Raw genomic sequence first — 72,089 nt, forward strand, 5'->3', positions numbered from 1 at the left:
GGGTTACTGTTTCCTTTCCCATGTTAGGGAAGTTTTTAGCTATTACCTTTTCAAATATTTTCTCAGGTATCTTCTCTCTCTCTCTTCTCCTTCTGGTGCCCCTACAATGTGAGGGTTGTCCCTGTAATGAGCCACTACCACCCTCCACCTCCTGCTGAGATTCTCTAATACTAGCAGGTAAGTCTGGCCCTGGCCCTTATGAGGTCACTGCTTTTTTCCCTGTGTCCTGGTACACACAAGACCTTGTGTGTGCCCTCTAAGAGTACAGTTTCTGGTTCCCTCAGTCTGTGGAATTCCTGGGATCAAATTCTTCTGGCCTTCAAAGCTAGATTCTCTGGAGGTTCATCCTCCCATTTGCAGACCCTTAGGCTGGGGATGTGGGACTTCAGAACTTTCAGTCCTGTGGGAGAACCTCTGCAATATTATGGGATTTGATTTTATCACAATTGTATTGCTTCTACCACCTCATTGTGGCTTCTTTCTCTTTGAATGTAGCATATCTTTTCTGAAGGTTCCAGCAATTTTTTGTCAATGGTTGTTCAACCATTAGTTGTGATTTTGGAGTTTACATGAGAGGGGGTGATCTCATGTCCTTCTACTCTGCCATCTTGTCTCCACCTCCTCTTTTATTTTCTTTTAAGATCTGATTCTCATTTGTGTGTCCTTGTTAGAATCTGTGATAATGATCTATACCTAAATATCATATTTTGTTGTGGTATTAATTACTGGTTATAAAATATGTCCAGTCTCATATAAGTGGTTAAAACTCATTTCAAGTGTAGCTTATTAAGTTTCATCTTAATAATTTTTGAGGTTGGCTAACTTCAATAGGCTCTATAAGATGATGGTTATACATATTTGCATTTGAATCTAGGAACCTTGATGTGTTACAGCTTCCCTGACTTTCTCTATTTCAGTGTTTCTCTTAGATATGGTCACACTACCTCTCCATGGTTGCACTCATAAAATGCTGGTATAATAGAAGCCTAAGATGATTCTGATACAGTTGAACATTCTCAGTAATTTGAGAAACACTACTAAATATTGAATGTTCTCTATTCTGTGTCTGTTTGGTCCCTTGCACTCAAGGGAAATTTTTATTTCTCTGTTAGGTTGAATTTACACATATATTCTTCATTGATATAAGAAATGTAAATTCTTCTGGATTCTGTATAATATCAACAAATTCGTGTAAGTCATAAACTCCTGTACTTCACATTGAAGTGGGAGTAATTTGGCAAGATTACACAGAAAGCAGAGGAATTTATATTTATCAAATTTCTATATGAAATTGTACACAAAGATAATTTTTCATAAAATATACAGCATGACATTAATATAGTTTAATATTGAACTTCAGTTGCATAGCACAGAAATCTGGCATATTTTTCTCTGCCCTCTGTTACAACAGTGGTATAATATGTAAGCATGAAAGAGACATGGAATGCTATGAAGGTGGTGAGGTTTCAAAGATCCCAACAAACATTGGGTTGGCCAAAAAGTTCATTTGGGTTTTTCCATAACATCTTAAGGAAAAATCCCAAATGAACTTTTTGGCCGACCCCAAATTTTAATTTTAAATATTGATATATTTCTATATTCAAATATATGTTTTTTTCACCTCTCATGGAAAACCATGAAAAAAGTAAGCTATTAATAAGAAAGAATAACAAGAATCCAGTGATAGATCCCTTTATTCTATTCAATGAAATTCTCTAGCCCTTTATTGTTTTCAAAGCATTTTTTCAGCATACCCTTTTTAAAAGATGATTTTCAAAGGTTTTTCAGGGTTTAAACCATGAATTTTTACACCTTTCAGAGTCTCACAAGTCACTGACAGTATTTTAGAAATACCACCTGGAAAGAATTTATCTCAAATGTATGGCACTTCTGTGTTAGTGACCATGGTTAATACAAAATGTTAGTGGGGATGAAGAGGCTGGGAGGCCTGCTTATCAGATGATAAGACTGAGAAAATAGAAAGTAGGTAAAAGACTCATTGGACTGGTAGACATTTTATTTCAAGTCTTTTTTTTAAAATTTCATTTATTATTTTTTCTTATTAGTCATCCATTTTATACACATCAGTGTATACATGTCAATCCCAATCTCCCAATTCATCACACCACAACCCCCACCTCCTGCCGCTTTCCCCCTTTGATGTCCATAACTTTTTTCTCTACTTCTGTGTCTCAATTTCTACTCTGAAAACTGGTTCATCTGTATCATTTTCTAGGTTCCACATATATACATTAATATAGTTGATTTTCTCTTTCTGACTTACTTCACTCTATATGACAGTCTATAGATGCATCCATGTCTCTCCAAATGATCCAATTTTGTTCCTTTTTATGGCTGTGTGATATTCCATTTTATATATGTACCACTACTTCTTTATCCATTTGCCTGTTATTGGGCATTTAGGTTGCTTCCATGACCTGGCTATTGTAAATAGGGCTGCAATGAACATTTTGGTACATGACTTTATTTTTTTTTTTGTGGTATGTGGGCCTCTCACTGTTGTGGCCTCTCCTGTTGCAGAGCAGAGGCTCAGCGGCCGTGGATTATGAGACTAGCCACTCCGCGGTATGTGAGATCTTCCCGGACCGGGGCACGAACCCGTGTCCCCTGCATCAGCAGGCGGACTCTCAACCACTGTGCCAGCAGGGAAGCCCTACATGACGTTTTTGAATTATGGTTTTCTCTGGGTATATGCCCAGCAGTGGGATTGCTGGATCATATGGTAATTCTATTTTTAGTTCTCTAAGGAAATGCCATACTGCTCTCCATAGTGGCTGTATCAATTTACATTCCCACCAACAGTGCAAGAGGGTTTCCTTTTCTCCACACCCTCTCTGGCATTTGTTGTTTGTAGATTTTCTGATGATGCCCATTGTAACTGGTGTGAGGTGATACCTCATTGTAGTTTTGATTTGCATTTCTCTAATAATTAGTGATGTTGAGCAGCTTTTCATGTGCTTCTTGGCCATCTGTATGTCTTCTTTGGAGAAATGTCTATTTAGGTCTTCTGCCCATTTTTGGATTGGGTTGTTTGGTTTTTTTTAAGATTTAGCTGTGTGAGCTGTTTTTATATTTTGCAGATTAATCTTTTGTCCGATGATTCATTTGCAAATATTTTCTCCCATTCTGAGGGTTGTCTTTTGGTCTTGTTTATGGTTTCCTTTGCTGTGCAAAAGCTTTTAAGTTTCATTAGGTCCCATTTGCTCATTTTTATTTTTATTTCCATTATTCTAGAAGATGGATCAAAAAAAATCTTCCTGTGATTTATGTCAAAGAGTGTTCTTCCTATGTTTCCCTCTAAGAGTTTTATAGTGCCTGGTCTTACATTTAGGTCTCTAATCCTTTTGAGTTTATTTTTGTGTATGGTGTTAGGGATTGTTCTAATTTCATTCTTTTACATGTAGCTGTCCAGTTTTCCCAGCACCACTTATTGAAGAGACTGTCTTTTATCCACTGTATATCCTTGCCTCCTTTGTCATAGATTAGCTGTCCATGGATGCATGAGTTTATCTCTGGGCTTTCTATCCTGCTTCATTGATCTATATTTCTGTTTTTGTGTCAGTGCCATATTGTCTTGATTACTGTAGCTTTGTAGTATACTCTGGAGTCAGGGAGTCTGATTCCTCCAGTTCCGTTTTTTCCCCTCAAGAGTGCTTTGGCTGTTCAGGATCTTTTGTGTCACCATACAAATTTTAAGATTTTTTGTTCTAAGTCTGTAAAAAAAAAAAATGCCATTTGTAATTTGATAGGGATTGCATTGAATCTGTAGATTGCTTTGGGTAGTATAGTCATTTTCACAATATTGATTCTTCCAATCCAAGAACATGGTATATCTTTCCATCTGTTTGTACCATCTTTAATTTATTTCATCAGTGTCTTATAGTTTTCTGCATACAGGTCTTTTGTCTCCTTAGGGAGGTTTATCCTTAAGTATTTAATTCTTTTTGTTGCAATGGTAAATGGGAGTGTTTCCTTAATTTCTCTTTCAGATTTTTCATCATCAGTGTATAGGAATGCAAAATATTTCTGTGCATTAATATTGTATCCTGCAACTTCACACAATACACTGATTAGCTCTAGTAGTTTTCTGGTGGCATCTTTAGGACTCTATATGTATAGTATCATGTCACTTGCCAACAGTGACCATTTTACTTCTTTTCCAATTTGGATTCCTTTTATTTCTTTTTCTTCTCTGATTTCCATGGCTAGGACTTCCAAAACTATGTTGAATAATAGTGGTGGGAGTGGACATCCTTGTCTTGTTCCTGATCTTAGAGGAAATGCTTTCAGTTTTTCACCATTGAGACTGATGTTTGTTGTGGGTTTGTCATACATGGCCTTTATTATATTGAAGTATTTCCCTCTATGCCCACTTTCTGGAGCGTTTTTATCATAAATCAGTGTTGAATTTTGTCAGAAGCATTTTCTACATCTACTGAGACGATCATATGATTTTTATTCTTCAATTTGTTAATATGGTGTAGCACATTGATTGATTTGTGTATATTGAAGAATCCCTATATCGCTGGGATAAATCCCACTTGATCCTTTTAATGTGCTGTTGGATTCTGTTTGCTCGTATTTGGTTGAGGATTTTTGCATCTATATTCATCAGTGATATTGGTCTGTAATTTTCTTTTTTTGTAGTATCTTTGCCTGGTTTCGGTATCAGGGTGATGGTGGGCTCATAGAATGAGTTTGGGTGTGTTCCTTCCTCTGCAATTTTTTGGAAGAGTTTGAGAAGGAGGGTGTTAGCTCTTCTCTAAATGTTTGATAGAATTCACCTGTAAAGCCATCTGGTCCTGGACTTGTTTGTTGGAAGATTTTTAATCACAGTTTCAATTTCAGTGCTTGTGATTTGTCTGTTCATATTTTCTATTTCTTGATTCAGTCTTGGCAGGTTGTGCTTTCTAAGAATTTGTCCATTTCTTGCAGGTTGTCCATTTTATTGGCATAGAGTTGCTTGTAGTAATCTCTCATGATCTTTTGTATTTCTTCAGTGTCGGTTATTACTTCTCCTTTTTATTTCTAATTCTATTGATTTGAGTCTTGTCCCTTTTTTTCTTGATGAGTCTGGCTAATGGTTTATTTATTTTGTTTATCTTCTCAAAGAACCAGCTTTTAGTTTTATTGATCTTTGCTATCATTTCCTTCATTTCTTTTTCATTTATTTCTGATCTGATTTTTATGATTTCTTTCCTTCTGCTAACTTTGGGTTTTTTTTTTTTTTCTTTCTCTAATTGCTTTAGGTGCAAGGTTAGGTTGTTTATTCGAGATGTTTCCTGTTTCTTAAGGTGGGAATGTATTGCTATAAACTTCCCTCTTAGAACTGCTTTTGCTGCATCCCATAGGTTTTGGATCATCGTGTTTTCATTGTCATATGTCTCTAGGTATTTTTTGATGTCCTCTTTGATTTCTTCAGTGATCTCTTGGTTATTTAATACCGTATTGTTTAGCTTCCATATGTTTGTGTTTTTTACATTTCTTTCCCTGTAATTGACTTCTAATCTCATAGTGTTGTGGTCAGAAAAGATGCTTGATATGATTTCAATTTTCTTAAATTTACTGAGGCTTGATTTGTGACTCAATGTGTGATCTATCCTGGAGAATGTTCCGTGCACACTTGAGAAGAGAGTTTAATCTGCTGTTTTTGGATGGAACAGCCTATAAATATCAATTAAATCTATCTGCTCTATTGTGTCATATAATGCTTGTGTTTCCTTATTAATTGTCTCTTTGGATAATCTGTCCATTGGTGTAAGTGCATTGTTAAGTCCCCCACTATTATTGTGTTACTGTCAATTTCCTCTTTTATAGCTGTTAGCAGTTGCCTTAGGTATTGCGATGCTCCTATTTTGGGTGCATATATATGTATAATTGTTATATATTCTTCTTGGATTGATCCCTTGATCATCATGTATTGTCCTTCCTTGTCTCTTGTAACATTCTTTATTTTAAAGTCTATTTTATCTGATATGAGTATAGCTACTCCAGCTTTCTTTTGATTTCCATTTGCATGGAATATCTTTTTCCATCCCCTCACTTTCAGTCTGTATGTGTCTCTAGGTCTGAAGTGGGTCTCTTGGAGACAGCATATATATGGGTCATTTTTTGGTATCCATTCAGCAAGTCTGTGTCTTTTGGTTGGAGCATTTAATCCATTCACATTTAAGGTAGTTATCGATAGGTATATTCCTATGACCATTTCCTTAATTGTTTTGGATTTGTTTTTGTAGATCCTTTTCTTCTCTTGTGTTTCCACCTTAGAGAAGTTCCTTTAGCATTTGTTGTAGAGCTGGTTTCGTGGTATGAATTCTCTTAGCTTTTGCTTGTCTTAAAACTTTTCATTTCTCCATCAAATCTGAATGAGCTCCTTGCTGGGTAGAGTAATCTTGGTTGTAGGTTCTTCCTTTCATCACTTTAAGTATACCATGACACTCCCTTCTGGCTTGTAGAGTTTCTGCTGATAAATCAGCTCTTAACCTTATGGGAGTTCCCTTATATGTTGTTTGTCATTTTTCCCTTGCTACTTTCAATAATTTTTCTTTGTCTTTAATTTTTGCCAGTTTGATTAATGTGTGTCTCAGCATGTTTATCCTTGGGTTTATCCTGTATGGGACTCTCTGTCCTTCCTGGACTCGGGTGGCTATTTCCTTTCCCATGTTAGGGAAGTTTTTGACTATAATCTCTTCAAATATTTTCTCGGGTCCTTTCTCTCTCTCTTCTCCTTCTGGGACCCATATAATGCGAATATTCTTGTGTTTAATGTTGTCCCAGAGGCCTCAGGCTGTCTTCATTTCTTTTCATTCTTTTTCCTTTATTCTGTTCCACAGCAGTGAATTCCACCATTCTGTCTTCCAGGTCAGTTATCCATTCTTCTGCCTCAGTTATTCTGCTATTGATTTCTTCTAGTGTATTTTTCATTTCAGTTATTGTATTGTTCCTCTCCATTTGTTTGTTCTTTAATTCTAGATCTTTGTTAGACATTTTTTTGCATCTTCTCAATGTTTGCCTCCATTCTTTTTCCAAGGTCCTGGATCATCTTCACTATCATTATTCTGAATTCCTTTTCTGGAAGATTGTCTATCTCCATTTCATGTAGTTGTTTTTCTGGGGTTTTATCTTGTTGCTTCACCTGGGACATAGCCTTCTGCCTTTTCATCTTGTCTATCTTTCTGTGAATGTGATTTTTGTTCCACAGGCTTCAGTATTGTAATTCTTCTTGCTTCTGCTGTCTGCCCTCTGGTGGATGAGGCTTTCTAAGAGGGTTGTGGAAGTTTCATGATCAGAGGGCCTGGTGGTGGGTAGACCTGGCTGTTGCTCTGGTGGGCAGAGCTCAGTAAAACTTTAATCAATTTTTTCTGCTGAGGTGTGGGTCTGGGTTCCCTACCTGTTGGTTGTTTGTCCTGAGATGATCCAACACTGGGGCCTACCTGGGCTCTTTGGTGGGGCTAATGACAGACTCCAGGAGGTCTCTTGCCAAGGAGTACTTCCCAGAACTTCTGCTGCCTGTGTCCTTGTCCCTTGGTGAACCACAGCTACCCCCACCTCTGCAAGAGACCCTCCAACACTAGCAGGTAGGTCTGATTCCGTCTCCTAGGGGGTCACTGCTCCTCCTGGGTCCCAGTGTGCACACTACTTTGTGTGTGCCCTCCAAGAGTGGAGTCTCTGTTTCCCCCAGTCCTGCTGAAGTCCTGCAATCAAATCCCGCTCACCTTCAAAGTCTGATTCTCTAGGAATTTCTCCTCCCATTACCAGATCTCCAGGTTGGGAAACCTGACATGGGGCTTAGAACCTTCACTCCAGTGGGTGGACTTCTGTGCTATAAGTGTTCTCCAGTTTGTGAGTCACCCACCCAGCAGTTATGGGATTTGATTTTATTGTGATAGCACCCCTCCTACTATGGCATGTCGGCTGCTCCTTTGTCTTTGCATGTGGGGTATCTTTTTTGGTGAGTTCCAGTGTCTTCCTGTCGATGATTGTTTAGCAGTTAGTTGTGATTCCAGTGTTCTCGAAAGAGAGAGTGAGAGCATGTCCTTTTACTCCACCATCTTGAACCAATCCCCTCTATTTGATGTTGTTATTTAATATGTATTCATTCCTAATATCTTAATAATTCAACACTATGGGCACTTGCTGTTAAAAATCAACTTGGACAAAGGAGTGGCCCAGAGAATTATAACCATTTGTTATAATTTGATATCTTGTAGAAATTATCTTATACTATTTTGTTTCTAAAATGTCTACAAAAATATGTTCTTTACCAGAAATGGAACTTGCTTAGTCTCTTTAACATTGTCAGACTCCTAGTGAAACTGCTGTATTATTCAAGTAAAAAATGCTTCTCCTTTAATCTGTCTATAGGAGATTTCTGTGTGTGTGTGTGTGTGTGTGTAGTATTGTGATTTACCAGAAGTATATATTTGGTTATTCAGATCATATTGGCACATAGCTCCCAAGCCCTTGGAATTTCCTGAGCAATGGGAGCATTTTATTTTATTTTTATGGGAGTATAGTTGATTTACAATGTTGTGTTAGTTTGTGGTGTACAGTAAAGTGCATCAGTTATACATATACATACATCCACTCTTTTTTAGATTCTTTTCCCGTATAGGTTATTACAGAGTATTGAGAAGAGTTTCCTGGGCTATACAGCAGGTCCTTATTAGTTATCCATTTTATATATAGTAGTATGTATATGTCAATCTCAAACTCCCAATTTATCGCTCCCCACACACATGCTTTCCCACCTGATAACCATGTTTGTTTTCTACATCTGTGACTTAATTTCTGTTTTGTAAATAAATTCATTTATACCATTTTTTAAAATTTCACATATAAGTGATATGATATTTGTCTTTCTGTGTCTGACTTATTTCAGTCAGTATGCCAATTTCTAGGTCCATCCATGCACTATAAATGGCATTCTTTTTTTCATTTTTTATGGCTGGGTAATATTCCATGGTATATATGTACAGCATCTTCTTTAACCATTCCTCTGTTGATGTATATTTAGATTGCTTCCACCTTCTGACTATTATTAATAGTGCTCCAATGAAAACTGGGGTGCACGTATTGTTTCAAATTATGGTTTTCTCTGGCTATATGTCCAGGAATGGGGTTACAGGATCATATGGTAGCTCTATTTTTAGTTCTTTAAGGAAAATCCATACTGTTCTCCATAGTGGCTATACCAATTTACATTCCCAATGACAGTGTACAAGGCTTCCCTTTTCTCCACACCCTCTTCAGCACTTATAGTTTGTAGATTTTTTTTCAAACTTAGCTTACTTTTATTCTTTTTAGAATTAATTTTTATTGGAGTATAGTTGCTTTACAATGTTGTTTCTTCATTTGCATTTTCTCATTAGTTATCCATCTTATGTAGAATTTTGATGATGGCCATTCTGACTGGTGTGAGGAGATACCTCATTGAAATTTTGATTTTCCTTTCTCTAATAATTAGTCATGTTGAATATCTTTTCATGTGATTTTTGGCCATCAGTATGTCTTCATTGTATGACATCTATGTAGATCTTCTGCCCATTTTTTTATTAGGTTGTTTGTTTTTTTGATATTGAGCTGCATGAGCTATTTGTATATTTTGGAGATTAATCCCTTATCAGTCACTTCTTTTGCAAATATTTTCTCCCATTCTGAATGTTGTCTTTTCATTTTGTTTATGGTTTCCTTTCCTGTGCAAAAGCTTCTAAGTTTCATTAGGTCCCATTTTTTAATTTTTGTTTTTATTTTGATTACACTAGGAGGTGGATCAAAGAAGATCTTGCTGTGATTTATGACAGGCATTGTTCTGCCTATGTTTTCCTCTATGAGTTTTATTGTGTCCAGTCTTACATATAGGTCTTTAATCCATTTTGAGTTTATTTTTGCATATGGTGTTAGGGAGTGTTGTAATTGCATTCTTTTACATGTAGCTGTCCAGTTTTCCCAGCACTACTTAATGAAGAGACTGTCTTTTCTCCATTGTATATTCTGGCCTTCTTTGTCATAGATTAGGTGACCATAGGTGCTTGGTTTTATCTCTGGACACTCTGTCCTGTTCCAATTATCTGTATTTCTGTTTTTGCGTCAGTACCACAATGTCTCAATGATTGTAGCTTTGTAGTATAATCTGAAGTCAAGGAATCTGATTCCTCCAGCTTCGTTCTTTCTTCTCAAGATTGCTTTGTCTATTCAGGGTCTCTTGTATTTACATACAAATTTTAAGATTTTTGTTCTAGCTCTCTGAAAAATGTCATTGGTAATGTGATTGGCATTTCATTGAGTCTGTAGGTTGCCTTGGGTAGTATAGTCATTTTGACAATATTGATTCTTCCAACCTAAGAACACAGTATCTCCTTCCATCTGCTTGTGTCATCTTCTATTTCTTTCATCATTGTCTTGTAGTTTTTGGAGTACAGGTCCTTTGCCCTTAGGTCCTAGGTATTTTATTCTTTTTGATGTGATGGGAAATGGGATTGTTTCTTTAGTTTTTCTTTGTCATCTTTCTTTGTTAGTGTATAGAAATGCAACACACTTTTTTATTAATGTGTGTTACTTTATCCTGTGACTACCAAGTTTATTGATGAGCTCTAGTAGTTTTCTGGTAGCATCTACATGATTTTCTATATATAGTATCATGTCATCTGCAAATGGTGACAGTTTTATTTCTTCTTTTCCAATTTGGATTCCTTTTATTTATTTTTCTTCTCTGATTGCTATAGCTAAGACTTCCAAAACTATGTTGAATAATAGTGGCAAGAGTGGACATCCTCATGTTGTTCCTATCCTAAGATCAGAAAACTGAAATGCTTTCAGTTTTTCACTGTTGAGAATGATGTTTGTTGTGGGTTTGTTGTATATGTCTTTTATTATGTAAAAGGTAGAGGTAGGTATGTATAGGTAGGTTCCCTCTATGCCTACTTTCTGGAGAGTTTTTATCATAAATAGGTGTTGGATTTTATCAAAAGCTTTTTCTACATCTATTGAAATGATTATATGATTTTTATTCTTCAGTTTGTTAATATGGTATACCACATTTATTTGAGTATATTGAAGAATCCTTGCACCCTTGGGATAAATCCCAATTGATCATGGTGTATGATCCTTTTAATGTGCTGTTGGATTCTGTTTGCTAGTGTTTTGTTCAGGATTTTTGCGTCTATGTTCATCAGTGATATTGGCCTGTAATTTTCTTTTTGTGTGGTATCTTTGTCTGTTTTGGTGTCAGGGTAATTGTGGCCTCATAGAATGTGCTTGGGAATGCTCATTCCTCTGCAATTTTTTGGAATAGTTTGTGAAGGAGAGGTGTTAAATCTTCTCTAAATATTTGATAGAATTTGCTTGTGAAGCCATCTGGACCTGGACTTTTGTTTGTTGGGAGCTTTTTATTCACAGTTTCCATTTCAGTACTTGTGATTGGTCTGTTCATATTTTCTATTTCTTCCTGGTTCAATCTGGGTAAATTGTACCTTTCTAAGAACTTGTCCATTTCTCCTAGGTTGTCCATTTTATTGGTGTATAACTGCTTATAGTCTCTTATGATCCTTTATATTTCTGTGGTGTCAGTAGTAACTTCTCCTTTTTTGGTTCTAATTTTGATTTGAGTCCTTTCCATGGGAGCATTTTTATTCTAATATTTGGTCTCTTGTCCTCAATTCTGTTAATGCTGCAGAGCCAAAAATGTGAATGAGCATCCTCTTACTCAAAACAAATTCCTTTCCACCTCAACTGGGTTTATGTTAAGGAAGTGACTTTTGGAAAGTGTTACCAAACTCGAGTTCAACTGCTTGCCACTCAGAAAACAATACTTCTGCAGCCAGTGTTGGTAGAAAGGAAGGCTGCTTTATTCAGACAAGCCAGCAATCTGGGGAGAAGACAGAATCATGTATCCAAAAACCAACTCTGAAGATTTTGCTCAACTATGAACGTTTCTAAAGGGAAAAGAGTAAATTATCTCCGTTAATCCGTTAATCATTGAGATAGAGGGTCAAAGTCATTGCCATCCCCCATTGTATGCATTCTTATTGACTCCTTGTGATCTTACTCTAGAGGTTATCTTGTTCACAATTTGTTCACAAGAGTACTAAAGAGGGAACTTGGGAAAAGAGCTGGTCATCTGTTATCTACTTAGTCCTTTACAAAGATCAAAGAAGTAAAAATGAATAATAGGTTAGGCAAGGTCTAACCTGCCTGATCACTGTATGATCAAAAGATTTGAAAAGTGTGCTTGGGCCAGAGAGGAGTAGAGCATGGGGCACTGGTTTAAGGTTACTTGTAATATAGCTTTGCTAAAGTGACAAAAGTGGTCTCTTGGAGAGAGCTCTTTCTCTCAAAGAGTTCTTTCCTTCCAAAAGCTACTTACAAAAGCATGTAACAATGCTAAGCACCTGAGGAAAACATCTAAGACAAATCCATTATTATACTTTGGTGATTCAATGCATCTCTTTCTGTAATTAATGTTGCAGAGGCAGAAAATTAGTAAGTATATAGCTAACCTGAAGAACATTATCAGTCATCATGATCTGATTGAAATGTACAGAATACTCCAGCAACAACAGTAGAACATACATTTTTTTTACGTTTACATGGAGCATTCAAAGTATACCAAATTCTGGTCTAGAAACACACATGAAAACTTATTTTTAAATGCGTTTTAAATACCCTGCATTTGTACTCCCCTCCTCTCATGATTACTGGTTTAGATTTCATATTTGTGTGTGGATGATTTGCTACCTTTATTGTATGTTTGTTTGCCTTTACTGGTGAGCTTTCCTATTTCATAATTTTCTTGTTTCTAGTTGTGGCTTCCTCTCACAAAAACACCAAAATTATACCTAACTTCTGAATAATCATCCAAAAAAAAAAATGGAGTGGGACATACCAAAAAAGATATTCTACTTCCAAAGACAAAGAAGAAACCACAATGAAAAGGTAGGAGGGGCTCATTCACTAGATAGTCAAATCCCATACCCACCCCACCAGGTGGGTGACCCACAAACTGGAAAATAATTATATCACAGAAGTTCTCCCACAGGAGTGAGAGTTCTGAGACCCATGGCAGGCTCCCTAGTCTGGGAGTCTGCCATCTGAAGGAGGCCCCAGAGCACTTGGTTTTGAAGATCAATGGGCTTGACTGCAGGGACTCTATAGGTCTGGGTGAAACAGAAACACCACTCTTGGAGGGTGCACACAAGATCCCATGCACACCAGGACTCAGGGGAAAAAGCAATGACTTCATAGGACCCTGGGTCAGACCTACTTGCTGGTATTGGAGGGTCTCCTGGGGAGGTGTGGGGGGTGGTTGTGGCTCACTCTGGGGATAAAGACACTGGTGGCAAAGTTACTGGTTACTTATTGCATAAGCTGTCCCGGAGCCTGCCATTTTGACACCAAGACCTGACCCCACCCATCAGCACAAATGCTCCAGTCCTGGGACGCCTCGGGCCAAATGACCAAGAGGGCAGGAACACAGCCCCACTCACCAGCAAACAGGCTGCTTAAAGTCTTCCTGAGCCCACAGCCACCTCTAAACACACCCCTTCTATTTCTGTGAAAAATGTTATTGGTAATTGATAGAGATTGCATTGAGGTAGTATAGTTATTTTCACAAAATTGATGCTTCCAATCCAAGAACATGGTATATCTCTCCATCTCTTTGTGTCATCTTTGATTTCTTTCATCAGTTTTCTGCATACAGAACTTTTGCCTCCTTAGGTATGTTTATTCCTAGGTATTTTATTCCTTTTGCTGTGATGTAAAATAGGATTGTTTCCTTAATTTCTTTCTGATTTTTCATTGTTTGTTAGTGTATAGGAGGGCAAGAGATTTCTGTGCATTAATTTTTGTATCCTGTGACTTCTTTACCAAATTCATTAATTAGCTCTAATAATTTTCTGGTGGCATCTTTAGGATTTTCTATGTATAGTATCATATCATCTGCAGTGACAGTTTTACCTCTTTCTTTTCCAATTTGGATTCTTTTTATTTCTTTTTCTTCTCTGATTGCCATGGCTAGGACTTCCAAAACTATGTTGAATAAGAGTGGCAAGAGTGGACATCCTTGTCTTGTTCCTGATCTTAGAGGAAATGCTTTCAGTTTTTCCCCATTGATAATGATGTTTGCTGTGGCTGTGGGTTTGTGATATATGGCCTTTATTATATTGAGGTATGTTCCCTCTATGTCCACTTTCTGGAGTTTTTATCATAATGAGTGTTGAAATTTGTCAAAAGTTTTTCTGCATCTATTGATGATCATATTGTTTTTATTCAGTTTGTTAATGTAGTATATCACATTGATTGATTTGTGTATATTGAAGGATCCTTGCATCCCTGAGATAAATTCCACTTGATCATAGTGTATGGTCCCTTTAATGTGTTGTTGGATTTGGCTTGTTAGTATTTTGTTGAGGATCTTTGTGTCTATATTCATTAGTGATATTGGCCTGTAATTTTCTTTGTTTGTGATATCTTTGGTTTTGGTATCAGGGAGATGGTAGCCTTATATCATGAGTTTGAGAGTGTTCTTTCCTCTGCAATTTTTTGGAAGAATGGGTGTTAATTCTTCTCTAAATGTTGATAGAATTCACCTGTGAAGCCATCTGGTCATGGGCTTTTGTTTGTTGAAAGATTTTTATAGTTTCAATTTTATTACTTCTTCTTTGCCAATTTGGATTCCTTGGAACAAAAAAATTTTACAGTTTGTGTAGAAACAAACAAAAAAGACCTTGAATAGTAAATCAACCTCGAGGGAAAAAATGGAGCTGAAGGAATCAGACTCCCTGACTTCAGACTATAATACAAAGCTACAGTAATCAGAGTATGGTACTGCACAGAAACAGAAATATAGATCAATGGAACAGGATAGAAAGCCTAGAGGTAAAACCAAGCACCTATGGTCCCCTAATCTATGAAAAAGGAGACCAGAATATACAATGGAACACAGTCCCTTCAATAAGCGGTGCTGAGAAAACTTGAGAGCTGCATGTAAAAGAATGAAATTTCAGCACTCCCTAACACCATACACAAAAATAAACTCAAAATGAATTAAAGACCTATATGTAAGGCCAGACACTACAAAATTCTTTTAGGAAAACATAGCCAGAACACTCAACATAAATCGCAGCAAGATCTTTTTTGATTTGTCTCCTAGAGTAATGAGAATAAAAACAAAAATTAACGAATGAGACCTAATTAAACTTAAAGCTTTTTCACAGCAAAGGAAACCATAAACAAAAAACAACCCTCAGAATGGGAGAAAATATTTGCAAATGAAGCAACTGACAAAGGATTAATCTCCAAAATATAAAAACAACTCATGCAGCTCAATATCAAAAAAAAAAAAAAAAAAAAACCCAACACAATCAAAACATGGGTGGAAGACCTAAATGGACTTTTCTCCAAAGAAGACATACAGATGGCCAACAAACACATGAAAAAATGCTCAAATCACTAGTTATTAGAGAAATGCAAATCAAAACTACAATGAGGTATCACCTCACACCGGTCAGAATGGCCATGATCAAAAAATCTACAAACAATAAATGCTGGAGAGGGTGTGGAGAAAAAGGAACCCTCCTATACAGTTCATGGGAATGTAAATTGGTACAGCCACTATGGAGAACAGTAGGGAGGTTCCCTAAAAAACTAAAAATAGAACTACTATGTGACCCAGCAATCCAATTACTGGACATGTACTCAGAGAAAACCATAATTCAAAAAGAAACATGCACTCCAGTGTTCACTGACACACTAGTTACAATAGGCAGGACATGGAAATTAGCTAAATATCCATCAACAGAGGAATGGATAAAGAAGATGTGGTACATATATACAATGGAATATTACTCAGCCACAAAAAGGAATGAATTTGGTTCATTTGTAGAGCCATGGATGGACCAAGAGAGTGTCATACAGAGTGAAGTAAGTCAGAAACAAAAAAACAAATATTGTATATTAATGCATATATGTGGAATCTGAAAAAATTGGTATAGACCTTCTTATTTACAAAGCAGAAATAGAGACACAGACATAGAGGACAAATGTATAGATACCCAGGGAGAAAGAGGAGGGTGGAATGAGTTGGGAGATTGGGATTGACAAATATACACTATTGATATTATGTATAAAATAGGTAACTAATGAGAACCTACTGTTTAGCACAGGGAACTCTATTCAATGCTTTGTGGTGACCTAAATGTAAAGGAACTCCAAAAAATAGGGGATATATGTACACATATAGCTGATTCACTTTGCTGTAGAGTAGAAACTAACACAACATTGTAAAGCAACTATACTCCAATTAAAAAAAAAACAAAACCTTGACATGGCCTGCCCACAAGAGGGATGAGACACAGCTCCACCCACCACTAGGCAAGGACCAGTCTATTTCACCAGGAAGCTGGCACAATTCCACCAGGGGACAGACAACAGCAAGAGGAAATATAATCTAGCAGCCTGTGGGATGGCAAGCAAAGAAGTTGGACAAAATGAGACAGAAAAGGAATACATTCCAGACAAAGGAACAAGATGAAACCCCAGAAAAACAACTACATTGAGATAGGCCATCTACTATCATTACTCTAAATTCTCTTTCAGGTAAAGATGATCCAAGATCTCACAAAAAGAAGGGAGGCATAAGAAAGATACAAGACATGTTTAACAAAGAGCTAGAAAATTTAAAGAACAGAGATGGATAATACAATAACTGAAATCAAAAATACACAGGAAGGGGCTTCCCTGGTGGTGCAGTGGTTGAGAGTCTGCCTGCCGATGCAGGGGACACGGGTTCGTGCCCTGGTCCGGGAAGATCCCACATGCCGTGGAGTGGCTAGGCCTGTGAGCCATGGCCGCTGAGCCTGTGCGTCCGGAGCCTGTGCTCCGCAACAGGAGAGGCCACAGCAGTGAGAGGCCGGCATACTGCAAAACAAACAAACAAACAAAAATACACAGGAAGGAATCAGTAGCAGAATAAGAGGCAGAAGAACGGATAAGTGAGCAGGAAGACAGAATGATGGAAATCACTGCTGTGGAACAGAATAAAGAAACAAGAATGAAAAGAAATGAGGGTAGTTTAATGGACCTCTGGGACAACATTAAATGCACCAACACTCGCATTATAGGAACCCCAGAAGGAGAAGAGACAGGGAAATGACCTGAGAAAACATTTAATATACACAGGCTACTATATCAAAACCTCATGGTAAAAACAAACCAAAAATCTACCATAGATATACACACAAAAAAGAAAAAGTCAGCCAAACACAACACTAATGTCAGTCATCAAATCACAAGAGTTAGGAATGGAAGGGAAGAGAAAAGGCCTACAAAAACAAATCGAAAACAATGAACCTATAAGAATGGCAATAAGAATATACCTACTGGGGGCTTCCCTGGTGGCACAGTGGTTAAGAATCTGCCTGCCAATGCAGGGGACATGTATTTGAGCCCTGGTCTGGGAAGGTCCCACATGCCATGGGGCCTACTGAAGCCTGTGCTCCTAGAGCTTGTGTTCCACAAGAGAAGCCACCACAATGAGAAGCCCACACACCATAATAAAGAGTAGCCCCTGTGCAGCAACAAAGGCCCAACACAGCCAAAAATAAATAAATTAATAAAATAACTAAGTAAATAAAGTGATATAGATCTAAAAAAAAAGAATATACCTCTTGGTAATTACCTTAAATGTAAATGGATTAAATGCTCCAACCAAAAGACATAGACTGGCTGAATGGATATAAAAACAAGACCCATATATATGTTGTCTATAAGAGACCCCCTTCAGACCTAGGGACATATATAGACTGAAATTGAGGGACTATAAAAGATATTCCATGAAAATTGAAGTCAGAATAAAGCTGGAGTAGCAATAACCTTATCAGACAAAATAGACTTTAGAATAATGAGTGTTACAAGAGACAAGGAAGGACACTACATAAAGATCAAGGGATCAATTCAAGTAGAAGATATAACAATTGTAAATATATATGCACCCAACATAGGAACACCTCAATATTTGAGGTCAATACTAACAGCCATAGAACAAGAAATTGACAGTAACACAATAATAGTGGGGAATTTTGACACCCCACTTTCATCAATGGACAGGATCATCCAGACAGAAAATCAATCAGGAAACAGTGGCCTTAAATGACACAGCAGACCAGATGGACTTAATTGATATTTAAAGATCATTCCATCCAAAAGCAGCAAAATGCACATTATCCTCAAGTGCACATGGAACATTTTCCAGGATGGATCACATGCTTGGCCATAAAGTGAGCCTCAATAAACTAAAAAAAAAGCAAAAAAAAAAAAAAAAAAAAAAACTGAAAGCATCTCAAGCACCTTTTCTGACCACAACACTATTTAGGTTAGAAATCAACTACCAGAAAAAAAAAACTGTAAAAAAAATACAAACACATGGAGGATAAACAATATGCCAGTAAAGAACAATGGATCACTGAAGAAATCAAAGAGGAAATCCAAAAATACCTCAAGACAAAGGGAAATGAAACCAAGCCCATCGAAAACCTATGGGATGCAACAAAAGTAGTTCTAAGAGGGAAGTTTATAGCAATACAATCTTACCACAGGAAGCAAGAAAATCAAAAATAAACAACCTAACCTACTCCTAAAACAATTGCAGAAAGAAGAACAAAACACAAAGTTAGCTAAAGGAAAGAAATCATAAAGATCAGAGCAGAAATAAATGAAATAGAGATGAAGAAAACAATTCAAAAGATCAGTGAGAGAAGATGGCTGAGGAGATGGCTGGGGAATAAGACGTGAAGATCACCTTCCTCCACACAAATACATCAAAAATACATCTAAATGTGGAGCAACACCTACAGAACACCTCCTGAAAGCTGATAGAATACATCAGACTTCCCAAAAGTCAAGAAACCCCCAATGTACCTGGGTAGGGCAAGAGAAAAAACAAAAAATAGAGACAAAAGAATAGGGAAGGGACCTGCACCTATGGGAGGGAGCTGGGAAGGAGGAAAAGTTTTCACACCCTAGGAAGCCCCTTCACTGGTGAAGATGGGGGGTGGGTGGGGTGGAAGGTTTGGAGCCATGGAGGAAAGCACAGCAACAGGGGTGCAGAGGGCAAAGCAGAGAGATTCCCACACAGAGGATTGGTGCTGACCAACACTCACCAGCCTGAGAGGCTTGTCTGCTCACCCATCGGGACAGGTGGGGGCTGGGAGCTGAGGCTCAGGCTTCAGAGGTCAGATCCCAGGGAGAGGACTGGGGTTGGCTGCATGAATACAGCCTGGAGGGAATTAGTGTGCCACAGCTAGTTGGGAGGGAGTCTGGGAAAATGTCTGGACATGAAGAGGAGGGAAGAGACCATTATTTCGAGGTGCATGAGGACAGGGGATTCCTCACTCTCTGCCCAAGGACAGCAGAGCACTGCCTAAACAAGCTCCAGAGACTGGTGCGAGCCACAGCTATCAGCACGGACACCAGAGATTGGCATGAAACAGTAAGGCTGCTGCTGCAGCCACCAAGATGCCTGTGTGCAAGAACAGATCACTATCAACACCTCCCCTTCCGGGAGCCTGTGCAGCCATCCACTGCCAGGGTCCCGTGATCCAGGGACAGCTTCCCTGGGAGAACACACGGCATACCTCAGCCTGTTGCAATGACATGCTCACCCCACATTCTGTATCTCCTTCCCCCCGGCCTGAGTGAGCCAGAGCCCCCTAATCAGCTGCTACTTTAACTCCATCTTGTCTGGGCAGGGAAGAGACACCCTCAGATGACCTACACACAGACATGGGGCTAAATCCTAAGCTGAAACCCAGGAGCTGTGTGAACAAAGAAGAGAAAGGGAAATTCCTCCCAGAAGCTTCAGAAGCAGCAGACTAAATCTCCACAATCAACTTGGTGTACCCTACAACTGTGGAATACCGAATAGACAATGAATCATCTGAAAATTGAGGCAGTGGACTTTGGGAGGAACTGTAGACTTGGGGTTTGCTTTCTGCATCTAATTTGTTTCTGCTTTTATGTTTATCCTAGTTTAGTATTTAGAGCTTATTGTAATTGGTAGATTTATTTATTGATTTGGTTGTTCTCTTCCTTTTTTTATATATATATTTACTTTTTCTCTTCTTGTGAGTGTGTATGAGTATGTTACCTTGTGTGATGTTGTCTATGTAGCTTTACTTTCACCATTTGTCCTAGGGTTCTGTCTGTCCTTTTTTTATTTTTTTCTTTTTTAGTATAATTTTTACCACTTATCATTGGTGGATTTGTTTTTCGGTTTGGTTGTTCTTTTTCTTATTTCTTTTTTTATTTCTTTTTGTTTTTTATTTTAATAACTATTTTTTTCTCCCTTTTCTCCTGAGCCATGTGGCTGACAATGTCTTGGTGCCCCAGGTAGGTGTCAGGCCTAAGCCTCTGAGGTGTAAGAGCCGAGTTAAGGACATTTGTCCACCAGAGACCTTCTAGCCCCACATAATATCAAACAGCAAAAGCTCTCTCAGGGATCTCAATCTCAACATTAAGACCCAGCTCCACTCAATGACCATCAAGCCACAGTGAGGGACTCCCTATGACAAACAACCAGCAAGACAAGAACACAATTCCACCCACTAGCAGAGAGGCTGCCTAAAATAATAATAAGTTCACAGACACACCAAAACCCACCACCAGACGTGGTCCTGCCCACTGGAAAAACATGATCCAGCCTCATCCACCAGACCACAGGCACCAGTCCCCTCCATCAGGAAGCCTATATAACACACTGAACAAACTTACTCACTGGGGGCAGACATCAAAAACAATGGGAACTATGAACCTGCACCCTGAGAAAAGGAGATCCCAAACACAGTAAGTTAAACAAAATGAGAAAACAGAAAAATAACAGCAGATGAAGGAGCAAGATAAAAACCACCAGACCAAACAAATGAAGAGGAAAGAGGCAGTCTACCTGAAAAACAATTCACAGTAATGATAGTAAAGATAATCCAAAATCTTGGAAATAGAATGGAGAAAATACAAGAAATATTTAAGAAGCACCTAGAAGAACTAAAGAGAAAACAAACAATGATGAACAACACAATAAATGAAATTAAAAATTCTCTAGAAGGAATCAATAACAGAATAACTGAGGCAGAATAAAGGATACGTGATCTGGAAGATAAAATAATGGAAATAACTACCGCAGAACAGAATAAAGAAAAAAGAATGAAAAGAATTGAGGACAGTCTGAGACACCTCTGGGACAGCATTAAATGCACCAACATTCAAATGATAGGGGTCCCAGAAGAAGAAGAGAAAAAAAAAGGGACTGAGAAAATATTTGAAGAGATTATACTTGAAAACTTCCCTAATATGGGAAAGGAAATAGTCAATCAAGTCCAGGAAGCACAGAGAGTCCCATACAGGATAAATCCAAGGAGAAACACACCAAGACACATATTAATTAAACTATCAAAAATTAAATACAAAGAAAAATATTAAAAGCAGCAAGGGAAAAGCAACAAATAACACACAAGGGAATCCCCATAAGGTTTACACCTGTCCTTTCAGCAGAAACTCTGCAAGCCAGAAGGAACTGGCAGGACATATTTAAAGTGATAAAAGGGAAAAAGCTACAACCAAGATTACTCTACCTAGCCAGGATCTTAATTAGATTCGATGGAGAAATTAAAACATTTACAGACAAACAAAAGATAAGAGAATCCAGCACCGCCAAACCAGGTTTGCAACAAATGCTAAAGGAACTTCTCTAGGCAGGAAACATGAAGGAAAAGACCTACAAAAACAAAGCCAAAACAATTAAGAAAATGGGAATAGGAACACACATATTGATAACTACCTTAACTGTAAACGGATTAAATGCTCCAATCAAAAGACATAGATTGGCTGAATGGATACAAAAACAAGACCCATATATATGCTGTCTACAAGAGACCCACTTCAGACCTAGGGACACATACAGACTGAAAGTGAGGAGTCGGAAAAGGATATTCCATGCAAATGGAAATCAGAAAAAGCTGGAGTAGCAATTCTCATATCAGACAAAATAGACTTTAAAATAGAGACTATTATAAGAGACAAAAAGGACACTACATAATCATAAAGGAATCAATCCAAGAAGAAGATATAACAGTTGTAAATATTTATGCACCCAACATAGGAGCACCTCAATACACAAGGCAAATGCTAATAGCCATAAAAGGGGAAATCAAAAGTAATACAGTAATAGTAGGGGAATTTAATACCCCACTTTCACCAATGGACAGATCATCCAAAATGAAAATAAATAAGGAAACACAAGCTTTAAATGACACACTAAAGAAGATGGACTTAATTGATAGGACATTCCATCCAAAAACAACAGAATACACTTTCTTCTCAAGTGCTCATGGAATATTCTCCAGGATAGATCATATCTTGGGTCACAAATCAAGCCTTGGTAAATTTAAGAAAATTGAAAGCATATCAAGTATCTATTCTGACCATAGTGCTATGAGCCCAGATACCAATTACAGAAATAAATTTATAAAGTAACAACACATGGAGGCTAAACAATACACTACTAAATAACCCAGATATCACTGAAGAATCAAAGAGGAAATAAAAAATACCTGTAAACAAATGACAATGAAAACACAATGACCCAAAACCTATGGGATGCAGCAAAAGCAGTTCTAAGATGGAAATTTATAGCAATACTATCTTACCTCAAGAAAGAAGAAACACCTATGATACAAATGGAAAAATATACCATGCTCTTGCATTGGAAGAATCAACACTGTGAAAATGACTATACTACCCAAAGCAATCTACAGATTCAATGCAATCCCTATCAAACTACCAACGGCATTTCTCACAGAACTAGAACAAAAATTTTCACAATTTGTTTGGAAACACAAAGGACCCTGAATAGCAAAGTAATTTTGAGAAAGAAAAACAGAGCTGGAGGAATCAGGCTCCAGACTTCAGACTATACTATAAAGCCACAGTAGTCAAGAGAATATGGTACTGGCACAAAAACAGAAATACAGTTCAGTGGAACAGGATAGAAAGCCCAGATATAAGCCCAGGCACATATTGTCACCTTATCTTTGATGCAGGAGGCAAGAATATACAATGGAGAAAAGTCAGCCTCTTCAATAAGTGTTGCTGTGAAAACTGGACATTTACATGTAAAAGAAGGAAATTAGAACACTCCCTCAAACCATATACAAAAACTCAAAATGGATTAAACACCTAAATTTAAGGCCAGACACTATAAAACTCTTAAAGAAAAATATAGGCAGAACACTCCATGATGTAAATCTCATCAATATCCTTTTTGACCCCTCCTACAGAAATGGAAAAACAAAAATTAAAAAATCGTACCTAATGAAACTTAAAAGCTTTTGCACAGCAAAGGAAACCATAAACAAGATGAAAAAACACCCCTCAGAATGGGAGGAAATATTTGCAAATGAAGCAACTGACAAAGGATTAATCTCTAAAATTTACAAGCAGCTCATGCAGCTCAATATCAAAGAAACAACACAATCCAAAAATGGGAAGAAGACTTAAATAGACAGTTCTCCAAAGAAGATATACAGATTGCCAAGAAACACAGGAAAGGATGCTCAATGTCACTAATCATTAGAGAAATGCAAATCAAAACTACAATGAGGTATAACATCACACCAGTCAGAATGGCCATCCTCAAAAATTTACAAACAATAAATGCTGGAGAGGGTGTGGAAAAGAGGGAACACTCTTGCATTGTTGGTGCGAATCTAAATTGATAGACACTATGGAGAACAGTATGGATGTTCCTGAAAAAACTAAAAATAGAACTACCATATGACCCAGCAATCCCACTACTGGGCTTGTACCCTGAGAAAACCGTAATTCAAAAAGTGTCATGTACCAACATGTTCATTGCAGCACTATTTACAATAGCTAGGACATGGAAGGAACCTAAGTGTCCATCGACAGATGAATGGATAAAGAAGTTGTGGCACATATATACAGTGAAATATTACTCAGCCATAAAAGAAACCAAATTGAGTTATTTGTAGTGAGGTGGATGGACCTAGAGACTGTCATACAGAGTGCAGTCAGTCAGAAAGAGAAAAACAAATATTGTATGCTAACATATATATATGGTATCAAAAAATTTTTAAAAAGGCTCTGTATAACCTAGGGGCAGAACAGGAATAAAGATGTTGATGTAGAGTTTGGACTTGAGGACACAGGGATGGTGAAGGTAAGCTGGTCCGAATTGAGAGAGTGGCATTGACATATATGCAACACCAAATGTAAAATAGAAAGCTAGTAGGAAGGAGCTGCATAGCACAGGGTGATCTACTTGGTGCTTTGTGTCCACGTAGAGGTGTGGGATAGGAAGGGTGAGAGGGAGATGCAAGAGGGAGGAGATATGGGGATATATGTATATGTATAGCTTATTCACTTTATTATACAGCAGAAATTAACTCACCATTTTAAAGCAATTACACTCCAATAAATCTGTTAAAAAATATTAAAAGATCAATGAAACTAAAAGCTGGTTCTTTGAAAAGATAGACAAAATCAATAAACCTTCAGCCAGAATCAGTAAGAAAAAAAGGAAGAGGGCTCAATTTAATAAATTAAAAATGAAAATGGAGAAGTTACAATAACAGAAATACAAAGGATCATAAGAGACTACTACAAACACCCTATGCCTATAAAATGGACTATCTAGAATAAATCGACAAATTCTTAGAAAGGTACAATCTCTGAAGACTGAACCAGGAAGAAATAGAAAATATGAGCAGACTAATTACAAGTACTGAAATTGAAACTGTAATTTAAAAACTCCCAACAACCAAAAGTCCAGGACCAGATGGCTTCCCAGGCAAATTCAATCAACATTTATAGATGGGTTAACACCTATCCTTCTGAAACTATTCCAAAAAATTGCAGAGGAAGGAACACTCCCAAACTTATGCTTGAGGCCACAATCAACCTGATACCAAAACCAGACAAACATACCACTAAAAAGGAAAACTACAGGCCAATATCCCTGATGAACATAAGTGCAAAAATCCTCAAGAAAATACTAGTAAACTGATTCCAACAATACATTAAAAGGATCATACACCATGATCAAGTGGGATTTATCCCATAGATGCAAGGATATTTCAATTTCCAAAATCAATCTTTGTGATACACCACATCAATAAATTAAAGAATAAAAAGCGTATGATCATCTCAGTAGATGCAGAAAAAGCTTTTGACAAAAATCCAACACCAATTTATGAAAAAGTTTTCAAGAAAGCAGGGATAGAGGGAACCTACCTCAACATAGTAAAGGCCATATATGACAATCCCACAGCAAACATCATACTCAATGGTGAAAAGCTGAAAGCATTTCCTTTAAGATCAGGAACAAGACAAAGATGTCCACACTTCCCACTTTATTCAACAGTTTTGGAAGTCCTAGCCATGGCAGAGAAGAAAAAAAAATTAAATAAGAAGACAAGTAACACTGTCACTCTTTGCAGATGACAGGATTTTCTATGTGTACTATGATAATTATGCTACCAGAAAACTACTAGTGCTCATCAATGAATTTGGTAAAATTGCAGGATACAAAATTGATACAAAGAAATCTGTTGCATTTCTATACACTAACAATGAAAGATCAGAAGGAGAAATTAGGGAAACAATCCTATTTACCACCTCATTGAAAAGAATAAAATACCTAAGAATAAACCTACTTAAGGATGCAAAATACCTGTACTCTGAAAACTACAAGATGATGATGAAAGAAATAGGTGACACAAACAGATGAAAAGATACACCATGTTCTTATACTGGAAGTATCAACTTTGTCAAAATGCTGGTGCTACTCAAGGTAATATACAGATTCAATGCAATCCCTATCAAATTACCAATGGTATTTTTTTTTTTTTTTTTTTTTTGCAGATCTGGAACAAAACATCATAAAATTTGCATGGAAACACAAGAGACCCTGAATACTCAAAGCAGTCTTGAGAAATAAAAATGTACCTGGAAGAATCAGGCTCCCTGACTTCAGAATATACTATACAGCTACTGTAATCAAAACAGTATGGTACTGGCCCCAAAATAGAAATGTTGATAAAGGGAGCAGGATAGAAAGCCCAGAAATAAACCCACACACATTAATTAATGGTCACTTAATCTACATCAAAGGGGTCAAGAATAGACAATGGAGAAAAGACAATCTCTTCAAATAAGTGATGCTGGGAAAACTGGACAGCTACATGTAAAAGAATGAAATTAGAACATTCCCTAACATGATATGCAAAAATAAACTCAAAATGGATTAAAGACCTAACTGTAAGACCAGATAGTATAAATCTTTTAGATGAAAACACTGGCAGAAAACTCTTTGACATAAATTGAAGCAACATCTTTTTTGATCCACCTCCTAGTATAATGCAAATAAAACCAAAAATGAACAACTGATACCAAATTAAACTCAAAAGTTTTTGCTCAGCAAAGGAAACCATAAACAAAATGAAAAGACAACCCACAGAATGGGAGAAAATATTTCAAAAGAAGTGACTGACAAGGGATTAATCTCCAAAATATACAAAAACCTCCTGCAGCTCAATATCAAAAAAACAACCCAATCAACCAATGGGCAGAAGATCTAAATAGACATTTCTCCAGAGAAGACATACAGATGGCCAAAAAGCACATCAAAAGATGTTCAACATGTCTATTAGAGAAATGCAAATCAAAACTACAGTTGAGCTATGACCTCACAGTGGTCAGAATGGCCATCATCAAATAGTCTACAAACAGTAAATGCTGGAGTGGGTATGGAGGAAAGGGAACTCGTACTGTTGGTGGGATGTAAGTTCATGCAGCTACTATGGAAACAGTCTGGAGGATACTTAAAAAATGAAAAATAGAGTTACCACATGATCCAGCAATCTGACTCCTGGGCATAAATCTGTAGGAAACTCTAATTTAAAAAGATACATGTACCCCAATTTTCATAGCAGCACTATTTACAATAGCCAAGACATGGAAGCAACGTAAATGTCAACTGACAGAGGAATGGATAAAGAAGATGTGGTACATTTATACAATGGAATATTACTCAGTCATAAAAGGGAATGAAATAATGCCATTTGCAGCAACATGGATAGACCTAGAGATTATCATATTATGTCAAGTAAGCCAGACAAAGACAAATATCATATGATATCACATATGTGGAATCTAAAAATTGATATAAATGAATTTATTTACCAAACAGAAACATACTCACAGAGTTAGAAAACAAACTTATTACTACCAAAGGGGAAAGGTGGAGGGAGGGAAAAATTAGGAGTTTGGGATTAACATATAGGTACTACTATGTATAAAATAGATAATTATCAAGGACTCACTGTATAGCACAGGGAACTCTGTTCAATACTCTGTAATAACTTATATGGGAAAAGAATCTGAAAAGGAATAGATATATGTATGTGTATAAATGAAACACTTTTCTGTACACCTGCAACTAATACATTATTAAACAACTATACTTCAATTAAAAAATTAAATTAAAAAACGCCATACACCTAAACAAATTTCAAATAGAAATTATAGAAAGTACTTTTTCAGACCATAATTGAATTAAATTAGAAGCCAGTGCCCGAAAGTTAGCTAAAAACTCAAATATTTGGAGATTAAACAACATATTTCTAAATAATGGATCAAAAAAGTCTTAAGAAAACATTTAAAATATCTTAAGCTAAGTAAAATGATAACAAAACATCAGTATTTTGTGATGCGGTGATAGCAGCACTTAGATGGAAAATTATAGTATTAAATGCATATATTAGAAAAGAAGATATAAAATAGTAATCTAAAAATTTCCACCTTAGGAAACAAGAGAAAGAAGAAAATTTCCACTTAAATAAAGCAGAAGAAATAATAAAAATTAGAAAATAAATACAATTGAAAAATGAGGAAATAGGAAAAATCAAATGTCAAAAGCAGAATCTTTGAAAAGAACAATAAAATAAATGAACCTCAGCCATATTAACTAAGAAAAATCTAGGAAAGACACAGATTACCAATATTAGAAATGGAAGAAAAGTTGTTACTACTGAGTGCATGAACATTATAAATAAACAGTAAAGGAATAATAGGAAAAACTCTAAGCCCACAAATTTGATAAATTAGATGAAATGAACCAATTCTTTGAAAAACATAAATTACCAAAACTCAGACATGGAAAAATAGATAACCTAAATAGGCCCATATCTATTAAAGAAATTGAAAAAGCACCAGGTCCAGATGGTTTTAACGGTAGATCAATAGTTATAAGTATGTTGATAGTATGTAACCTTGATAGGATGTGATGAAAATGACATTTTACCTCTATGCTTTTCTTCCTAAAAATCCATAAACTCTAATCATGAGATAGTCATCAGGCAAATTCTGATGAGAGAGCCATTCTGATTGGACAACTGACCAGTACTCCTCAAAACTGTCAAGGTCATCAAAAACATGGGACTTTTGAGATATTGCCCAGTTAAATGTAATGCTGAATGATAAATAAATGTAATGTAGTGTCCTGAATGAGGTCCTAGAACAGAAAAATGACACTAAGTCAAAAATAAATCTAATAAAGTATGGACCTTAGGTAATGGTTCACTAAGCATAAGAAATGTAGCACACTAATGTGAGATGCTAATAATAGGGGAAACTGGATATAAAATATATGGAAACTCTCTAATATCTTCTCAAAAATTTTGCAAACATCTACCATTGTTACAAGATAGTTTATTTTTAAAAAATAAGGAAATGTCTCAAATCAATAATATATATTTCTACCTCAAGAAACTTGAAACAGTAGTGCAAAATAAACTCCAAGCAAGTAGAATTATTAATAAAAGTAGGAACAGAAATTAATGTAATTCAGAACATAAGAACAGAGAAAATCAATGAAACAAAAGTTATTTTTTTCCTCCCAAATCAATGAAATGATTAAAACCCTAGTAAGACTGACAAAAAAATAAGGAGGCAAAAATCATCAATATCAGGAATGAAACAGTATATCACTACAGATCCTGCATCCATTAAAAGTATAAGGGAACACTTAAACTTTATATTTATAAATTTAACAACTTAGAAGTAATGAATCAACTCTTCAAGATACTTATGCTACCAAACTTAACCAAAAAAAAAATGTATAATCTGAATAGTCCTATTGCCATTAAATTTATTGAATTTTTAAAAGTTCCCATGTAAGAAATTGCTAGGCCCAGATAGTTTCCCTGGAGAATTCTATCAAATACTTAAAGAACACTTAATACCAATTTTACACAATTTCTCCAGAATATAGAACAGGAAGGAATGCTACCAAACTAATTTTGTGAGGCCAGTATTACTGTGATACCAAAACCAGATCAAAAATAAACAAAAAACTGCAAACCAGTATCTGTCATAAACTTTGACACAGAAATCCTCAACAAAATATTAGCAAATAAAATCCAACAATATATGAAAACAAAAGGAGATATATTCCACATGTGCAAGGCTAGTTCAGTATTCAAAAACCATACCATGAAATATTACTCAGCAATAGAAGGACCAAGCTATTGATTCACATAGCAACTTGGATGGATTTCAAAGGATATATACTGAGTGAAAAAAGCAAACCCAGAATATGGCATATTGTGTGATTTCATTTATGTAACATTTGACATGATATCATAGAAATGGATAGAAGATTATGGAAGTCAAGGGGCAGGAGAAAAGGGGTTGCGATTATCTTAGGGTAACACAGGGGAATCCTCTTGTTAATGAAAGTGTATCTTGACTATGGTGGTGGATTCATGAACCTATACATGATCAAACTGTGTAGAAGTAAATAACATATACATAAATAAGTACAAGTAAAACTGGGAATATCTCAATACAATTGGTAGATTGTATCCTTGTCAACTTCCTGGTTATGATGTTTTCTATAATTTTTCAAGATGTTTCCTTTAGAGAAACAAAGTATACAGAATCTCTCTGTTTAATTTAATACAAATGCATATGAATCTACAATTATTCAAAGTAAAGTTTAATCAAAAAAAAAAAAAAAGGAAAAGAACCCTGAAAATTGCCTCTGTAAGTTTTCAACCTGTTTATCTGTGCATTCTTTCTCATGGTTAATGGTATTTTTTAGTAAAGGTTTATTTGAATATACCCAGTGGAGTTTTATGATACCTTCAATTATCCAATTTTTCACAGGTGATACTGTGATAATTCAAACAACCCCAACTTTATGATTAAATATTAACTAATGATTTCTTTGGGAGAATGAAATATGAGGAAAACAGTAATGAAGAGTCAGGCTGGCTCTAAGTCCACCCTTGATTTGAGGTTGCTAAACTGCTAAGACCAGTGATGGAAGGAAAAATAAGAATGTAGGTAGAATCACAGTGTGGGGAAGAATTCAATGGACTACAGAGGACATTCAGACTGATTGGAATTCAGGCAATACTTTTGTACTTTGAATTCTTTTGTCCTCTTTGGTGAAAATGAAAATAACTGAAAAAGAGGTTGAGGCCCCTAGGGCTGCTGAGTTTTGGCTGATGACTCTTTATAATGGGGAAAGATGTGATGCAAAAAAGGGTTGCACAGATTTGTGTTTTGATCTGAATGCCCCCTCATCCTGACCAATAATCACTAAAAAAGTCTATATATATTGCTGAAGGGAGAAATCAAGAGAAAAATGAAACTGAAATCTGTTTAATCAAAGATTTAAGTCACTTTGTAGACTAATATGAATAGATTTCTGGGAAGTCAATGTGAAAATGGATTTTATATTTTGGCAACAGGGAGTTATTTTCCTTGCATTAGATGCTGCAAAATGGAAGGACATGTTTGTCCTATTCATGATCCTCATTAGTTGCAACTTTTGCAAAAATGTGGATAAACTCCCAATATGTTGAGCTGGATACATAAGGGTACATAAGGCATACTTTGAAAGGGAGAATTGTCTAACTTCACTGTTAGATAATCAATGACACATTACTTCTGAGGTTGCTGAAATGTTGAGAATGCAATCAACTTTGGATTGGACATTGGTGATAATAAAGTGTCCTCTAATTTTATGCCATTGACCTGAGTGATGATTGGTGCTTTGATGGGCTCCAACAGGTGCAAGAGTAGGATTCTTCTATTGGTAGAAGAGCAGGGTGTAATAAGTAAGGCTATAGCAGACCTGTTAGTTCATCTCCCTCAAATAAGATTGAAGAGTAGAAACATATTAGGATCATTCAAAAGAGAGGAGGCCATAAAAGAAATGGGAAAAATGTCAACAACTGAGTAAAAATGTACAGATAGTTAATTTAAAATGGTTTGGAAATGAAGTGGAAGGTAGAGCTACTAAAAACTTAATGGATAACTAATAGACATTAGGTGGTCTAGTTACCCTGCCAATTCTTAATTTATAAAAGAACAATAACAATGAATTGATTACTAATAAAATATGATTCTTTCTCTTGCTTATCAACTACAGAAGATCTTTAGGGGTTTTAATTCAATTTCTGAATGCATTTGATAATTAGTACATGTTTGCTATAATCAAATCAATCTTATCTACCATGCTAGTTTAAAAATTTTCAAACAATTTGTTGATGCCCTTCATAGAATTCAAATTTCACTAGCAAAAGGAGATAGAAGAGGTTCCCACCTTTTGAATGATTATTAACAATGTATGTTGAAATATTTGGTAGACTGAAATGTGACATTAAACCAAAGGTTGGCAAATTTTTTCTTTATAAAGCCACATAGTAAATATTTTAGACTTTTGTGGTCATTTATTTTAACACTTTTGTTTTTACAACCCTTTAAAAATACTAAAAAACATATCATATCCAGGGCTATGCAAAAACATGCCTGTGGATCAGATGTGGTCAGTAGTCCATAATTTACACAACTCTGCTTTAAAGTTGTATCTATATCTTACTAATACTTACATGTGATTTTAAGAATGTTGTAAAAGATGCAAAATTAAAAAATGATGAACATTTGTAATTAAGAATATTTGACCTGGGGTCACGAGGAAGAGGTGAACTCTGTAAGGGTAGACTTAACTTGCAGCTAATCTATGGTAGTCCTATGCTTATCCTCAGGAGTATCTGGAGCCATGATACTAACTCTTGGTCAAGAGAGGAATAAAATGTACCACCTAGATTTTATATGGCCTATTTTTAGCTATACACAGAGTATAAATGACTCCTCAGGGAGCTCATCAGCTGCCTTTGCACCCCTGAAACCAAAATACCTCATGTGTATCTTGGAAGTTCATAATCTGAAGGTGATGCCCATCTTATATGACTGAGGAAGGGCCCAGGCAGCTATAGCTGGAAGTCTCAGATCTCGGTTATTTGCCTGGGTTTTCTTTCTCTTGCTATCCTGTATCTTTTACCATTATTATGTGAGTATACCTTGTGGTGTCTCAAGTCTTTCCAGTTATCCAAATCTGTGTGATTTTTACAATGTTGACTAGATACTGAGGCTCATTCAGGTATAATCCTTTTCCTCTCTAAGCAAGACAAAAACTTGCCTGACTAGATTGAGTGACCTAATCCAACCAATGATCTAGTGGTCAGGAGGGAAAGTGGGAATATATCTTGAAATGGATATATTGATACTTTTCAAATTAGAAGGCTCTGCATCATTATTAAGAAAGGAGAGAACACCAGTCTTTAAAAGAGAGGAGTGGGTCATGTCTGTGAGCCCAGAGGATTCAGATTTTCAAGTATATCAATCAATATTCCAATCCAATATCTCAGGGTCCAACACTTTCCCAATTAAGCTATTGATGTTGACATAACAGGCTTATCCAACTTGAGAAAACAAACTTCTCCCTTGTAAGTAAGTCCTAGACTTGATATTCAGCAGTTTCTTCCCTTTGGCTTTAGAGATTTGATTCCCTTTATATGCTACTAATGTTGGCAAACAATACTCCATGGGTCGCTCACATGCATGTTTTGAGAGTAAATTAATGACTATGCTTTGTTCCAGACTATAGTGATATTTGTATAGCTGGAAAAGAATTATATCACAAAAGTTCTCCCACAGGAGTGAAAGTTCTGAGCCCCATGTCAGGCTCCCCAGTCTGGGGGTCTAGCATTGGGAGGAGAGCCCCAAGAGAATCCAGCATTGAAGGCCAGTGGGATTTGATCACAGGAATTCCACAGGAATGGAGGAAACAGAAACTTCATTCTTGGAGGGTGCATACAAGGTCTCATGTGCACCATGGCCCAGGAAAAAAAGCAGTGACCTCATAAGAACTTAGTCCAGACCTACCTGCTAGTATTGGAGGGTCTCCTGTGGAGGTGGGGGAGGGCTGTGGCTCACTGTGGGGACAAAGACACTGGAAGTGGTAGTTCTGGGGAGTACTCATTAGTGTGAGCCCTCCTGGAGGCTGCTACTTTCTCATCAAGACCTGTCCCACCCAACAGCCTGTAGACTCCAGTGCTGGGACACCTCAGGCCAAACAACAAATAGGGTTGGAACACAGCCCCAACCATCAGACAGGCTGCCTAAGTCTTCCTGAGCCCACAGCTGCCCACTAAACACACCACTTGACACCCCTTGATTATTCAGAAGAAACTGCCAGCCATAATGGAACAGCATGAAATATTTAAAGTGATGAAAGGGAAAAACGTACAACCAAGAATACTCCACCCAGCAAGGCTCTCATTCAGATTCGAGGGAAAATCAAAAGCTTAACAGACAAGGAAAAGCTAAGAGAATTTAGCACAACAAGAGAAGCTTTGCAACAAATTGTAAAGGAACTTCTCTAGGTGGAAAATAAAAGGCCACAACTAGAAACAAGAACATGACAAATGGAAAAGCTCACCGGTAAAGGCAAACATACCATAAAGGTAGGAAATCACCCATACACAAATATGATATCAAAACCAGCAACTGTGAAGAGAGTACAAATGCAGGATATTGGAAATGCATTTGAAATTAAAAGACCAGCAATTTAAAACAATTTTGTTTATATATACACTGCTATATCAAAACCTCATGGGAAACACAAACCAAAAATCCACAATAGATACACAAAAGAAAAAAGAACCTAAACAAAACACTAAAATTAGTCATCAAATCACAAGAGAAGAGAACAAAAGAGTAAAGGGAGAAAAAGAACTAAAGAAACAAATCCAAATGACAATAAAAATGACAATAAAAAATATACATATCTATAATTACCTTAATGTAAATGGATTAAATGCTCCAACCAAAAGACAAAGACTGGCTGAATGGATTAAAAAAACAGGCCATATATATGTTGTCTACAAGAGACCCACTTCAGATCTAGGGACACATACAGACTGAAAGTAAGGTGATGGAAAAAGGGATTCCATGCAAATGGAAATCAAAAGAAAGATGGGGTAGCATTACTCATATCAGACAAAATAGACTTTAAAGACTGTTACAAAAGACAAAGAAGGACACTACATAATGATCAAGGGATCAATCCAAAGAGATATAACAATTGTAAATATATATGCACCCAACATAGGAGCACCTTAATATATGAGGCCAATACCAACAGCCATAAAAGGAGAAATTGACAGTAACATAATAATAGTGAGGAACTTTAACACCCCACTTTTATCAATGGACAGATTATCCAGACAGAAAATCAATAAGGAAACACAGGCCTTAACACAGTAGACCAGATGGACTTAATTGATATTTATAGAGCATTCCATCCAAAAGCAGAATACACATTCTTCTCAAGTGCACATGGAATATTCTCCAGAATTGATCACATGCTGGGCCACAAAGTAAATTTAAGAACATTTAAATCATATCAAGCATCTTTTCCAACCACAATGATATGAGATTAGAAATCAACTACAAGAAAAAAAGTGTAAAAAACACAAAAACGTGGAGGCTAGGCAATATGATACCAAACAGCAAATGGATTGCTGAAGAAATCAGAGGAAGTTGAAAAATACCTAGAGATAAATGAAAATGAAAATATGGTAATCCAAAACCTATGGGATGCAGCGAAAACATTCTTAAGAGGGAAGTTTATAGCAATACAATCGTACCCCAAGAAACAAGACAAATCTCAAATAAATAACCTAACCTTACACCTAAAGCAACTACAGAAAGAAGAACAAACAAAATCTGAAGTTAGTAGAAGGAAAGAAATCATAAAGATCAGAGCAAAAATAAATAAAATAGAGATGAAGGAAACAAAAGAAAAAAAATCAATGAAACTAAAAACTGGTTCTTTGAAAATATGGACAAAATTGATAAACCTTTAACCAGACTCATCAAGAAAAAAAGGGAGAGGGCTACAATCAATAAAATTAGAAATGAAAAAGAAGTTAAAACAGACACCACACAGGATTCAAAGGATCATAAGAGACTACAACAAACAACTATATGCCAATAAAAGGGACAGCCTAGAAGAAGTGGACAAATTCATAGAAAGGTACAATCTCCTGAAACTGAATAAGGAAGAAATAGAAAATATGAACAGACCAATTACAAGGAATGAAATTGAAAGTGTGATTTAAAAACTCCCAACAAACAAAAGTCCAGGATCAGATGGCTTCAGAGGTGAAGTCAATCAAACATTTAGAGAAGAGTTAACACCTATTCTTCTCAAACTATTCCAAAAAATTACAGAGGATGGAACACTCCCTAACTCATTCTATGAAGCCACCATCACCCTGATACCAAAACCAGACAAAGATACTACAAAAAAAGAAAATTACAGGCCAATATCAGTGATGAACACAGACACAAAAATCCTCAACAAAATACTAGCAAACTGAATCCAACAAGATAGTAAAAGGCTCAAACATCCATGATCAAGTGGGATTTATCCCAGGGATACAAGGATTTTTCAATATACGCAAATCAATCAGTGTGATACACCACATTAACAAACTGAAGAATAAACACCATATGATCATCTCAATAGAAGCAGAAAAAGCTTTCAATAAAATTAAACACTGATTTATGATAAAAACTTTCCAGAAAGTGGACAGAGAGGAAACATACCTCAACACAATAAAGGCTATAAGTCACAAACTTACAACTAGCATCAAACTCAAAATTGAAAAGCTGAAAGCATTTCCTCTAAGATCAGGAACAAAACAAGGATGTCCACTTTTTATTCAACATAGTTTTGGAAGTCCTAGCCATGGTAATCTGAGAAGAAAAAGTAATAAAGGGAATCCAAATTGGAAGAGAAGAAGTAAAATGTCCCTGTTTGCAGATGACATGACGTTATACATAGAAAATCCTAAAAACACTACCAGAAAACTACTAAAGTTCATCAATGAATTCAGTTAAAGTTGCAAGACATAAAATTAATAGACAGAAATCTGTTGCATTTCTATACACTAACAAGGAAAGATCTGAAAGAGAAAGTAAATAAACAATCCCATTTACCATCACATCAAAAGAATAAAATACCTGGGAATAAAACTACCTAAGGAGGCAAAGACCTGTACTCTGAAAACCATAAAATACTGATGAAAGAAATTGAAGATGCCACAAACAGATGGAAAAGTATACCATGTTCTTGGACTGGAAGAATCAATATTGTCAAAATGACTATACCACCTAAGGCAATCTACAGATTCAATGCAATCCGTATCAAATTACCAATGGCAATTTTAACAGAACTAGAACAGAAAATTTTACAATTTGTATGGAAACACAAGACTCTGAACAGCCAAAGCAATCCTGAGAAAGAAAAAGAAAGCTGGAGGAATCAGGCTTCCTGATTTCAGACTGTACTTCAAAGCTACAGTGATCAAAACAGTGGGGGGGGGGGCTTCCCTGGTGGTGCAGTGGTTGAGAGTCCACCTGCCGATGCAGGGGACACGGGTTCGTGCCCCAGTCCAGGAAGATCCCACATGCCGCGGAGCGGCTGGGCCCGTGAGCCATGGCCGCTGAGCCTGTGCGTCTGAAGCCTGTGCTCCACAACGGGAGAGGCCACAACAGTGAGAGGCCTGCGTACAGCAAAAAAAGCAAACAAACAAACAAACAAAAAACAGTGTGGGACTGGCACAAAAACAGAAATATAGATCAATGGAACAGGATAGAAAGCCCAGAAATAAACCCACACACCTATGGTCAATTAATTTATGAGAAAGGAGAAAAGACAGTCTCTTCAATAAAAGGTGCTGGGAAAACTGGACAGCTACATGTAACAGTATGAAATTAGAACGTTCCCTAACACCACATAAAAAAACAAACTCACAGTGAATTAAACACCTAAATGTAAGACTGGATACTATAAAACTCCTAGAGGAAAACATAGGCAGAACACGCTTTGACATAAATCACAGCAAGATCTTTTTTGATTTGTCTTCTAGAGTAATGGAAATAAAAACAAAATAAACAAATGTGACCTAATTAAACTCACAAGCTTTTGCACAGCAAAGGAAACCATAAACAAAATGAAAAGACAGCCCACAGAATAGCACAAAACGTTTGCAAATGATGTGACCAACCAGGGATTAATCTCCAAAATATACAAACAGCTCATGCAGCTCAATATCAAAAAAACAACCCAATCAAGAAGTGGGCAGAAGACCTAAATAGACATTTCTCCAAAGAAGACATACAGATGGCCAGAAGGCACATGAAAACCTGTTCAACATCACTAATTATTAGAGAAATGCAAATCAAACTGCAATGAGATATCACCTCACACCAGTCAGAGTGCTTGTCATCAAAAAAATCTACAAACAATAAATGCTGGAGAGGGTGTGGAGAAAATGGAACCCTCTTACACTGTTGGTGGGAATGTAAGTTGGTACAGCCACTATCGAGAACACTATGGAGTTTCCTTAAAGAACTAAAAAATAGAGCTACCATTTGATCCAGCAATCCCACTCCTGTGCATATATCCAGTGAAAATCATGGTTTGAAAGGATACATGCACCCCAAAGTGCATTGCAGCACTGTTAACAATAGCCATGACACAGAAGCAACCTAAATGTCTGTCGACAGATGAATGGGTAAAGAAAATGTGGTATATATATATATATATATATATATATACACACACACACACAATGGAATATAACTAAGCCATTGAAAATGAAATAATGCCATTTGCAGCAACGTGGATGGACCTGGAGATTATCATACTAAATGAAGTCATACAGAGAAAGACAATCATCATATGATATCACCTATATGCAGAATCTAAAAAGAAAAATGATACAAATGCATTTATTTACAAAATAGAAACAGACTCACAGCAAACAAACTTATGGTTACCAAGGGGAAAGGTTGGGGAATAGATAAATCGGGAGTTTGGGATTGACATATACAGACTACTATACTTAAAATAGATAACCAACAAGGACTTACTGTATAGCACAGGGAACTCTGCTCAATATTCCGTAATGACCTAAATGGGAAAAGAATTTGAAAAAGAATAGATACATGCATATGTATAACTGAGTCACTTGGTAAAACACCTGAAACTAACACAACTTTTTAATCAACTATACTCCAATATAAAGTAAAATTTACAAAAACAAACAATTAGGGTAAAACCTCAGACTCCTCACAGTTCTTGATACTAAAGAAGCCGTCTGGGTTTCATCTTTAGCTTTCAATTGTTGATTAATCACACTAAGCCTTTATCTTTTATATCGGTTCTCAATAAACATGTTACCCCTAGAAACTGCCACATTGTTTTGTTTTGTTTACCTGTGTATTGGATGCCTAGAACATAGCAGATGTTCAAAACACTGTATAATGAATGTATGCATAAGATTATTATATAGATTCATAATGGAACTAAGAATCTTTTACACATACACAAAGGAATAGCAAAATACGAACAGTATTTCCTCTTTCTACACATAGATCTTTGAAAAAAGGATAAAAGACTGATCAAATCAGAGATTTGGAAGGAAGGAATTTGACATCCTGCTGTAACTACCTTCCTCACTGCATATCAGAGGTTAACTGGCCTATACAAAGTCCTCAGGTATGGAAGATAATAAGGATGAAGTGAAATTGCTTGGCTATTGTATTAGGTCTTTCTAGAGAAAATAGGACCAATAGCATGTATATATGCTATATATATATATATATGTATATATAAAGTGATTTATGTATGTATATATAAAGTGATTTATTATAAGGAATTAGCTCACATAATTAAGAGACTGACAAGTCTCAAGATCTGCAGAGTAAATCAGTAATCTAGAAACACAAGAATGCTGATGCTGTAGCTCCAATCTGAGTTCAAAGGTCTGGGAACCAGGAGAACTGATGATATAGTTCCAGTCTAAAGGCCACAGGCTCAGTACCCAGAAAGAGCCAATCTTTCAGTTTAGCTTGAAAGCAGGAAAAAGCCTGTGTCCCAGTTTGAAGACAGCAGGCAGAAAAGATTCTTAGTCAGAGGAGGGCAGCCTCTTTGTTCTATTCACGCCTTCAACCGATTAGAAGAGACTTGCCCACAATAGGGAAGGCAATCTTTACTTAATCCACCAATTTAAGTGTTAATCTCACCCAAAAACATCCTCACAGAAACACCCAGAATAATGTTTGACCAAATATCTGGGCACTTGTGACCCCATTAAGCTGACACATAACATTAACCATCATAGCTACCTATTTGGTTCTAGAGATTCACGGAAAAGAGTTGGGCATGAATAAAGAGAAAACTACACCCTGTGTAAGTACACCCTATGTAAGGTGTAAGTGTACTTACAGCTTTGCTATTGTTCAAACTTTATGCAAGCAAGGTCTAGAACAAAGGCCACCAGTTTCAGGAAGACTTCCCTGACCACAAATGATAGATTCTACCTTTTTCCTCTCACACGGTTTTCATCTGTAGGATTAATATGCTATTTAAACAAAATGCATGTCTTTTTGAAAATCCTCTGCAAAATTTTACCTTTTACCTCTTAGTCTTTTGGGAAAAGATTATGAGACTGAATATTAGTTTGTTTTTATTTTCTATTTCTTATTTTATTGCATAAAGCAAAGTATTATAATTATAACTAAATATTCCTGTACAGAGAATAGAGAAACAAGTGAAATAGATAGCATGATGGTAGTTCATCTTAACAGCAGGAGAGGGTGGAGTCTAAAGAAGTCATCACTTAATGGTAAAATAATACACTAGAATAGTTTTAAGTCCTTTCAGTGATACTTTCACCTTTATTCTGGAATAGATTTGCAATACTATGTGGCATGGGCTAGGCCAAAGCTACTGTTTCTGTTTAAACACACCCTTGGTGAGTAAGTATGCATTCTGCTTTTAAAAAAGATCTCTTTGAAGACACATCATTCACAGCCTGACACAACAATCAAACCCAGGATAGAAAATACAAGCACTCTTGTTTCAGATGCTTTCAAAAACACTCAGAGAGAAAGGTGCATTGTACAGTTCACACTACTCAAAGATGCAGGTTATTCAGGGGTTACTCTTGAATGGTGTGGAACTCTGAAGCAACATGGATTTCATGTGACTGAAGACAGTGTAAACATGGTATGTACTTATGCGAAGGATGGTTGAGAAAAACAGGTCTGCATAAAAAGTGACAGCACTGGGGCTTCCCTGGTGGCGCAGTGGTTGAGAGTCCACCTGCCGATGCAGGGGACACGGGTTCGTGCCCCGGTCCGGGAAGATCCCACATGCCGTGGAGCGGCTGGGCCCATGAGCCATGGCCGCTGAGCCTGCGCGTCCGGAGCCTGTGCTCCACAACCGGAGAGGCCACAACAGTGAGAGGCCCGTGTACCGCAAAAAAAAAAAAAAGTGACAGCGCTTAAAACAAATTTATATTAGATAAACTTTTAGTAAAACTAAGCAAAAATGAAAAAACTAACATCTCTTTAAAATACAACTTTCATAAAACACAGTGGTGAAAAAAAACCTACTGTTTACACATGTTCAAAGTTGTCTTTTTATTCAAAGCATTGTTTTGAAGTGCACATTTTTCTTTACCCTCCTTATAGCTGACAAGAGAATATGACTTACACTATATAAAACACCATCCATTTATTGACCATAAAAGTAAAACCCATATTAAATCCCCCAAAAGTAGAGATAAAAATAAATTTGTTTAACATAGACTCTGAAAATTATACAAATCCTGACAGGTTATTTGATATGTGTACTCTTAATCTTTCTTCTTTTCCCACATAAGTATCTAAACATGCATGTGATTTGGGCAATCTATTTTTTGTTGTCCAATTATAAAACTATTTTTTGTTGAGTTGTTGAATAAAAGGGTATTTTAAAACTGTTGTTACCTATTTTTCTTCTATATATGACTGTATAACGATATTTAAATTAACATATCAATTATAACATATAAACCCTACTGTACCATGGTAAGTGGAGTTATATATATTTATATAATATGCACACAATTAATATAAACACGTATTAAAGGCGAAACATTCAAGCTAAGACTGAAGTACTCTCCTTATGTGCTATCTGCTGCTTGCTTCCTAAAATAAGTTAAAAATCAATTCTGTCCTCAACAGGTGCTTTTCTTTTCTTTTTAACATCTTTATTTGAGTATAATTGCTTTACAATGTTGTGTTAGTTTCTGCTGTATAACAGAGTGGATCAGCTATATGCACACATATATCCCCATATCCCCTCCCTCTTGCATCTCCCTCCCACCCTGCCTATCCCACCCCTCTAGGTGGTCACAAAGCACGAGCTGATCTCCCTATGCTATGCGGCTGCTTCCCACTAGCTATCTATTTTACATTTGGTAGTGTATATATGTCCATGCCACTGTCTCACTTCATCCCAGCTTACCCTTCCCCCTCATGTCCTCAAGTCCATTCTCTAGGTCTGCATCTTTATTCCTGTCCTGCCCCTAGTTTCATCAAAACCATTTTTTTTTTTTTTAGATTCCATATATATGTTAGCATACGGTATTTGTTTTTCCCTTTCTGACTTACTTCACTCTGTGTGACAGACTCTAGATCCAGCCACCTCACTACAAATAACTCAATTTCATTTCTTTTTATGGCAGAGTAATATTCCATTGTATATATGTGCCACATCTTCTTTATCCATTCATCTGTTGATGGACATTTAGGTTGCTTCCATATCCTGACTATTGTAAATAGTGCTGCAATGAACATTGTGGTACATGACTCTTTTTGAATTATGGTTTTCTCAGGGTATATGCCCAGTAGTGAGATTGTTGGGTCATATAGTAGTTCTATTTTTAGTTTTTTAAGGAACCTCCATACTGTTCTCCTTAGTGGCTGTATCAATTTACATTCCCACCAACAGTGCAAGAGGGTTTCCTTTTCTCCACAGGCGAATTCTATCAAACATTTAGAGAAGAGCTAACACCTATCCTTCTCAAACTCTTCCAAAATATAGCAGAGGGAGGAACACTCCCAAACTCATTCTATGAGGCCACCATCATCCTGATACCAGAACCAGACAAAGATGTCACAAAGAAAGAAAACTACAGGCCAATATCACTGATGAACATAGATGCAAAAATTCTCAACAAAATACTATCAAACAATATCCACAGCACATTAAAAGGATCTTACACCATGATCAAGTGGGGTTTATCGCAGGAATGCAAGGATTCTTCAATATATGCAAATCAATCAACAGGTATTTTTAGTCAGAGTTCTCACATCATTTATCTGCAGAGCCCTTTCTGGTAAAACAAAAGTTGTTTTTTTATCCACTGCTTCTTTGGAGATCCAGGTTTAGGCATCTAGAATTCCATTATGATTAAATGTGATATATGGAGGGTGTGTGCACGTATACACGTATTGTTCATATAATGTGGCAGGTAGCTACATGTTTCTCCTGATGCATTAGGCAGAACTCACCACAGGAAACCAAGGACATTCATTTTTAGTTTGCTTTTAGGTTTGTTTAGGCAACAGAACTCTTCCTGTGTGTTCAGAAGATTTTTGCTGGTAATTGGTCCATCAATTGCCAGGAGCATTTAAAACCTTTTTAAATGGTCTTACATTGACTTCCAGATATTTATTGATGCCCTTGTTAATCACAAGCTCTAAAATGCTTTTACTGTGCATTTCTCTCTCTCTTGTCTCTCTGATGTGCTACCTTCATTCTTTCTGCTTCTCAGGCCCTCCATCTCAGAGCTTTTTCATGCATGGTACACAGCTCTGCAAGGTACGATATTATATAAAACATTTGTATTTTTGCATTTGATGTAATATTTAGTGGCATTGTATTTGTCTTGATCATCAAGGGCTGTTTTCCTTGCCTAACTGCTGTATAATGGAAAAGAAAAAGTTCATTATCCAGAGATTTATAATTTTACTTTGCATTTGATATTGCATTTCTGCTCTAACCTCTGAATGTTCTATGATGTACTGATTTTTTTAAAAAAAGCACTGTATGTAAACAATGGAATGTGCATTTTAAGTTATATAGTAATTATCTGGTAATATCTTCTTTGGCTTTTTTCAGTCAATGTTTCCTTCTAGCATGTGACTATTGTGGTTGTCTGCCTATTAAAATTAAAATTAGGTAACAAGGTACAAATGGCTTTCTTCCTCTACTGCAAATTAATCTTCATGTTTATAGCTCTCACAGTTGTTGTGAGATGATGTTTGCATGAAACTCAGCATCATGTTTCCATGATACTGAGTTTCATGCAAAATTATTGTGCCGATATGAGTGTTGTAGTTCTTAAATAAGAAACATGCACATTTCCATCAAGTTGCCTTTGAAATGGAAACTCAACCGGTTAGCACATTAACTAGAGCATAAGAAGCTAATTAAGAATTCCCCCTAAATCCTGAGGATGAGTTTAGTAGGGAAGCACAAGTCAGTTTTCAAAGTTCTTAATATCACGTAAGAGAAGTTTTTAATGGGGGCAATGTGGTAATCTCACTCCAGGGCCTTGTGGATGTACCCTGACTAAGTTGCTTATGAAAATGTGATTTCTCAGGGCTTTGGGCAAATTTGATTTCAGAAGAGAAGCCAAGGGAATTTTGATACAGCACTGAAGTGACAGGTTAATATTATTGGGAAAGAGAGTGGAAATGTATGCTTTTCCATTTCAGTATTTCGATTTTGTCAATAGGATTGGCATTATAATTCTCTCTGGATTAGTCACAGGCCTATATACTTGTTAAAAGTGAATATAAAGTAAACACTAACTTGACAGGAAATTTGTTTTAAAAGATATGAAGGAGGAGGGAGCAAGAAGTTCAAGCTGAGAAGGAAGTCAAGCATTTTAGAACTTAACTGCTGAAACTTAATATTATTTTTCAAAAGATGTTGCTGATAAAGATAACTTCAGGGAGTCTCCACTTTGTCAAGACTCGGTAAATCACAAAACCAGGCAGCTTCCAACAGTAAAGATTTCACTGGTGTCAAGACACTAGACTGAGGTAACTCATGAGATCTTCTTCCCCTGGAATTCTTCCCACCTTCCAATTGGTCTTTTTTTTTCTTTTCTTTTCTTTTTTGCGGTACGCGGGCCTCTCACTGTTGTGGCCTCTCCCGTTGCGGAGCAAGGCTCCGGACGCGTAGGCTCAGCGGCCATGGCTCACGGGCCCAGCCGCTCCGCGGCATGTGGGATCTTCCCGGACCGGGGCACAAACCCGTGTCCTCTGCATTGGCAGGTGGACTCTCAACCACTGTGCCATCAGGGAAGCCCTCCAATTGGTCTTTGACGCCTTCTAAAGCAGGAGGAGAACAGGAAAGCATCCAGAGAATGGAAAGATAGGGACAGATTTTCTCCTGTTTCATTCAGTGATCAACTGGTTTACTAATTGATTCATTCCATACCCATCCACTGAACACATGTAACTCTTCTGGCGAGTGAAAAGTGTTCACTCTATTTTGTTTTCCTCTTTGCTTGTTTTTTTTAAACTGAATTTTATTCTTCAACAGGAAAAATCACATTTAAAGACTTCAATGGAAAAAAAAAAACAAGAAAAACAAAGCTAGGCCAGATGAACAGATCTATGACAAAAAACCAAATATCTGCTTAATACCGTTTCTGAAATAAAACCAAGCTCCTCAATTTTTTTTGCTACCCATGCATTTTTCTATAAGCTGCTAAATATCTAGGACAAAAGGTACTGAAGAGAAATGTAATCATTTTAAAAACAAATGCATAGCTGAGATAAAGGAGTAAGAAAGGATCATTCCTTGAGGAATTTATAATCCACAGCAGCCACAGATATGTAATATAGAATATGAAAGGTTTAGAGTACACCAAAACCACAATTCTCCTTTTAGGAATGTAGCCCAAACAAAGAAGTGATTATTTGAACAATATGTACACAAAGCATGAACCATTAAGGTTGTTACAATAATGTTTTTAATAACAAATAAAAATTAAATGTTTGGTAGTAGGGGATACACTGAATAAAGGAATCCAAAAATTTTAATAATGAAGCAGTAGAATATATCTTATTGACATGGATATATATTCACAGTATACTGTTAGGTAAAAAGCACATGTCACAAGATGTATTATATGATCCTATTTTATCCAAGTATACACATATAGATAAAAGCTAAAATTAGCTTATCCAAAATTTTAAAATTCATAATCATGTTATATATTCTTTTGAAGTATATATTCCAAGTTAAACTTGTCCTAATGTATACAAATGTTTGCTTTCAAAATTATGACATGAACACAGCAAAGCCCTAAACAGGAGGATAAAAGGCAAATAATGACAGGTTTGACAAAGTTCCAAAGTAACCTTGAACACATCTTTCTCTGATGCTGTTTCTACCTTTATAAATTGAACCCCATACCATTTCTCTGGCAAGATTATACTGAAAATTCAATGGGATCAGCGTGTCAGGTACCTCATACCACACCTGAAATATGGTAAATACTATAGTCAGAGTAGGCTTAACAAACAGTCATCTTTTATTTTTCCTTCCTATGTAATACTTCCCTAATAAAAATAAATGCTTTTGTATTAGTTTCATTCAGATTAATGTATGACATGCTCAAATATTACAACAACAACAAAACTATCATTGACCTGTTTTGGGAATTCTTTTCTATCTTGCCTGCTTATGTACCAGCAGGTGCTAAGATATTTATAAATTCAACCAAATTATTGAATACCCATAATTCATTCTACATTCAGCTAGATGTTAGAGATAACAGAAATAAGTACTACAAAGATTCTGCCCATGAAACAATATAAGATAGACAAATAATTATAATACAGTGAAAAGTGCAATCACAGAAACAGTATAAGACACAATGGCACCACAGAGAGGGGCTTGTTTAACTAGCTGTCTGGAAGGAATGGCAGAGCAGGCTTCCCAGAAGATATGACCTCTGAGGTGGGTTTATAAGATTGACAATGTGGATAAGGAGGCAGCAATTGTTAGTTCAAGACTAAGACACAGTGAGCTTCCCTGGTTGGCGCAGTGGTTAAGAATCCATCTGCCAATGCAGGGGACACAGGTTCGAGCTCTGGTCTGGGAACATCCCACATGCCACGGAGCAACAAAGCCTATGCACCACAACTACTGAGCCTGCGCTCTAGAGCCCACAAGCCACAACTACTGAGCCCACGTGCCACGACTATTGAAGCCTGTGCACCTAGAGCCCATGCTCTGCAACAAGAGAAGCCACTGCAATGTGAAGCCCGCGCACCACAATGAAGAGTAGCCCCCACTCACAACTAGAGAAAGCCCGCGTGCAGCAACAAAGACACAACGCAGTCAAAAATAAATAAATAAATAAATTTATTTTTAAAAAAAGACTAAGACACAGAGAAAACCATGCTACATTTGTAGGAACTGGTGAGTGTACGTTCTGCAGGAGCATAATATAGAGAGGAAATGGAGAAGGCAATAGGGATTGAGGAGGAGGCCAGGGTCAGTGTTATGGGAGACCCTTGGGAAAATCCCAAGGCCCTCTGACACTGTGACATTATATATTTCTTCTTTCTCGAGAAGGAGGTAAGTTTTAAAATGCCTCTTGTTTCTTAAAGATACTATAGTAAGATATCCATGACCCTATTCCAGAAGAAAGTAGGAAATGTACAATCAGTAGAATCTCTTCCCAAAGTCTCCTTGTTTGGAGATCAAGCTGACTTGCTATCTATGATTCTGTTAGAGAAGGTAAACTTGCCCTCGATTGAAAACGTTTATGATCAGATACCATTGCAGTCCTACAAGTTTTCCCTGACGGAGATGATTAAAGGGGTCAGAACACGTTTCTCCCCACCTAAACAGTCACCCAGTGGTACCCATACAGCTTGGCTATGGCAGAGGTCAAAATCGTCCATATCTTCTACTGACCAACTGAGCCAAATGCTGCTTAGTACTCTATAGGATGAGGAATAAAAGGACGTTAAAACTTGTCCCCTGGTATTCTGAAACTTTTTACCTCACTACGGTTTAAGGATTAATATTAGGCCTGACCCAGAGAGGGGAAACATTTCTAAGTTTAGCAGTTCCTAAAACAGCTACATTATGAAAGTACTTACATGCTCTACTGAGAGATGCCAAGTGCCTTAGAATCAGGCTGCTTGTAAAACCACTGTGAAACAATCTGGGCCTTCCTTTCCTTCCTCTTTCCCTTCCCCTTCCCTCCTTCCTTTCTCTTTCTTTCTTTCATAACTTTTCCAATTTCTTCCACTGTTATTAGTCTGTTTAAGTTTTCTCCTCTGGAGTCATTTTTGGATGTCTGTTTCACCTGGCAGGCTTGAGTTAAAAACATGTATTAATATTAGGTTTGCCTATCTTATGATCCTTTAGCTTTATTCTTTAGATCTGCATTGCTCTCTCCAAGTGTCTATTTCCCCATCTGGGGTGGAGGAATCCTATTTTGCAGGCTTCCTGGATCTATACCCATAAGACATCGACTCAAAGTGAATGAAGAGCTAATATCCACACAGGTGTAGAATTGTCTCATCCCATAAGATAAAACACAGGTTTGTTTTTCTTTTAATAAAATTTTATAAAAATGAATTCAAAGTAATTTTTATTGTTTTTATGCTTCTGTTGTTTAATTGGACAGCCTTATATAGTAAGTCCCCTACATACAAAAGAGTTCTGTTCCAAGAACATGTTCATAAGTCCAGTTTGTTCAAAAGTCCAACAAAGTCAGCCTAGGTACCCAACTAACACAGTCGGCTATAAAATACTGCACTATAATAGGTTTATAATATTTTTCACACAAATAATACATTAAAAACAAACACAAAAAATAAAGAAAACATTTTAAATCTTATAGTACAGTACAACAGCTGACATACAGGGGCTGGCACCGAGTGTACAGGCAAGAAGAGTTACTGACTGGAGGAGGGAGAGGGGGTTGGAGATGGTAGAGCTGAAGGATCGTCAGCAATAGGAAACGGAGGGCAAGCTGCAATTTCACTCATGCCTGACACTGAGGCACAGGTTCTGGTTCCTTGCAGGATTCAATTCTATCTACCCTCCTGAAAAAATGATCCAGTGATATATGGGTAGTAGCTCTTTTTTTCTCATCATAGATGACACAGTAGCACTGGATTGCATTCTGAATGGCTGCTGCAACCGTCATGCACTGTTCTACGTTCAGCTCCTGTGCCTCAAAACCCTAACAATGCCTCCTCAAATAAAGAAAATCCCCTTGCTATTTCCTGCATAGTGCATTTCTTCAGTTCTTCAGTTACTTTTTCTTCCTCTCGTCTCTCTTCGTCTTTTCTCTGGGCCTCCAATTCCATCAGGTCTTCATTAGTAAGCTCCTTGTGTTGCACAGCAAGGAGTTCAATGTCATAAGAATGAGCAACATATACCAATTTTTCACCTCGTTCCACTCAGTTATTTTCACTTTTGTTTCCATTGTTATCGCTTGGTGCTTCTCAGCAGTACCAGCTATATCACCGCTGATTCATGCTTGCTTCTGGACATCCTGGGCTTGAAATAAAGATACCATACTACTGTACTCTAGCCACTACTGTAAAGTACACAAAAGCACAACTACTTGTAGAGGATGCATGCACGTGACAATATATATCAGACACGTGAACTAACTTACATGATTAGACATGCGAATGCACGTTCGCATCTTTGAAAGTTCACAACTTGAAGGTTTGTATGTAGGGGACTTACTGTATTGTAAGTAGGAAAAGACAGCCATTGTTGTTAATTAATCCACTCATTATACGTTATTCAACTTATATTCAGGGGACAATATTTTATCATATATTATCAGAAATGACAGTACTAATTAGCCACCTTAACATACTGATAATAGGAGTATCTTCAAGGAAAAGAAAATCTCCTATATAACCATCAGCCATATCATAAAGTTATGACTAAGCTACTTCAGACCAAAATAACTGACACTACGCAGATGACAGTTATTGCCAGCATATACATTAAACAATCCACGATCGATAGAATTATTGAGCAAATAGCCATGGATCATACTAGAGCATCAGTACTTTGATTGCTACAGTCTACTATGAATTGTAAAAGGCAGGACCGTGTTAAAAGTTTAGCCTGGGGCTTCCCTGGTGGCGCAGTGGTTGAGAGTCCGCCTGCCGATGCAGGGGACACAGGTTCGTGCCCAGGTTCGGGAAGATCCCACATGCCGCGGAGCGGCTGGGCCCATGAGCCATGGCCGCTGAGCCTCCGCGTCTGGAGCCTGTGCTCCACAACAGGAGAAGCCACAACAGTGAGAGGCCCGCATACAGCAAAAAAAAAAAAAAAAAAAGAAAGAAAAGAAAAAAGACTGGATAAGCCTGGTCTCTTAAAAATAACACTTTTTATTCTCCCCAACTCCCACTGTGATGAACACAACCTAACTTCATCTTTTTTAAATGTTTTGATTTATTACAGATACATCCTATTGTAAGTTCAGCCTATTACCATTGTTTTAGAATGTTGCATTTTTGTGATTAATGCTAATTGTTTTTAATGGATTGCTTTCCAACTTTAATTATCTTTAACAGAGTTGGTATCATATTGCAACCTTATTACTGTATATTTCGCATACAGTATACTTTTATTTCAGTGTGGAAAACCAAATGGAAATTCCATGAAATATGAAGCATTTCCAAACTCAACCTCCCACTAAAAAGGCTAACATACTGTAAAACAATGAACAAACGTATACCTGAAAGATAGCCACTTCCCTAACAATGGGCATATATTCAATTTAACAAAGGTGTCCCATAAATGGAGATTTTAACACAGATTTTTAAAATGTGCAGAGAGAGACAAATTTTCCCAACAGCTGCTATCCCTGAACACAGTCCTTTAACCCTTGCTGCAAGCAATTGATTAGCTGAACAGGTCTTGAGAAACAATTGACATTCAAGTACCCCCTTATGGTACAAAGAAGACTCAAATTATGCCCAGGTAAACAGAGAGGGGAACCATGAGGAATCTACATAAACAGTAAGTTTTAGTGAAAATTGCAGATGTTAATAGGAGCAAGAAAAAATAAAATATATGAGACTATGCAAATATTTGTAACACGCTTATGATAGAAAAGGAGACACCCTAAGAAAAGAAGACAAATCTGTTATAACTGCATTCTCAAGGAAATCTTAATGAATTCTATAAAATAAGATATTAAAGGGGATTTGGAAAAGTTTCAGAATTCACTTAAAAGACAAATACATCAACACCACTGGCAGCAAAACTCATGATAAACAATACAGAAAACCAAGTGGAAAAATAGTTTCAGTGGTTACACTGAAAAAAAGATAAATTAATGAAAAATAAGATAATTTGCATAGAGGATAGATGAGTCTGATCCATTAGATAGGTAATAGATGTGACTGCATAAATGAACTAACAAGTAAATCAGAGAATGCATTTGAAGATATGAAAGAATACTTTATTAAAATAAAGGAAAATCTAAACAAAATTTTTAATAAAAAATTATTTTAAAGTCTCCTACAAGCCATATTGTGGTAAAAAAAAATTGGATTTCATGGGTAAAGAAAAAACTGATACAACACCAGGCTAAAAAACCAAGGAAGATTACCTTTTAATACTATGGGCTTAAACATTTCTAGGTATGGGACATTTCAATGTGGTGATTTCCATGTGGCCATTTGACGTAGCCCTTTTCACATTCCTCTTTTGACAGAGGGACATTCTGATTTAACTTAGAAAGAATTAACTTAGAGTTAATTATTTTTAAATTGCCCAATATTTGGAACACCTATCTTAAATAAGCATCCCATCCCTGACTCTGTTTTGCAAGATATGCTTGTGTGTGGATCATTAATATTGTCTAATTTTCTCTCTTTGATGTAAAAAAATGTCAGTGGTTTGATGACATTATAATTTTTTGCTTCTAATTTTATCAGGTTTTCTTAATATACCTTTTGCTTCTTTGTTGCAGAAGTTCATTATTTTTATTGAATTGTTCCCTTTAATTAAAAAGCTACTTCTTTTGTATGATTTGATGCTATTTATCATGAATTCTAAATTTGTATGTTAGTATCTTGATCTAGGATTTTATCTTAGTTTTTTCATTAGTTTATTGTATCTTTGAATGGTATTTATACTCAATCTTCTGAAGACAATTTGTTTTGGTAAATCTCTTAAAATTTCATATATTTTAAGACACATTCCAAATGTTTTCCCTTTTCAAAGATACTTATTTATTGTCTTATATTTCCTAGCTGGCTTTAAGTTTTCCGTTGTTGATTTTTCTTTTTAGATTTGTTTCCTGTTTCCTTTTTTTCCTATATTTTCCTACAGGTCAATTTTCTTTAATCACATTTTCCCCATCCAAACCTGCAATTGGAGAAGAGTAATTGCTTTTACATTTTTTCCTTTTTTTTTTTTAAGCTATCTAAACTCTGAAAGTGCTTATGTCTACTCTATATCTCAACTTTACAAATAAAACAATATATATTATGCTTAAATTTTTCATCTCTTTTTTTCCCAATTCTCAGCTGCGTTAGTATGCTAAGAGAGTATTTATTTAGTCTTTTAGATATAAAGTATTGTTCTTATCACATCACTCAAACTTTATTTCAAAAATTATAACTTTAATAAAGTTTAAAATTTAATTCAATTTAGATTTCTATTTATTGAAATTTTAAACTGTAGTCATTGCACAACAGCATTTCACTCACAGAGTTTCCTCTCTAATTAAGAGCTCCTTTTTTAAAGTACAGTCACATTGTACACATGGTTAAATTCTACCAACAGCATGTAGGATGTAAATTGATTTCAAATAGAAAATCCCTTAAATTATAGAATTATGAGCAATATATATTCCATTATGACCTGTACATATCCTAAAATTATTATGACTGCATATGCTGTATAAGAGCTTCATATATGAAACAGATTCAGTTTTATCCCAATATAATAGTATTTACTGAGATATGTTTTGACCAGGTCTCATTATTTTAGTTAGAAAAGCAATTTAAAAAAGAAAAATTTCTAAGTAACTAATTTCTGTATTTTAAATGACTAAGGATATTATTCATGTCATTACATACTGAACTCTCTATAAAGATGCATAGGAATAATGTTTTTTTCTCTCCTTTCAATAATAGAGTTGTGATTCTGAGCATTATTTCAGTTATTATATTAACACACTGTGAATCATAGAACCTATCATAAAAGTCTCTTTCTCTTGGCTACTTGGATTTTGTAGTCAAATTTATGGCATGTTCTGTTCAAATACACATATTTATCTTTATCTCCTTTTTTCAACATATATTTTACATGAGATGCCAAATTTCTCATCTAAAAAGTGTATTCATCTTCATTGTCATCTCACCTACAATCTTTGTGAATCAAACTCATTTAGGAATAAGGTGCAGTATGAATTAATAGTAATAATGGTCATCTTTTAGGTGTGCATAACAGTGAGAGACAAAATTAGATAGAAATCCATGCATGATTAGATAGAAATTAGATAGAAATCCATTTTTTAAGTATAAAACAAAGGTGCTAAGTGATATTGAAATGTACGAAGTTCACTTAGACTGTGTTGAAATGGTCAGGAAAGACTTCATGGAGCGGGGACCTTCAAGATGGCAGAGGAGTAAGACGTGGAGATCACCTTCCTCCCAACATATACATCCAAAATACATCTACAATGTGGAACAACTCCCACAGAACACCTACTGAACACTGGCAGAAGAACTCAGACTTCCCCAAAGGCAAGAAACTCCCCACATACCTGGGTAGGACAAAAGAAAAAAGGAAAAACAGAGACAAAAGAATAGAGACAGGACCCACACCTCCGGGAGGGAGCTGTGAAGGAGGAAAAGTTTCCAGACACTAGGAAGCCCCTTCACAGGTGGAGATGGGGGATGGGCAGGGGGAGAAGCTTTGGAGCCATGGAAGAGAGCACAGAAATGGGGGTGCAGAGGGCAAAGTGGAGAGACTCCCGCACAGAAGATCAGTGCTGACCAGCACTCACCTTGAGATGCTTGCCTGCTCACCCGCCAGGTGGGTGGGGGCTGAGATCTGAGGCTCAGGCTTCAGAGGTCAGATCCCAGGGAGAGGACTGGGGTTGGCTGCGTGAACACAGACTGAAGGGAGCTAGTGCACCACAGCTAGCTGGGAGAGGGTCCAGGAAAAAGTCTGGAACTGCCTACGAGGCAAGAGACCATTGTTTTGGGGTGCACGAGGAGAGGAGATTCAGAGCACTACCTAAACAAGCTCCAGAGATGGCTGCAAGCCATGGCTACCACAGCAGACAACAGGGACAGGTATGAGATGCTAAGGCTGCTGCTGCAGCCAATAGAATCTTCTGTGCAAGAACAGGTCACTATCCACACCTCCTGTCCCGGGAGCTGGTGCAGCCCACTACTGCCAGGGTCTCGTGATCCAGGGACAACTTCCCCGGGACAACAAACGGTGCACCTCAGGCTGTTGCAATGTCATGCCTTCTGCTGCCGCTGCAGGCTGGCCCCGCATTCCATACGCCTCCCTCCCCACAGCCTGAGTGAGCCAGAGCCCCCTAAACAACTGCTATTTTAACCCTGTCCTGCCTGGGCGAAGAACAGATGCCCTCAGGCAACCTACACACAGAGGCGGGGCCAAATCCAAAGCTAAACCACAGGAGCTATGCGAACAAAAAGAGAAAGGGAAATTTCTCCCAGCAGCCTCAGGAGTAGTGGATTAAATCTCCACAATAAACTTGATGAAACCTGCCTCTGTGGAATACCTGAATAGACAATGAATCACCCCAAAATTGAGGCAGTGGACTTTGCGAGCAACTGTAGACTTGGGGTTTGCTTTCTGCATCAAATTTGTTTCTAGTTTTATATTTATTTTAGTTTAGTATTTAGAGCTTATTATCATTGGCAGACTTGTTATTAATTTGGTTTCTCTCTTCCTTTTTTTAATCTCTCTATATTTTTTCCTTATTCTCTTTTTGTAAGTGTGTATGTGTATGCTTCTTTGTGTGATTTTATCTGTACAGCTTTGCTTTTACCATTTGTCCCAGGTTTCTCTCTGTCCGTTCTTTTTGTTTTTTGTTTTTCTTAGTATACTTTTTAGCACTTATCATTGGTGGATTTGTCTTTTTGGTTTGGTTGGTCTCTTCTTTATTTAAAAATTTTTTTTATTTTTAATAATATTTAAAAATTATTTTATTTTATTTTTTCTTTCTTTCTTTTTTTTCCTCCGTTTTCTTCTGAGCTGAGTGGATGACAGGGTCTTGGTGCTTCATCTGGGTGTCAGGCCTGAGACTCTGAGCTGGGAGAGCCAAGTTCAGGACATTGGTCCACCAGAGACCTGCTGGCCCCATGTAATATCAAATGGCAAAAGCTCTCCCAGGTCTCCATTTCAACACTATACCCAGCTCCACTAAACAACCAGTAAGCTACATTGCTGGAACCCTAGGCCAAACAGTTAGCAAGATAGGAACACAAATGTACCTGTTAGCAGACAAGATGCCTAAAATCATAATAAGTTCACAGACACCCAAAAACACAACACTGGACATGGTATTGCCCACCAGAAAGACAAGATCGAGACTCATTCACCAGAATGCAGGCACCAGTCCCCTCCACCAGGAAGCCTACACAACCCATTGAACTAACCTTACCCACTGGGGGCAGACACAAAAAATTCCGGGAACTATGACTGGCAGCATGTGAGAGGAGACCCCAAACACAGTAAGTTAAGCAAAATGAAAAGACAGAGAAATACACAGCAGTTGAAGGAGCAAGGTAAAAACCCACCAGAACAAACAAATGAAGAGGAAATAGGCACTCTACCTGAAAAAGAATTCAGAGTAATGATAGTAAAGATGATCCAAAATCTTGGAAATAGAATGGAGAAAATACAAGAACGTTTAATAAGGACCTAGAAGAACTAAAGAGCAAACAAACAATGATGAACAACACAATAAATGAAATTAAATATTCTCTAGAAGGAATCAATAGCAGAATAACTGAGGCAGAAGGACAGATAAGTAAGCTGGAAGATAAAAGAGTGGAAATAACTATGGCAGAGCAGAATAAAGAATAAAGAATGAAAAGAATTGAGGACAGTCCCAGAGACCTCTGGGACAACATTAAATGCACCAACATTTGAATTACAGGGCTCCCAGAGAAGATGAGAAAAAAAAGGAACTGAGAAAATATTTTAAGAGATTATAGTTGAAAACTTCTCTAATATGGGAAAGGAAATAGTCAATCAAGTCCAGGAAGCACAGAGAGTCCCATACAGGATAAATCCAAGGAGAAACATGCCAAGACACATATTAATCAAATTATCAAAAATTAAATACAAAGAAAAAATATTAAAAATAGCAAGGGAAAAACAACAAATAAGATACAAGGGAATCCCCATAAGGTTAAAAGCTGATCTTTCAGCAGAAACTCTGCAAGCCAGAAGGGAGTGACAGGACATATTTAAAGTGATGAAAGGCAAAAACCTACAACCAAGATTACTCTACCCAGCAAGGATCTCATTCAGATTTGATGGAGAAATTAAAACCTTTACAGACAAGCAAAAGATAAGACAATTCAACACCATCAAACCAGGTTTATAACAAATGCTAAAGGAACTTCTCTAAGCAGGAAACACAAGAAGGGAAAAAAGCTACAATAACAAACCCAAAACAATTAAGAAAATGGTAACAGGAACACACATATTGATAATCAACTTAAATGTAAATGGATTAAATGCTCCAACCAAAAAACACAGAATGGCTGAATGGATAAAAAAAACAAGACCCATATATATGCTGTCTACAAGAGGCCCACTTGTGACCTAGGGATGCATAAAGACTGAAAATGATGGAAAAAGATATTCCATGCAATTGGAAATCAAAAGAAAGCTGGAGTAGCAATTCTCATATCAGACAAAATAGACTTCAAAATAAAGACTATTACAAGAGACAAAAAGGACACTACATAAAGATCAAAGGATCAATCCAAGAAGAAGATAAAAAAGTTGTAAATAGGGCTTCCCTGGTGGCACAGTGGTTGAGAGTCCGCCTGCCGATGCAGGGGACACAGGTTCGTGCCCCAGTCCGGGAAGATCCCACATGCCACAGAGCGGCTAGGCCCATGAGCCATGGCCACTGAGCCTGTGAGTCTGGAGCCTTGCTCTGCAACAGGAGAGGCCAGAACAGTGAGAGGCCCATGTACCGCAAAAAAAAAAAAAAAATCTTCCAACAAACAAAAGCCCAGAACTAGATGGCTTCACAGGCAAATTCTATTAAACATTTACAGAAGAGCTAACACCTATCCTTTTCAAACTCTTCCAAAATATAACAGAGAGATGAACACTATCAAACTCATTCTACAAGGTAGCCATCACCCTGATACCAAAACCAGACAAGGATGTCTCAAAGAAAGAACACTACAGTCCAATATCACTGATGAACATAGATGTAAAAATCCTCAACAAAATACTAGCAAACAGGGCTTCCCTTGCAGCGCAGTGGTTGAGAGTCCGCCTGCTGATACAAGGGACACAGGTTCCCTGTGTGTCTGGAGCCTGTGCTCTGCAATAGGAGAGTCCACAACAGTGAGAGGCCCGCCTACCGGAAAAAAAAAAAAATTCTAGCAAACAGAATCCAACAGCACATTAACGGGATCATACAACATGATTAAGTGGGCTTTATGCCAGGAATGCAAGGATTCTTCAATATATGCAAATCAGTTAATGTGATACACCATATAAAAAATTGAAGAATAAAAAACATCTGATCATCTCAGTAGATGCAGAAAAAGCTTTTGACAAAATCAACACCCATTTATGATAATAACCCTCCAGAATGTAGGCATAGAGGGAACTTACCTCCACATAATATAGGTCATATATGACAAACCCAGAGCCAACATTGTTCTCAATGGTGAAAAACTGAAACCATTTCCACTAAGATCAGGAACAAGACAAGGTTGCCTACTCTCACCACTATTATTCAACATCATTATGGAAGTTTTAGCCACAGCAATCAGAGAAGAAAAAGAAATAAAAGGCACCCAAATCAGAAAATGAGAAGTAAAACTGTCATTGTTTGCAGATGACATGATTCTATACATGGAGAATACTAAAGATGCTACCTGAAAACTACTAGAGTTAATGAATGAATTTGGTGAAGTAGCAGGATACAAAATTAATTCACAGAAATCTCTGGCATTCCTATACACTAATGATGAAAAATATGAAGGAGTAGTTAACGGAACACTCCCATTTACCATTGCAACAAATATAATAAAATACCTAGGAATAAACCTACCTAAGGATATAAAAGACCTGTATGCAGAAAACTATAAGACACTGATGAAAGAAATTAAAGATACAACAGATGGAGAGATATACCATATTCTTGTGTTGGAAGTATTAACATTGTGAAAATGACTATACTACCCAAAGCAATCTACAGATTCAATGCAATCCCTATCAAATTACCAATGACATTTTTCACAGAACTAGAACAAAAAATTTCACAATTTGTATGGAAACACCAAAGACCTCAAATAGCTAAAGCAATCTTGAGAAAGAAAAGCAGAGCTGGAGGAATCAGGCTCCCTGACTTCAGCCTATATAACAAAGCTACAGTAATCAAGGCAGTATGGTACACAAAAAGAGAAATATAGATCAATGGAACAGGATAGAAACCCAGGGATAAACCCACACACATATTGTCACCTTTTCTTTGATAAAGGAGACAAGAATATACAATGGAGAAAAGAGAGCCTCTTCAGAAAGTGGTGCTGAGAAAAATGGACAGCTACATGTAAAAGAATGAAATCGGAACACTCCCTAACACCAAACACAAAAAAAACTCAAAATGGATTAAAACCTAAATGTAAGGCCAGACACTATAAAACTCTTAGAGGAAAGCATAGACAGAACACTCTATGACATAAATCACAGCAAGATCCTTTTTGATCCACCTCCTAGAGAAATGGAAATAAAAACAAAAATAAACAAACAGGACCTAATGAAACTTGAAAGCTTTTGCACAGCAAAGGAAACCATAAAGAAGACCAAAAGACAACCCTCAGAATGGGAGAAAATATTCGCAAATGAAGCAACTGACAAAGATTAATCTCAAAAATATACAAGCAGCTCATGCAGCTCAATATCAAAAAAAACAACAACCCAATCCAAAAATGGGCAGAAGACCTAAATAGACATTTCTCCAATGAAGATATACAGGTCGCAAGAAACACCTGAAAGGATGCTCAACATCACTAATCATTAGAGAAATGCAAATCAGTACTACAATGAAGTATCGCCTCATACCGGTCAGAATGGCTATTCTCAAATAATCTACAAACAATAAATGCTGGAGGGGATGTGGAGAAAAGGGCACACACTTGCACTGTTGGTGGGAATATAAATTGATAGAGCTACTATGGAGAACAGTATGGAGGTTCCTTAAAAACTAAAAATAGAACTACCAGCAGTCCCACTAGTGGGCATATACCCTAAGAAAACCATAATTCAAACATTGAGGTCATGTACCTCAATGTTCATTGCAGCACTATTTTCAATAGCTAGGACATTGAAGTAACCTAAATGTCCATCGACAGACGAATGGATTAAGAAGATGTGGCACATATATACAATGGAATATTACTCAGCCATAAAAAGAAACGAAATTGAGTTATTTGCAGTGAGGTGGATGGACCTAGAGACTGTAATACAGAGTGAAGTAAGGCAGAAAGAAAAAAACAAATACTGTATGCTAATACATATATATCGAATCTATAAAAAAAGAAAAAAATGCTTCTGAAGAACCTAGGGGCAGGACAGGAATAAATACGCAGATGTAGATAATGGACTTGAGGACATGGGGAGGAGGAAGTGTAAGGTGGGATGAAGTGAGAGTGTAGCATGGACATATATACACTATCAGATTTAAAATAGATAGCTAGTGGGAAGCAGCTACATGGTCCTGGGAGAACAGCTCGTTTCTTTGTGTCCACCTAGAGAGGTGTGATAGGGAGGGTGAGAAGGAGATAACGTGGGATGAGAATTGGGAAGATATGTATATGTATAGCTGATTCATTTTGTTATATAGCAGAAAGTAATACACCATTGTAAAGCAATTATACTCCAATAAAGATGTTAAAAAAATGTCTGGGTATAATTTATCCAAAAAAATAAAAGACTTCATGGAGGAGGTGTGATTTAAGCTTGGTTTTGAGTGATTGATCAGCTTTGGATACAAAGAGAAGTGGAGAAAGTGTCTTTACGTTAGAAGAACATACATATGAGAAAAGTAGAAAGGCACACTTGAGGACTGGTAAAAGAGACCATCCTACTGAGATAAACCTTCCTGTAAATTAATAAGAAAATAAAGTTAAAGCAGGGATTGGGACAAGAAAATGTAAGATATTGCTATCAATTAACAAATATGAAATTCATCCTGCTGGCACATGGGTGTCATTGATAGTTGATGGAAAGAAAATTGATGTTAATGAACCTAGTTTAAAACTTATCTTGCAATAATGTCTAGCATAGATTAGAAAAGGTTGTGAAGATAAGGAAATGCATTAGGAAACTATTGTTATAATTCAGGCATGATATCTAACGAATATAAATATTTAATATATGTTCATTCAATAAATTAATGGCTGAAATAAAGAAATGGGTAAGTGGAAAAGAAAACATCATTTACTAAGATGGAATGGAAAAATGATGAATTGACAGAATTGGAAATTGCAAAAGAAGGTATAGAATAGATTTGAAATTCAGTTCAGATGCTTGTAGTGTTTGCAAAAATAGGAAAGGCAAAAATAGTAACACATTTACTCAAGATGACACCTTTACTTAACATGATTTTAATTATTTTGAATTTGGGGTAAAAAAAATCTAAATGGAAACATTAAAGTACATTCAGAATGTAAGACCAGAGATTTTTTTTGTTTCATTCACTGATTTTTCCAAAGCACTTAGAAAAGTGCATGGCACAAAGTAAGCACTCAATACATATTTCTTAAATTAAATTGAAATGTTTAGGCAAATGTGGCTTGACTGAAGGTGACAGACTATGTGTCTGGTGATAATTATGTACATTAACTACATGAAGAATAAAATAATATTAAAGAAGTTCTACATAAAAATATAGCAATACTATTTTAATAGTATACATTTATTGCAAATCTGGTTTATACCTGAAATTTACTTGGATTATCTTATTAAATATTATCAATAATATTTGAGCAGAGATTGAATTCACCATGAACCCATACTGAAAAACACTCTAAAGGTTTACAAGGAGTTTATGTCATATTTTGTTGGGAGATTGTGGCCTGTTGTGGGTGTAACTTTTCATCTGTTTTAAAAATATTTTGATATCTGCTAGGTATTATCTGTGTCATATGTCTTTTCCTTAAGAAGAATGATATAAACTGAAAATAGAGATCAATAAACAAAAAGAGTCTGAGGAGTTGCATAGAAGCCTTCTCTTCTCACTATTATTAAATAGAAAATAGCTCATTGACTGTATTAGACCCTTTCAGCATTCACCGCATTACTGAAAAAATGTGGTATAGATGCTCATAGTAGCTGTTTGCAGATCTGTGGAACAAAAGCAGCAAGAAAAAGGGATAATTTTACTTCATCAAAAAATAAGAAATATGAGCAAATAGTTTTTTCTTGTTTTTACTCATAATAACTCTCCTGTGATTTGGGAAATATTCATGAGGTCTATAAAATGCAATTACCTCATTTTTATACTTCCTGAAAAGAGAAAAAGTCAAGAGGAGATCTTATACTGATATTGCTGTGTTAACAATTTAAATGTAAAATTGCATACTAACTACTTTTTCATGATTTTTATTGATTTTCTTTTGGTTCAACTTCAGTGATTAAATGAGACAAAATATATGGTATTGAGGTTTCTCACTGATATTTTCATCAAGACTGGATAAAATCCAAATGATACAGTATCTTCTGGCTTGCATAAAAGCCCTTATTTTATGGGATAGTAGTTTATTTATTTAGTTTTCTTTCAAGGGCTGGTTTCTGTCACTTCTTGCTCAATATTTGTCATGAATGTACAAAAGTGATGTTTTTACAGTCTCACCTCCTCATATATAATAAATAATCAAGTATATATTTTAATAAAAATTGCTTAAGTCATTGTAGGTCCTAGAAACAGTAGTCAAATGGTAATCTAGAGAGACAGACAGAGACAGAGAAAGGGAAGAGAGAAGAAAAAAATTAAAAGATGAAAAAAGTTGACCATTTAATCAATTAAACTTACTATCAAATAGATACTTATCATTCAATTTTATCTCGAACTTTCCCCTTTCTGAAGATCCTAACTGCATAAGTCACATAACATAAGAATTTGTTCCACCATAAGAATTCTGTGCAAGAATGTGAATCTGTAAATTGTTTCATGGCCTCAAACAGAAAGGAAATTGTCTGGAGGAAGGCAAATCTGTGTGCCTGTCAGAGATTCTGAGTGTGAATTCAGGATCACTTTAACATCTATGAAATATGCCCAATACAGGTCTGAACTGCTAGCTTTCTCAGTTACCATTTCTTAACCCTTGAGTTGTTCTTTTACTTAATACTAGGTGTCCATTAAAAAAATCAGAAATGACAAGCATATTTTCCTTTTATTATCTATGCTTATGATATTCAGTTTTGATCATACAAGGGTTTACCTTGTATGAAATAATTAATATAAATATGAATACAGCATACTGATCTCTCTGCCTCTAGCTTCTGTTTCCCCTATTCCTGAAATCCTCATCTAGTTATAACATCTACTCACGTATATGACATTTTCCTATTGGCCACTTGGTTAAATAAGGGCCTACATTACCTTAACTCCCTTTCCTGGTTGTAGCTGACCCAAAGGGCAACTTGTGGGGAACCTGAGAAATGAAGGTAAGGTTATAGTCTTACCCACTAAATACCATTTTTTTGTGGTCATGTAGATGGCATAGAGATGCAGAGGTACCTGGTGGGTTCCAGCTTGTTCCTGCTCTCCTTAACTTGGTGTCCAGCTCTTCTGCCCAATTGCTGACAACCTGATAACTAACAGTGGCCCAGACAGAAACAGAGGCAGAAGTTGTACAGAAACAAGTTTTCTCGCAAATTTTTTAGGAAGTTCCCTTCATAGCCCTATTTTAGGACAGGGTTTTCTTGGCTTCTCAGATTTCTCTGAAGACTTTGACTAATTCACTCAAGAAAGTACTTCAGGCAGAAATTAGTGATTTGTTTCCTGATCCTTCCAACCTTCAGTTCCCTCACCTCCTTTCATGACTCTGTAAGGTTTAGTACCTTACACTAAATCCCTTATTCCATAACCATTATAATGACTCTGCTTCCCTGGATGAACCCCAATTGATATACTATCTTTTAGATTTCAGATCAAATGTCATTCCCTTAAGGGAAATTTCATAGGGAAAGGTTTTCTCAGTGGTTCTCTCTGCTTATATCCCCTAGACTAGATTAGGTGCTCTCCTAAGTATTATTATAGCTTCCAGTATCCTGGTACATTGTTTCAAAATCTATGATCCTTTTGGATTATAGCTATCTACTGATCTATCCATCTATACCTTTATATATTATTAATGTCTCTCTCTAAAACTAAGCTGCTAGAAATCTGGGGACAGAAAAATACTTGATTTGTTCTTCATTATATTTACAACTGTTAGGCACAGTTCTTGGCCTAGAACAGGCACTTAATACACATTTATTGAATAACTAAATAAATATAGGAGTTGCATTTTATGTATGTGGCTATATATACATAAATATATGCACATATATATGTATAAATATACACATACATATATACTCAACCATATAAATATTGCTCAAACTTAATTGAGAAATTAGACTACTATAATTGTATCCAACTGAAAATATTTATTACATTGGGAAGCATAACTTATTCTTCAACAGAGACAGTGATGTAACGGGGGCATTAGGTGTAGCTACATAGATTGCCCTACGCAACTTCACAGGTACAATTTAGGCATTTTGGGATATGAATGATGCACCCTGAAGTTCTACAACACAGGGGCTTTAATTGTAAATGCTGGTGACTAAAAATCCATACACACTGGTGGTAATTTCTGATGATATTATTAATGTCAGTGAGATTTTAACACATTTTCCTTCTTGAAATCAGATATCAATAAAAAACTGTGGATGAAAAGCCTTAGAGTTGTTGGAAAATTGGTTTGCATTTGTATATGTATACTAATATTTCCAAGTGACAGAAATCTAGTCTAATTTCTTCAAGCAAATCACAAGTTCATATAATAAATGTTTCAGTCAGTCAATTATGAATATGGAAGGTACTAGAGTTATGTCAAACAGGAAAGGACTTAGCAATGAAAATGATAGGTTTGCATAATTAGCGGAAGAGCTAGAGCAGTGAAGATTAGGAAGCTCCAAGTAGGTTTCACAAAACTGTGAAAGGTAGTGATCGTAGAAAATTGCCACTGATGTTCTTAACAGCTTTCAGCAAAAAAGTGGATGACTCTAAGGAGGACGGATGGAAGTTGCTGACAAAAATTCATAACCAATATCTGCCAAAGCCAGGTGCCTGCTCACAGCTAATGGCTAAAGAATAATTACTTTTGCTTTTCTTTCATTTCCCAAATATTTTGAGAGTACCTCTCATTGGTGGAAAGAACCACACTGGCAGGAGATAATGGGAAATGCAGTTTCCAAAATCTAGTTCCCATCATACATGTGAAAGGTGAGAAAGAAAGGTTGTTACATTTCATGTAGAAATTCATTTAGAAGCCTTTTACCTACTCAAACCTCAACCCACAATTTAGTTTTTCCTCCTAATATTGTTTCTTGGTCTACTGGTAAAATTTAAGGCTCTTGCAAAAGTGTAAGATTATACCATTCTATTTTGTCATGTATGCCATTTTATTCTTAAATAATAACCAATTTTTCTAATTATTCCCTTGAAGGAAAGTTATAATACCTATATAGAGATTTGAAACAGCATGTGTGAAAAACATCTGAAAAAAATTAAAGTTTCTGGACAGATGTTATAAGAGTCTTGTAGAAAAAGCTATCAGCATTGCAATCCCAATTCTAATTTACTTTACATCAGGCATTTAAATTTACTATCTTTAGGCCATATGTTCCAAATAGAGCTTGGTTCTATATTCATGAATCAGTTGACAATGAATAGTTAGGTTCTGCTAATTCAGAAAGGTGAAATTGAGTGAGTTAATTTAAATGGCAGAATACTTGTAACTACAAATTCTACATACCATCAGAAAACTTCCCCAAAAGAACTGCCATATGTTTTAAACCGTGATGGAAATGTTTTGATTTTTTTTCTTAAAAAGCTGCAACTTTTATGTAGCTATACTTGAGAATATCTTAGGATTTCCATTAAAATTCTATTTTGAGATTTTTAAACTTAAACTTTTAAACTTCAAAAATTCTTTGAAGATTGAAATTTAACATGTGAAATCTAAGGGAATATTAAGTAACTGAATATTTTTAATTAAATATTTTCCACATTTTATAGTTATAGTTCTTTAATACCTTAGCAGTATGGTTAGATATAAATTATAAAAATAAGTTTGTGCCACATGGACAACTGGTTGTGACTCACTTAGGTGTGATAACAAGCTGTCCAAGTATACCAGTCATAATCTCCAGGAACATTGACTCTATTTGCTGGAAAGAGCAAAAATGCTGACAGTTAAAAAAACTGAGGGTGGAAGGAAGCATCGCCTGTACTTCAAAGACCTCTATTCAAAAGACAAGGATATGTTCCAGATCCTCTCGAAAGTAGTCTAAGAATAAGCAGTGTATTATCAGTGAAAATTTAGAGACTAGGTACTAAAATACTTAAATAGAACCTGGATATATGAGCTAGAAAAGTTCAGCTTGAAAAAGTCAGTGAAGAGCACGTGAAGAATATTCTTTTCATTTCTGATGGAAAGCATGATTGCCTCCCCAGACACCCATGCCAGAGTCACTGTGAATTATCAACTCAGAAAGCCTGTAGGGTAGACACACTCCTGTCTACAGCATGGTTGCAGAAACAACATTCCTAAGAAGAACCTTGTTGACCCTCCTAGGGCTTAATCTGTATTACAGGGATAATGCAGAAGAGCGGAGAGCTTCTGTATTCTGTCAAAGTCACATTGGGATCAGAGAAAACTGATTTGCATCCTGAGTTTTGTCATTTTCAGCCTGTGTGAAGTTGACGAACACATTAAGCTCTGTACAATTCAATTTGCTAACCTATAAAATGGGGTGATAATATAAACTTTACAGGTTTTAAAGCAACCATAAAGTAGATAATTTATAAAGTACCAACAACATGCTTATCAAATAACAAAATTCAATAAAACCGAATTATTGTTTTATATAAGATGGAAACCAAATACTGTTTCATTGACTAGAATCTCCTAGTACCTCCATTCCAGCTATTATCAAGAGGAGGGTCCACCTGATTATGTTTACCTCTGTCTCTGATAGTGAGATCACATTCATGGATATCAGAAAGGTGACCAGAAGGCAGAGCACAGAAGCATAGTGCCTTAGGATTAGGACCAAATTCAGTTTTTCTGAAGTATTATTACTTGCTCTAAATATTGATCTTTCAGATCCATCTAGTTCTCGATACATCTTTACATTACCTTAGTTCACACAATAAACATTCATTAAAGCCTTTTTGTAGGCCAAGTTCTTTGCTAAAAACTGGTAAGGAAGGAATAAAATAAGTTTCTTGCTCTCAGAAACTTGTAGTTCCAAGGGTAAGGCTGATAGGAGTGAAAGAATCCAAATAGCATGAGATAAGTGCTGATAAAGTCAGATGCAGGATTCATTTATATCAGATGGAGATGTTTGGGAAGGCTTCTTAGAAGATGCAATGAAACAGGTTTTAAAAAAAGAATTGAAGTTGCACATATGAATAAAAATAAAGAATATTCTGGTAGCAAGAAGAGCACATTTAAGCAAGTTGTGAGAGCAAGAAATTATTTAGTTTGGAAAAGTCCAAAATTATAGTAGTCACCTATACAGACAGAAAGTTATGCAAGGAAAAGTCAGAAAGTCTTTCTCCTAAATTATATGGGAATCTATCACAGAATTTTAAGAAGGTAACTGGTAGAATTAGGTTTGCATAGGAGAAGGATTATTCTGGCAGCAGGTTGAAGGATAGTGAGATTGTAACCAGTGAGATCAATTAGGAAGCTATTCAGTAATCCTAAGAAAACAGTCCAGTGTTTACTAGTTATGCAATATTGGGCAAGTTATTTGATCTTTATTGACCTGTGTGAGCCTCTGTTTCATTAGTATTAATATTGTGTAGGTTTAGTATTTGTATTAGTATTATGTAACTTTAACTAGTAACAACAATAACAATGAAATTGTGGGCCATATTACCTGCCAAAGATTGATAAAAGAATTAGATTAGAAAACATATGTGAAAGCAATGAGCGCTGTGCCCATATAGGAGCTGAATGTCCTTGCTCTCATCTTTCATTCCAATCCACACTGGTCCAGGTGCGTGAACACTTGAAGGTGAATTTTTGAGCTGTTAGATGTTTTGTTTCTATTTGGAGATCCAGGAAGAAAAGGGTGACAAGTGGTAAATACCTACATCTCCTCTAGAGCAGTACTTCTCATACTTTAATGTGTAGAAAAAAAAATCACCTGAGTATTTTGGTAAAATGCAGATTTGCTAAAATGCAGATTCAGAGTGAGCAGGTCTGGAATAGGGCCTAAGATTATGCATCTCTAAAAAACTGGGTGATGTTGATGCTTCTGGTCCATGAACCACCTTTTGGGTTACAAAGCTCTAAGAAATGCCTGCAATTTTGTCCATGCTCCCAGAAGTTGGAGAGGCAGATTTTAAAAAGCAAATGCAGGAGATACAGAATTAACCTGCTGAAATGTTCCTATTAATCGTTTTGTAGATCAAATTCTATTTTCCATAACAAATTTTCATCTTTTTTTCTTTAAAGATATAGATAGCACATATAATAATTCTGTGATTTCATTACAGACTATTTAATTTCAGGATGTAAGTGAGAAGACATTCACTGTTTATTTTTTAATCACTCTCTCAAATCAAACATTTCAAAGTACACTATCACCGCACACTAAGGGGCCCTCAGCACACTGGCTTCTCTAGAAGGAAGGGATATTAGGTGAAGTTTGAGGATGAAAAAATTTAAGGATTGGAGAACCTAGGGGTAAGACGGGAATAAAGACAAAGACCTAGTAGAGAATGGACTTGAGGATATGGGGAGGGGGAAGGGTAAGCTCTGACAAAGTGAGAGAGTGGCATGGACATATATACACTACCAAACATAAAATAGATAGCTAGTGGGAAGCAGCCGCATAGCATGGGGAAATCAGCTCCGTGCTTTGTGACCACCTAGAGGGGTGGGATAGGGAGGGTGGGAGGGAGGGAGACACAAGAGGGAAGAGATATGGGAACATATGTATATGTATAAATGATTCACTTTGTTGTAAAGCAGAAACTAACACACAATTGTAAAGCAATTGTACTCCAATAAAGATGTAAAAAAAGAAAAATTTAAGGATCGGAACTGGAAAAAGAGATAATAATGTGTTCTACTACTTTTTCATAGATTTGGTCAGCAGCATGAAATTTCATGTAGCAAGACCCAGTAGGTATTTCCTGGAGGAACAAAAATGTCCTTGCCAGCAACTGGACAGAAAAAAAGCCTTCCAATTACATTTGACCCTAATGATTAAGGATATATCAAAATTGTATTTGCTCACAAATATACCATTTTCAGTTGTGCAACACAGAGATTAGATATAACTCAACATTTTCTTTTACCTAGGTTAGAAATATTTTATATATATATATAATTATATATATATATATGTATGTATATATAAAATTCTGAAGCAACGTTAGTCAAAACTGAGGCTTGGGAGATCAGGGAAGATGGTGGAAGAGTAAGACGCAGAGATCACCTTCCTCCCCACAGATACACCAGAAATACATCTACACGTGGAACAACTCCTACAGAACACCTACTGAACGCTGGCAGAAGACCTCAGACCTCCCAAAAGGCAAGAAACCCCCCAAGTACCTGGGTAGGGAAAAGAAAAAAGAATAAACAGAGACACAAGGATAGGGACAGGACCTGCACCAGTGGGAGGGAGCTGTGAAGGAGGAAAGGTTTCCACACACTAGAAGTCCCTTCAGGGGCGGAGACTGCGGGTGGTGGAGGGGGAATCTTCGGAGCCACGGAGGAGAGCTCAGCAACAGGGGTGCAGAGGGCAAAGTGGAGAGATTCCCGCACAGAGGATCGGTGCCGACTGGCACTCACCAGCCCGAGAGGCTTGTCTGCTTACCCGCCAGGGCGGGCGGGGCTGGGAACTGAGGCTCGGGTTTCAGTAGGAGCATAGGGAGAGGACTGGCGGCGTGAACACAGCCTGCAGGGGATTAGTGCACCACGGCTAGCCGGGAGGGAGTCCCGGGAAAAATCTGGACCTGCCGAAGAGGCAAGAGACTTTTTCTTCCCTCTTTGTTGCCTGGTGCGCGAGGAGAGGGGATTAGGAGCACTGCTTAAAGGAGCTCCAGAGACGGGCGCGAGCCGCGGCTAAAAGCGCGGACCCCAGAGACGGGCATGAGATGCTAAGGCTGCTGCTGCCACCCCCAAGAAGCCTGTGTGTGATCACAGGTCACTATCTACACCTCCCTTCCGGGGAGCCTGTGCAGCCCGCCACCGCCAGGGTCCTGGGATCCAGGGACAGCTACCCCAGGAAAACACATGGCACACCTCAGGCTGGTGCAATGTCATGCCAGCCTCTGCCGCCGCAGGCTCACCCCATACTCTGTACCCCTCCCTCCCCCCGGCCTAAGTGAGCCAGAGTCCCCGAAGCAGCTGCTGCTTTAACCCCGTCCTGTCTGAGTGAAGAACAGACGCCCTCTGGCGACCTACACACAGAGGCGGGGCCAAATCCAAAGCTGAGCCCTGGGAGCTATGAGAACAAAGAAGAGAAATGGAAATCACTCCCAGCAGCCTCAGAAGCAGCGGATTAAAGCTCCACAATCAACCTGATGTACCCTGCATCTGTGGAATACATGAACAGACAACGAATCATCCCAAATTGAGGAGGTGGACTTTGAGAGCAAGATTTATGATTTTTTCCCCTTTTCCTCTTTTTGTGTGTATGTGTATGCTTCTGTGTGAGATTTTGTTGGTATAGCTTTGCTTCCACCATTTGTCCTATTGTCCTATCCATCCGTTTTCTGTTTTGTTTAAAAAATTTTTTTTTCTTAATAATTTTTTATTATTTTAATAACTTTATTCTATTTTATCTCACTTTATTTTATTTTATCTCACTTTATTTTATTTTATCTTCTTTCTTTCCTTCCTTCCTTCCTTCCTTCCTCCCTCCCTCCCTCCCTCCCTCCCTCCCTCCTTCCTTCCTTCCTTCCTTCCTTTCTTTCTTTCTTTCTTTCTTTCTTTCTTTCTTTCTTTCTTTCTTTCTTTCTTTCTTTCTTTCTTTCTTTCTTTCTTTCTTTCTTTCTTTCTTTCTTTCTTTTTCTCCCTTTTATTCTGAGCTGTGTGAATGAAAGGCTCTTGGTACTGCAGCCAGGAGTCAGTGCTGTGCCTCTGAGGTGGGAGAGCCAACTTCAGGACACTGGTCCACAAGAGACCTCCCTACTCCACATAATATCAAACAGCAAAAATATCCCAGAGATCTCCATCTCAACACCAGCACCCAGCTTCACTCAACAACCAGCAAGCTACAGTGCTGGACACCCTATGCCAAACAACTAGCAAGACAGGAACACAACACCACCCAAGAGCAGAGAGACTGCCTAAAATCATAATAAGTCCACAGACACCCCAAAACACACCACCAGACGTGGACCTGCCACCAGAAAGACAAGATCCAGCCTCATCCACCAGAACACAGGCACTAGTCCACTCCACCAGGAAGCCTACACAACGGGAACTATGAACCTGCAGCCTGCAAAAAGGAGACCCCAAACACAGTAAGATAAGCAAAATGAGAAGACAGAAAAACACACAGCACATGAAGGAGCAAGATAAAAACCCATGAGAACAAACAAATGACCAGTAAACAAGCAGTCTACCTGAAAAAGAATTCAGAATAATGACAGTAAAGATGATCCAAAATCTTGGAAACAGAGTAGCCAAAATGCAAGAAACATTTAACAAGGACCTAGAAGAACTAAAGATGAAACAAGCAATGAAGAACAACACAATAAATGAAATTAAAAATACTCTAGATGGGATCAATAGCAGAATAACTGAGGCAAAAGAACGGATAAGTACCCTGGAAGATAAAATGGTGGAAATAACTACTGCAGAGCAGAATAAAGAAAAAAGAATGAAAAGAACTGAGGACAGTCCCAGAGACCTCTGGCACAACATTAAACACACCAACATTTGAATTATGGGGGTTCGAGAAGAAGAGAAAAAGAAAGGGACTGAGAAGATATTTGAAGAGATTGTAGTCGAAACCTTTCCTAATATGGGAAAGGAAATAGTTAATCAAGTCCAGGAAGCACAGAGAGTCCCATACAGGATAAATCCAAGGAGAAACACACCAAAACACATATTAATAAAACTATCAAAAATTAAATACAAAGAAAAAATATTAAAAGCACCAAGGGAAAAACAACAAATAAGATACAAGGGAATCCCCATAAGGTTAACAGCTGATCTCTCAGCAGAAACTCTGCAAGCCAGAAGGGACTGTTAGGACATATTTAAAGTGATGAAGGAGAAAAACCGGCAACCAAGATGACTCTACCCAGCAAGGATCTCATTCAGATTTGACAGAGAAATTAAAACCTTTACAGACAAGCAAAAGCTGAGAGAGTTCAGCACCACCAAACCAGCTTTACAACAAATGCTAAAGGAACTTCTCTAGGCAAGAAACACAAGAGAAGGAAAAGACCTACAATAACGAACCCAAAACAATTAAGAAAATGGGAATAGGAACATATATATTGATAATTACCTGAAATGTAAATGGACTAAATGCTCCCACCAAAAGACACAGATTGGCTGAAATGGATACAAAAACAAGACCCATATATATGCTGTCTACAAGAGACCCACTTCAGACCTAGAGACACATACAGACGGAAAGTAAGGGGATGGAAAAAGATATTCCATGCAAATGGAAACCAAAAGAAAGCTGGAGTACCAATTCTCATATCAGACAAAATAGACTTTAAAATAAAGACTATTAGACAAAGAAGGACACTACATAATGATCAAGGGATCAATCCAAGAAGAAGATATAACAATTGTAAATATTTATGCACCCAACATAGGAGCACCTCAATACATAAGGCAAATACTAACAGCAAAAAAAGGGGGAAATCGACAGTAACACATTCAAAGTAGGTGACTTTAACACCCCAATTGCAACAATGGACAGATCATCCAAAATGAAAATAAATAAGGAAACACAAGCTTTAAATGATACATTAAACAAGATGGACTTAATCGATATTTATAGGACATTCCATCCAAAACAAAGAGAATAAACATTTTTCTCAAGTGCTCATGGAACATTCTCCAGGATAGATCATATCTTGGGTCACGAATCAAGCCTTGGTAAATTTAAGAAAAGTGAAATTGTATCAAGTATCTTTTCCGACCACAACACTATGAGACTAGATATCAATTACAGGAAAAGATCTGTAAAACAT

This window comes from Grampus griseus (assembly GCF_964374135.1).
Source record: "Grampus griseus genome assembly, chromosome: 5".
In the NCBI taxonomy this organism is placed as follows: Eukaryota; Metazoa; Chordata; class Mammalia; order Artiodactyla; family Delphinidae; genus Grampus; species Grampus griseus.